The 72,089-nt window shown below is 44.4% G+C and overlaps 1 protein-coding gene across 1 annotated transcript; it reads right to left on the bottom strand.

Annotated features, from left to right (window-relative positions):
* Positions 1-18,086: 18,086 nt before the first annotated feature.
* LOC132407275 (NACHT, LRR and PYD domains-containing protein 12-like) lies at positions 18,087-55,655 on the bottom strand. The gene is made up of 13 exons (XM_059993548.1): positions 55,543-55,655; positions 49,839-50,006; positions 42,689-42,803; positions 38,707-38,873; positions 34,047-34,218; positions 33,885-33,950; positions 23,883-25,620; positions 22,336-22,422; positions 22,008-22,178; positions 21,692-21,862; positions 21,365-21,535; positions 21,049-21,216; positions 18,087-20,885 (listed from the first exon to the last, which is right to left on the bottom strand). Exons 3-13 carry the CDS (start codon positions 42,696-42,698, stop codon positions 20,798-20,800), a joined length of 3,009 nt encoding a protein of 1,002 aa, XP_059849531.1. The 5' UTR covers positions 42,699-42,803; positions 49,839-50,006; positions 55,543-55,655; the 3' UTR covers positions 18,087-20,797.
* Positions 55,656-72,089: the final 16,434 nt, after the last annotated feature.

The following is a 72,089-nucleotide window of genomic DNA, read 5'->3' as shown; positions in this document are numbered from 1 at the left end:
GGAGCAGGAGCTGGATGAACTACGGATCATTCGGGAGGTTGATGCAGAGATAGATAGGAGTTATCAGGAGGTAGTCACACCAAAAAACCAAGAAGTAGGCAGATGGGTGACGGTCCAGAGAGGCAGGGAGAGCAGGCAGAGAGAGCAGAGCACCCCTGCGGCCATTCCCATTAACAATAAGTATACCGTACTGGATACTGTTGATGGGGATGACCTACCAGGAATGAGTTGTAGTGGTCCTGCCTCTGGCACAGAGGTTGAACCCTCAACTGGAAAGGGGAGGAGGGAAGAGAAGAGAGCGATAGTTTTAGGTGATTCTATAGTCAGGGGGGAAGATAGGAATTTTGTGGGGCAGATCGGGAGTCTCGAATGGAATGTTGCCTCCCTGGTGCCAGGGTCCGGGACATCTCAGATCGGGTGCAGGCTATTCTTGAGAACGAGGGCATGAACCCTGATGTAGTGGTCCATGTAGGGACCAACGATGTAGGTAAGGTGAGTGAGGGGGTCCTGCTTAGAGAGTTCAGGGAGTTAGGAGTGAAGCTGAAAGGCAGGACTTCCAGGGTGACAATCTTGGGATTGCTACCTGTGCCACGTGCGAGTGAGGCGAAGAATAGAATGAATATGCACATTAATACGAGGCTGAGAGCATGCTGCAGGAAGGAAGGGTTCAGGTTTTTGGATAATTGGTCTTTGTTCCAGGGACATTGGGATCTGTTTCGAAGGGACAGTCTACATCTGAACCGGAGGGGTACTAACATTCTTGCAGGAGTGTTTGCCAGTGCTACTCGTGGGGGTTTAAACTAGACGTGCAGGGGGCAGGGATCCAGATCTAGAGGGTTGGTCAGAAGGAGCATGGGGTTAAATGCGTAGAAGGTTTGGGTGATCTTGAGAAGGTCATCAAAATTCAAGGTGCAATTAGCCCGATGGAAGTTCAAGGAGCTGGGTTAGGTACAATAGACAGTGTTTTAAGCAAAGAGAGGAGGAAAGGGCTAAGAATTCTATACTTGAATGCGCATAGTGTCAGAAATAAGACAGATGAGTTTGAAGCTCAGATGAAAATGGGGAACTACGATATTGTTGGGATAACGGAGACATGGCTGCAAGGGGATCAGGCCTGAGAATTGAGTGTACCAGGGTATACGTGCTATCGTAGAGACAGAGATATGGGAAGAGGGGGTGGGGTGGCCCTGTTGTTGAGGAATGAGATTCAGTCCTTAGCAAGGGGTGACTTAGGAACAGGGGAAGTAGAGTCTGTGTGGATTGAGCTGAGGAACAGTAAGGGTATAAAGACCCTAATGAGTGTTGTGTACAGGCCCCCAAACAGTAGCCTGGATATTGGGTACAAGTTGATTGGGAAGTTAACATTGGCATGTGCTAAAGGTAATGCAGTCGTTATGGGAGATTTCAACATGCAGGTGAACTGGGAAAATCAGGTAGGTGCTGGACCCCGGGATAGGGAGTTTGTGGAGTGTCTAAGGGATGTATTTTTGGAACACTTGTGCTTGAGCCAACCAGGAGCGAGGCTATTTTGGACTTGGTGATGTGTAATGAACAGGAATTGATAAGTGATCTTGAAGTAAAGGAGCTATTAGGAAGTAGTGATCATAACATGATAAGATTTTATCTACAATTTGAGAAGGATAAGGGCAGATCAGAGGTGTCAGTGTTGCAATTAAATAAAGGAGACTACGGAGCCATGAGGGAAGAGCTGGCCAAAGTTAAATGGGCGGATGCCCTGACAGGAAAGACAATGGATCAGCAGTGGCAGATACTCTTGGGGATAATACAAAAGATGCAAACGCAGTTCATTACAATGAGCAGGAAGGATTCAAAGAGGGGGAAGGGGCCACAGTGGTTGACAAAGGAAGTCAGAGATTGTATAGCATTAAAGAAAAAGAAGTATGACAGGGCTAAAATGAGTGGGAATACAGATGATTGAGAAAGTTTTAAGAAACGGCAGATCTTAACTAAAAAAGCAATACGGAGAGAAAAAATCAGGTATGAGCTCAGTCTAGCCAGGAATATAAAAGGGGATAGCAAAAGCTTTTTTAGCTATGTGAAGAGAAAGAAGATAGTTAAGAACAATGTTGGCCCCTTGAAGAATGAATTGGGAGAAATTGTTATGGGAAACAGGGAAATGGCAACAGAATTTAATGCGTACTTTAGATCTGTCTTCACCAGGGAGGACACAAGCAATCTCCCAGATGTATGGATGGGCCAGGGTCATAAGATATCAGAGGAATTGAGACAGATTGACATTAGGAAAGAAACTGTGATGAGTAGACTGGTAGGACTGAAGGCTAATAAATCCCCAGGTCCAGATGGTCTGCATCCGAGGGTTCTAAAAGAGATGGCTCAGGAAATTGCGGATGCATTGGTAATCATTTTCCAATGTTCCTTAGATTCAGGATCAGTTCCTGAAGATTGGAGGGTGGCTAATGTTATCCCACTTTTCAAGAAGGGAGGGAAGGAGAAAATGGAGAACTATAGCCTAACGTCAGTCGTGGGGAAGATGCTTGAGTCCATTATTAAGGACGAAATAGTGGCACATCTTGATGGCAGAAATAGGATTAGGCCGAGCCAGCATGGATTTATCAAGGGCAAATCATGCTTGACTAATCTGTTGGAGTTTTTTCAGGGTGTAACAAGGATGTTAGACGAGGGTAAGTCAGTGGATGTTGTGTACCTAGATTTTCAGAAGGCTTTCGATAAGGTGCCACGTAGGAGATTGGTGAGTAAAATCAGAGCTCATGGCATTGGGGGCAGGGTTTCAACATGGATAGAAAACTGGTTGGCAGATAGAAAGCAAAGGGTAGCAGTGAATGGGTGTTTCTCGGACTGGCTGGAGGTGACTAGTGGGGTACCACAGGGCTCTGTATTGGGACCACAGCTCTTTACGATTTATGTCAATGATTTAGATGAGGGCATTGAAAACTATATCAGCAAGTTTGCTGACGATACTAAACTGGGTGGCAGTGTGATATGCGAAGGGGACGTTAGAAGAATACAGGGAGACTTGGATCGGCTGGGTGAGTGGGCAGATACTTGGCAGATGTCAGTCAATGTGAATAAATGTGAAGTTATCCACTTTGGAAGCAGGAACAAGAGGGCAGAGTATTGTCTGAACGGTGTAGAGTTAGGTAAGGGAGAAATGCAAAGAGACCTAGGAGTCCTAGTTCACCAGTCAATGAAGATGACTGAGCAAGTGCAACAGGCAGTGAAGAGGGAAAATGGAATGTTGGCCTTTGTTACAAGGGGAATTGAGTACAAGAGCAAGGATGTCCTTTTGCATTGGTACAGGGCCCTGGTGAGACCACACCTGGAATATTGTGTACAGTTTTGGTCTCCAGGTTTAAGGAAGGACATTCTGGCAATTGAGGAAGTGCAGCATAGATTCACTAGGTTGATTCCTGGGATGGCAGGGCTGTCTTACGCAGAGGGATTGGAGAGATTGGGCTTGTACACGCTGGAATTGAGGAGATTGAGAGGGGATCTGATTGAAACGTTTAAGATAATTAAAGGATTTGATAGGATTGAGGCAGGAAATATGTTCCAGATGTTGGGACAGTCCAGTACCAGAGGGCATGGATTGAGAATAAGAGGTCAGTTATTTAAAACAGAGTTGAGGAAGAGCTTCTTCTCCCAGAGAGTTGTGGAGGTGTGGAATGCACTGCCTCGGAAGACGGTGGAGGCCAATTCTCTGGATGCTTTCAAGAAGGAGCTTGATAGATATCTGATGGATAGGGGAATCAAGGGATATGGGGACAAGGCAGGGACTGGGTATTGATAGTGAATGATCAGCCATGATCTCAGAATGGCGGTGCAGACTCGAGGGGCCGAATGGTCTACTTCTGCACCTATTGTCTATTGTCTATTCAGCGTGGAGTGGTCTCTCCGTGCCCTCCTGTCAACAACCATCTCTTTTGTTTTGTTCACATTAAGAGACAAGTCGTTGGCTCTGCACCAGTCCGTTAGCCGTTGTAACTCCTCTGTAAGCTGACTCATCGTTCTTGCTGATTAGAACCACCAAGGTCTTGTCATCGGCGAACTTGATGATGTGGTTCGAGCTGTGTTTTGCAGTACAGTCGTGGGTCAGCAGAGTGAACAGCAGTAGACTGAGCACAAAGCCCTGAGGGGCTCCCGTGCTCAGTGTGATTGTGTTGGATATTCTGCTCCCGATCCGGACTGAGAATAGACAATATGAAATTGACAGTAGGTGCATAAGTAGGCCATTCGGTCCTTCTAGCTAGCACCGCCATTCACTGTGATCATGGCTAATCATACACAACCAGTACCAGGTTTCTGCCCTCTCTCCATATCCCTTAACCCCGCTATCTATAAGAGCTCTATCTAACTCTCTCTTGAATGCATCCAGAGACTTTGCCTTCACTGCCTTCTGTGGCAGAGCATTCCACATATCCACCACTCGCTGGGTGAAAACGACTTTCTGCACCTCAGTTCTAAGTGGCCTACCCCTTATGCTTAAACTGGTTAAGGTCTCCCAGTTAGGAAGTCTGGGATCGAGTTGCAGAGGGAGGTGTTCAGGCTCAGTAGGCTCAGTTTTCCAATCAGTTTCTAAGGGATGATGATGTTGAATGCTGAACTGAAGTCTATCAACAGCATCTGAACGTATGTGTCATTTTTTCCAGGTGGGTTAGGGCCAGGTTGAGGGTAGTGGCAATGGCGTCATCTGTTGAGCGCTTGGGACGGTACGCAAGCTGCAGGGGGTCCAGTGATGTTGGGGGTGGGGGCAGCAGCGTCTTTATATGCCTCATGACGAGCCTCTCGAAACACTTCATCATGATGAATATAAGTTCAACGGGACGGTAGTGTGAGCTATTAATTTATTTAGAGATGCAGAGCAGAGTAGATCCTTCCGCAAAGGACCTGATGAGAGTTATATACAGATACACAAATAGTACCAAGGATATAATATAAAAATTTAAAACGGGGGCAGAAAATATATGCCTAAAATGCAAGATTACAAAGGTCATGGATGATTTCAATATGAACGTGGATTCGGAAAATCAGATTGGTGTTGTATCCCAAGAGAGGACATTCTGACAGTCAATGAAATGGCTTTTCTTTTGAAGCAGCTCATGATGGAGCCCAGTTCGACAGCTGTTCCGGACCGGGTGTTGTGCAATGAACTGCTACTAATTGGAGAGAGTAAGATATAATAACCCTCAGAGCCATTTGATCCCTTACGCGATGAAATTTAATTACAAGATCAAGTCAGACTTCTCCATTTCACAGCGTAGTAAAGAGATTTACAGTGGCTCGAGGGCTCGAGAGAGGAGTTGGCCAAATTTGTTTGGAAAAGACTCCTGGCAGGGATGACAGCAAAGCAGCGACGGCATTAACTTCAGGAAGCCATTCGGAAGTCAAAGGATACATACATCCCAAAAGAGGCAGAGCTATTCTAGAGGCAAGGTGATACGACCGTGGCTAATACGAGATGTCGAAGGCAACATAAAAACCAAAGACGGGGCAAAGATCGAGCAAAAATAGCGGAATGTTAGAGAATTAGGAAGGATCAGGAAACTAACAAAAATTCATTCCGAAGGAAATGATAGATGACAGAATGTGCTACAGGGCTGGGGATGCCGTCATTTAGGATTGTAAGTCGTGACCTGTGATGTGCCGTAGCAATTGACATTGAGTTTTTGACAGTTCGCTATAAATATCCTAAATTATAGGTCCTACAAGGAAGCATGACTTGTAAAAGGCTTTAGTTTCATAAAGCAAAATCTGAACTGCGAGAGGAGGACAGTCTGTGGGTTTTCTGGCGACCCGAACGTACGTTTGTATGATCCGGCTTTATAGTATTACTGAGGAGGTCTGTATGCGAGCTGCCAGACGTTTGCCTTTATGAAAGTTAAACAAGAAAATAGTCGAAATTACACATTCTTGCATAACCCGAAGTTACTCGGTCATAATTTCCTTCGGCCAGGATCTGGATTAAAAACTGCGACTCATGACAAGGTTACAGGTAACCATTCTGACACGAAACTAAAATCCAAAAGAAACTTAATTGAACACATCCAAAATCTCGAGGATAACTAATTGGAACTATGCAGAAAAGGTGGACGACATGGAGGGATTTTTTACGGAGTCTCTGTGGTTTGAGGTTAGGAACTGGGAGGGGTCAGTAACTCTATTGAAAACACACACAAGATGCTGGTGGAACACAGCAGGCCAGACAGCATTTATAGGGAGAAGTGCTGTCGACGTATCGGGCCGAGGCCCTTCGTCAGGGCTAACTGAAAGGAAAGATAGTAAGAGATTTGAAAGTAGTGGGGGGAGCGGGAAATGTGAAATGATAGGGGAAGACCGGATGTAAGTCCGGAGGGTTGGGATGAAGCTAAGAGCTGGAAAGGTGATGGCGAAAGTGATACAGAGCTGGAGAAGGGAAAGGATCATGGGACGGGAGGCCTCAGGAGAAAGAAAGGAGCGGGGTGGGGGAGCACCAGAGGGAGATGGAGAACAGGCAAACAACTAAATATGTCAGGGATGGGGTAGGAAGGAGAGGAGGGGCATTAACGGAAGTTTGAGAAGTCAATGTTCATGCCATTAGATTGGAGCTACCCAGCCGGTATATAAGGTATATACCAGGGCCACACCGGGAGCACCGGACGCAATATACCACACCAGCCGACTCACAGGTGAAGTGTCGCCTCACCTGGAAGGCTGTCTGGGGCCCAGAATGGTGGTGAGGGAGGAAGTGTGAGGGCAGGGGTGGCACTTGTTCCCTTTACAATGATAAGTGCCAGGAGGGAGATCGGTGGGAAGGGATGTGGGGACCGAATGGACAAGGGAGTTGCGTAGGGAGCGATCACTGCGAAAAGCAAAAAGAGGGTGTGGGGGAGGGTAAATGTGTTTGGTACTGGGATCCCGTTGGAGGTGGCGCAAATTACGGATAATTATACGTTGGACCGGGAGGCTGGTGTGTGGTAGGTAAGGACAATGGGAGCCCTATCCCGAGTGGGGTGGCGTGTGGATAGGGTGAGGGCAGGTTTGCGGGAAATGGGAAAGATGCTTTTGAGAGCAGAGTTGATTTTGGACGAAGGGAAGCCACTTTGTTTAAAAAAGGAAGACGTCTCCTTCGTCCTGGAATGAAAAGCCTCATCATGAGAGCAGATGCGGCAGAGATGGAGGAATTGTGAGAAGGGGATAGCCTTTTTACAAGTGGGAAGAGGAATAGTCCACGTAGCTGTGAGAGTCTGTAGGTTTATAATAGATATCAGTAGATAGGCCGTCTCCAGAGATGGAGACAGAAAAATCAAGAAAGGGGAGGGAGGTGTCGTAAATGGACCAGGTAAATTTGAGGGCACGGTGGAAGTTGGAGGCAAAGTTACTGAAGTCGACGAGCTCAGCATGCGTGCAGGATGCAGCGCCAATGCAGTCGTCGATGGAGCGAAGGAAAAGAGAGGGATGGATACCCGTATAGACTTGGAACATGGACTGTTCCATACAGCCAACAAAAAGGGAGGCATAACTGGGACCATACGGGGATCCATGCCTACACCCTTGATTTGGAGGAAGTGGGAGGAGCCAAAGGAGAAATTATTGAGAGTAAGAACTAATCCCGCTAGACGGAGGAGAGTCGTGGTAGACAGGAATTGGTTAGGTCTGGAATTCCCCCCTCCCCCCCCCAAAAAAAAAGCGAAGAGCTTCGAGACCATCTCGGTAGGGGATGGAGGTATATAGGGACTGGACTTTCATGGTGAAAGTAAGACGGTGGAGGCCAGGGAACCTCAAATCATTAAAAAAAATTCAAAGCATGAGAAGTGTCACGAACATAGGTGGGAAGAGATCGAACAAAGGGGGGATAAGACAGTGTCAAGGTATGCAGAAATGAGTTCAGTGGGGCAGGAGGGACTGGGTATTGATAGTAATTGATCAGCCATGATCTCAAAATGGTTGTGCAGGCTCGAAGAGCCGAATGGTCTACTTCTGCACCTATTGTCTATTGTCTATTGTCTATTGACAAGCAGTATTTTCGCTGCGGCTAACGGGAAGAAGGTGTTGGTGTCTCAGGACTCACACTGCTAGATTCAGGATCATAGATTAACACTCAACGAAATATATTTTGAACAGATGGATATCTTCACTCCACCGTCACCGTAAACAAAAATTACTGAATAATTTTCAATTGTTTCTTCTAATTTTGCCATATTTATTACTAATTCATTATTCTTATTTTCATTTTTATTCTTTTTCTCTCTTAACCTTATTTTTGTCACCTTATTTTTCTTTGTATTTTCCCCGATATTATACCGAACGAATTTGTCAGTAAGGGTATACCGAAAGTGTTTGTTGTTGTTGGTATATTTTAAGTATTGAGCGCTGAGGTTTTCTTGTCTCGAAAAAAAAAGATTCTGTCTAAAGTTTTCCCTTTGCAGCACCAGTACTATTTCCTTTGCCTGTTGATATCATAGAGACTGATACGTTTTATATTCGACCATCAGTTACACTGTATGCTGATACACTATCTTTAAAAAAAAAAATACTAGCCCTATTTCACATACCTTTTTCTTTAGTGTTCTGCATTTTACTAAGACAGAGTTCAGGGTTATATCTCTGGATGTTCCTTCGACTATTTGAATTTACTAATTTAGCTTTACTGATGCAGAGTAAAATTTCAAATCGTTAGTGAAGAAACGATCAGTCAACATTTAATCAATATGGTTTTCTCTGTCTTGATATCCTATATGAATCCGATTTAGTAAATTATCACGCAGTTTTAAAACTGGACAAAATTATCGTGGGCTTAGAGAATCGCCGTGGAAAAGGTCTCGGGTTATTTTGATAACTGTATACGATTCCTTTTTCTAAAATTTTTGTTTCTTAATAGATTAGGTAATCGTTATTTGTCAATGCTCCGTCACCTTTCGGAGGAATTTCTCAAAAATTGGGTGCGTGTTCACAACCTCTATCAACATGAACGTGGAATAGAATTAAATGTCTTTCGGTTGTCAGTATGAAAACGTGAAGTTTTTCGACTCTTCTGTCCAGCTTGATTTACAATTACAGAATCTGTTATCGCATGTTCGTCCCATGCACGTAGCGCATCTTTTTTGCTCTTCTCTAAGTATATTCTCGATATTTAAATCGGTGGGTCGTAGTTGCCAGTGCACGAGGTTACACTTTTGTACATAGTTTTTAAGGAAGCAAAATGGCGAGATTGTGAAGGGTCTCCTTGTGATGTCACAGTCATATACCTCATCAGGATTTTTAAGCAAAGTAATGTTGTTAATGGGTAAGGATGAGGGCAAGTATTATTTGTTTTATCCGCTCATTCTGGTAAAATCTCAAATTCGATGTCGCCCAGCACTCTGAATGCTCAATTACTAGGGTACTTCAGACTATGCTGGTGGAGTTTTACTTTGTGGCTGAATGGAGATAAACATTAATAATGTTGTGAATGCAACTTGCTTAATGCTATAGCATGTTGATTTTTTTATGACATCAGCTGTAAATGTTACTATTCTATAGGCCTTCAATTTCCTTTTACACGCAACAGGTTTCTGTTGCGTTTCATTTACAAACCATATAACCATATATAACCATATAACAATCACAGCACGGAAACAGGCCATCTCGGCCCTCCTAGTCCGTGCCGAACTCTTAGTCTCACCTCGTCCCACCTACCCGCACTCAGCCCATAACCCTCCACTCCTTTCCTGTCCATATACCTATCCAATTTTACCTTAAATGACACAACTGAACTGGCCCCTACTACTTCTACAGGAAGCTCATTCCACACAGCTATCACTCCCTGAGTAAAGAAATAGCCCCTCGTGTTTCCCTTAAACTTCTGCCCCCTAACTCTCAAATCATGTCCTCTCGTTTGAATCTCCCCTACTCTCAATGGAAACAGCCAATTCACGTCAACTCTGTCTATCCCTCTCAAAATTTTAAATACCTCGATCAAATCCCCCCTCACCCTTCTACGCTCCAATGAATAGAGAACTAACTTGTTCAACCTTTCTCTGTAACTTAAGTGCTGAAACCCAGGTAACATCCTTGCAAATCGTCTCTGCACTCTCTCTAATTTATTGATATCTTTCCTATAATTCGGTGACCAGAACTGCACACAATATTCTAAATTTGGCCTTACCAATGCCTTGCACAATTTTAACATTACATTCCAACTTCTGTACTCAATGCTTTGATTTATAAAGGCCAGCCTTCTTCTTACAAAAGCCTTCTTCACCACCCTATCTACATGAGACTCCACCTTCAGGGAACTATGCACTGTTATTTCTAGATCTCTCTGTTCCTCTGCATTCCTCAATGCCCTACCATTTACCCTGTATGTTCTATTTGGATTATTCCTGCCAAAATGTAGAACGTCACGCTTCTCAGCATTAAGCTTCATCTGCCAACGTTCAGCCCGTTCTTCTAACCGGCATAAATCTCCCTGCAAGCTTTGAAAACCCACCTCATTATCCACAGCACCTCGTACCTTGGTATCATCGGCATACTTACTAATCCAATTTACCACCCCATCATCCAGATCATTTATGTATATTACAAACAACATTGGGCCCAAAACAGATCCCTGAGGCACCCCGCTAGTCACCGGCCACCATCCCGATAAACAATTATCCACCACTACTCTCTGGCATCTCCCATCTAGCCACTGTTGAATCCATTTTATTACTCCAGCATTAATACCTAACGACTGAACCTTCTTAACTAACCTTCCATGTGGAACTTTGTCAAAGGCCTTGCTGAAGTCCATATAGACTACATCCACTGCCTTACTCTCGTCAACATTCCTCGCAACTTCTTCAAAAAATTCAATAAGCTTTGTCAAACATGACCTTCCAAGCACAAATCCATGCTGGCTACACCTAATCAGATCCTGTCTATCCAGATAATTATTAATACTATCTCTAAGAATATTTTCCATTAATTTACCCACCACTGATGTCAGATTGACAGGTCTATAATTGCTACGCTTACTTCTAGAACCCTTTTTAAACAATGGAACCACATGAGCAATACGCCAATCCTCCGGCACAATCCCCGTTTCTAATGACATCTTAAAGATCTCCGTCAGACCTCCTCCTATTTCTACACAAACTTCCCTCAAGGTCCTGGGGAATATCCTGTCAGGATCAGGGGAGATTTATCCACATTTAAATTTCTTAAAAGCGCCAGTACTTCCAGCTCTTTAATTGTCACAGGTACCATAACTTATTTACTTGTTTCCCACACCTTACACAATTCAATATCCTTCTCCTTAGTGAATACCGAAGAGATCATTCCAAATCTCTCCCATCTCCCTCGGCTTCACACATAGCTGACCACTCTGATTCTCTAAGGGGCCAATTTTATCCTTCACTATCCTCTTGCTTTTAATATAACTGTAGAAACCTTTCGGATTTACCTTCACCTTATTTGCCAAACCAACCTCGTATCTTCTTTTAGCTTTTCTAATCTCTTTCTTGATTCCTTTTACATTCTTTATATTCCTCGAGCAATTCCTGTACTCCATGCTGCCTATATCTATTGTAGACATCCCTCTTTTTCCGAACCAAATGTCTAATATCCCTTGAAAACCATGGTGCTTTCAAACCTTTAACCTTTCCTTTCAACCTAACAGGCACATAAAGATTCTGTACCCTCATAATTTCACACTTAATTTCATAACACATAATTTCACACTCCATTTCTCTATTACATCCTTCCCATAAAGCAACTTGACCCAATTCACTCTCTCTAAATCCCTTCGCATCTCCTCAAAGTTAGCCTTTCTCGAATCAAAAATCTCAACTCTAGGTCCTGTCCTGTCCTTCTCCATAATTATATTGAAGCTAATGTTATTGTGATCACTGGACCCGAAGTGCTCCCCAACACATACTAGCTGACCTATCGCATTCCCTAACAGGAGATCCAACACTGCCCCATCTCTAGTCGGTCCTTTTATGTATTGTTTCAAAAAACTATCCTGCACACATTTCACAAACTATTAACCATCCAGCCCTTTTACAGAATGAGCTTCCCAGTCTACGTGTGGAAAATTAAAATCTCCCACAATCACACCTTGTGTTTAGTAGAAATATCTGCTATCTCCTTACACGTTTGCTCTTCCAACTCACGCTCCCCATTAGGTGGCCTATAATACACTCCTATCAGTGTTACTAATCCTTTCCCATTCCACAATTCCACCCAAATAGCCTCCCTAGAGGAACTCTCTAATCTATCCTTCCAAAGCACCGCCAGAAGATTTTCTCGGACAAGCAATGCAACACCTCCTCCTCTGTCCCCTCCTACTCTATCACACCTGAAGCAACTAAATCCAGGAATATTTAGTTGCCAATCACACCCTTCCTGCAACCATGTTTCACAAATAGCTACAACATCATATTTCCAGGTATCAATCCACGCTTTAAGCTCATCCACCTTTCTTACAATGCTCCTAGCATTAAAATAGATACATTTAAGATATTCTCCACCTCCTCCTCTCTTTTCATCCCTAACAATGCAGTCGAAATGATTTTCCTTTTCTTTCTTCTCCCCTACATCTTCGGGCTGAGCGCATCCCTTCTCCATCACCTGCCTTTCCTCCCTCACACACAGCCTCTTTACTTGCTCTACTGGTGAACTAACCTCCTTTCCCATAGTTTGCACAAATTTATTCTCGCCCCCCCCCCCATCTTACTAGTTTAAAGTCTGCCCTGTAGCCCTAGCAAACCTTCCCGCTAGGATATTGGTCCCCCCAGGATTCAAGTGTAACCCGTCCTTCTTGAACAGTTCACGCCTGCCCCAGAAGAGGTCCCAATGATCCAGAAACTTGAATCCCTGCCCCTTGCTCCAATCCCAAAGCCACGCATTCATCCTCCACCTAATTCCATTTCTACTCTCACTGTCGCTTGGCACAGGCAGTAATCCCGAGATTACTACCTTTGCGGTCCTTCTTCTTAACTGCCTTCCTAACTCCCTATACTCTCGTTTCAGGACCTCTTCCCCTTTCCTACCTATGTCATTGCTACCTACATGTACCACGACCTCTGGCTCCTCACCCTCCCACTTCAGGATATCATGGACGCAATCAGAAACGTGCCGAACCCTGGCACCAGGGAGGCAAATTATCATCCGGGACTCCCGATCACCTCCATAGAACCGCCGGTCTGAACCCCTGACTATCGAGTCCCCTATTACTATGGTCCTCTTTCTTCTGTCCCTACCCTTCTGAGCTACACGGCCGTCCTCTGTGCCGGAGGCCAGGCCACTGTCACTTCCACCAGGTAGGCTGTCCCCCCCAACAGTACTCAAACATTACTTATTGTCAAGAGGTGCAGCCACTGGGGTACTCTCTAGTACCTGCCTCTTCCCCTTCCTGACCGTGACCCACCTATCTGCCTCCCGTGGCCCCGGAGTGACACCTGCCTGTAACTCCTCTCAATCACCTCCTCACTCTCCCTGACCAGGCGAAGGTCATCGAGCTGCAGCTCCAGTTCCCTAACTCGGTCCCTCAGGAGCTGCAGTTCGGCGCACCTTGCGCAATTGTGGACTTCCGGGAGGCTTGGAGACTCCAGGACCTCCCATCCGACACCGAGAACAACAAGCTGCCCTCACACTCATACTTCCCAAATAACTGAAAATAACAAGAACTAAAATATAAGCCTACTGTGCTCTCTTCCGCCTAAGCCCCCTGAGCCCAAGCCCTACACTCTGCTCCCGGCGCACTTCGCTGCCCGCTTCTTAAGGCTGCGTTCTTTTTATATCTTCCGTCCTTCCCAGGCCTCCTTCACGCGCCTGCGCAGTCCCGCCTCTCTGAACTCCGATCTGAGACGCAATTGGACAATTTGAAAATGGCCGCCGCCGCACTTCCTCTCAAAGCCACGCTGTCCTCTTCCAAAAGAGGACAAACTGCTGTTTGTTATGTGCTTTATATCTGGTACGCAACTTGTTCTTGTTTGTTTATCATGGAAATTAAACGCCTGTGTTTTTATGCCTTGTCGTAAGGTAATAGTCGTGAGGATGTCTTCCATTGAGGTTCATGCTCTTCAAATATTTCACTGTTTATGTTTTTTTTTTATATTTTGCAGTAATTAATTCATTTTCCTGGTCTGTGCTTTCATTTCAATATAGAATTCCGTACTTTGTACCAGAATTGCACATGCACCCGTGGAATAATATATCCTGTCTCCGATTAGGGAAATATATCCTTAGTACTTTTATCGTCGTGGTGGATCTCTGTGGATGGTCAAAGTGACGATGTTACGATCAGTGGTTCAAAAAAAAATCATTACCACTTACTGATTGCCTGACAGCCTATCCAGCAATCAGCGGCCAGCTTGAATGGCTGCATCTGCCAGCGCGTCGACAGGAGGAGGTTTCTTCAGAAACGATGAGGGAGGAAGTGAAGGAACTCACTGAGGGAAATCTTCTCACCAGAGGCGTGTACAGGAGGAAGATGACGCTCACATGCTGCAAGCTCTAACTGAGGATATCTTCAAGTCTACGGACAGGAAGGCCACCGGAAACGAACTGCCAAGAACGCAAATGTTGAAAAGTGCCTGCCCAAAGCGTGTTCGTACCTACGCGCAGTGTTACATACCCCGTGGGTATATTGTGAATGTCTTATGACTATAATGTAATTCAGTATCTGGTGAGCATGATATAATGGTCTTGTGATGGAGTGGTGATGTAATTTCCCGCCAGTTTGAGATCACGTGATGTAATTTTCCCGCCAGTGAGAGCTCATGTGACGGCCTGTTCCAACAGGTATAAAACGAAAAAGCCTTGCTGTGACGCAGGTCAGTTCGTCGTTGAATTCTTCAATGACTTCGTTATTCTGCGTATTCGTCAGATGACGCAGTTTTGTTTTAAAGTGGAGTTTTACATTCTGTCTTAAGCCTCAAAGGTTATTGCCGGCAGTTTCGCCACAACGCTGCCAGTTTTAGTTCAGTCGGAAAGTGAAGAATTTACCAAAGTACAGAAAACCTGAAGGTCGAGAAAAGTCGGAGTCGGAGTCGTCGGCGGTAATACAGTCCTCGTTCAGAGGGTAGTGACGTGCATCCGAGATAGCCCCTGCATTGTGAAAGCAGAAAGGGTTGGGTGCCGCGTTGCTCGCGAAAGAAGGTCAGTTCCTTTAAGCCGATTTTATGTCCGTCGTAAATCCCTCGGTTGAGGCATATTTCGGTTGGGATCAGAAGTAATGTCACGTCGTCGAGAAATTTGTTACTTCAGAAAATCATCTCCTAATTGACTGTGTAAATGATTTGTCAATGATTTATCGCTTTATGAACTGTGTTCGCATTTATCGCTTTAAGATCTGTTCGAGTTGCCGTATAGCAGTTAACTTCCGGTTAAGTTAGTCGTTTGTTTACTCTTCATTTGTTGTTGAGCTGAGTTTAAAAAATGATTTATTTGTTTATAAAAAAATACCTGTCGCAATTCTATATTCATTGTTACTATATCGTAACAACCGGCAATAGCAAGTGGAGCTGGCACTGAGAATGCTCGGACAAACGTGACGTGCCAGTGGAGGACACTTTCAAAACGGAGACAGAATCTCTTCCCGCCGAATTCCGACCATATCGAACTTCAAACCCCAGCTGAATATCCCCAGGCCATTCCACAGTACGAGGAGGATGTAAGGGGAGATGGACAGGAATAATGATGGCAATTAGCCAAGACGAAGAAGACTGAGAACGCACAATGTCCAAGAGACAACTGGTTGGCGAAAATAAAAGGAAGTGAAAGAAAAGGGCAGAACATCAAACAAACAGAAGCAACCCCTCCTCGTTGGAAAATGAAATATGTATGAGAATGGAGTTCTGCCGACCACCCCAACCCCTGCCCTGGGATACTGGGTGAAGCAGCGATGCCATCAGCACCTGGCTCCAGGAGACTGGCAGTAGCACTGAACCCTATCAACATCCGTCTCCGGAAGGACAGAGCAGAACAGAAGCAGTCACCCCGAACTCCCACCCTAACACATACACACACACCCGCAGCCAAACTAGAATGAGCAGTCCACCCGCATCGCTGAACCTGTGAGAGGATCATCTTCGATACCCGAGCCTTCAAACAGGCAGCATTTTAACAAGGCGGTAGGCATGACTGCTCAGACAGAGTACACTGGATGAACTATGCCTCAAGTTGTAATCATTGACATAAACCTATTATGCCTGAACTTGTGCAGTGTGAAGAGAACAGTCTGATGTGTGCAGTTACTTTAAATCCAACAAGTACCTTGTTGTGACAGACAAGCTTTGGGATGGATGTCACGTCACTTACTTCGTTAACAGAAACCATGGTGAACATGCATCAGCTATGTGAAGGAAGAGAGAAGAGTCTATAAAAACCCGATAGAGAAGATGCGAAGCCGAAGTGTAATTAAATACATCATCTTCTTGTAACGCGAACCCCTCCCCCATCACCACCACACGTCCCCCCCCCCCATACTCGCACACACATTTCTCACATCATATCAAACTGAAGCCTTCAGATCTGTAGCGCACGGCTCAAATCAATGGAATGAACTTCACATGACTGGACGCTTTAATGTTTTCAGTCAAACGCTGTGTGTTAATCACAAAGACAATAATGGTATTGTTTGTACAGACGACAGAAGGGAGTAATCATACTTGTATGTACAACATGGTCTGTCTGTTTCTCTGATCCACAGAGACAAAGAACTGGAGAAGCAGAGTCTAGTTCTGGTCATCTTATTAGATGATTTAGCGAACCTATTTCAGGATTTGTTATATATCAATATCATATAACTGAATTCCTTTCCTGTAGACACAGAATGCCATTGTTCCGGTTGCCGGAAGCAACAGCTGATTTCGAAGGTGGATGACACTGTCCAGTAACAGCTGGGAAACATTATGTGTAGACTCCTGGAATGGGGCCGATGCCAATGTAGTCCTCAGGCAGTCGGGAACTGTCCGGCTCGTTCGGCTCCAGCGACGCTTAAAATTACGCAGAGCGAATATGTCACGTGCCAGGATGAAGTGAACTGGACACGACGCTAATCACAGTCTAAGCTTTTATTGGAAATAAAAACGACCGAGGCTATTCGTCTATTGTACACTAAACACTGAACACAAGGGGCGTTAAAATTACTTCGTGTAATTAGGTAATCACATCAAACTAGCCCCTTAAAGTAACTCAAAACTCAATGTCGCTGTTTGCGAATAATGTACGTTTCCAAACATTTTATTACAGTACATAGCCCTTCTACACCATCTTCTCCAATTATCCGTGGGCAGGTTTGAGGCGAACTGCTGAAGGACATTCAGGTTTACAATCGTAAGTCTTTTCTCTCGTTCCAAAACTCTGAACTTTACTTTGTAAGGGAGCCGAAGTGAATGTTGGTGTGCGGTATGGCAACAGAAAGTTACGAAGCGTAATTTAGGTTAACAGGAACTCAAGTATTCTTTACGCTACAATGGGAGTCAGGAATAGTTTGAAAAAATTGAAACAATTGAGGAGGGTGAATCGGTGTTGAGAAGCTCAACAAGCGGTAGTAAGGTTAGGAATAGTCACTTGGCATTCCTGACAGCTGCCCATGTACCAGCTCAACGGCGGACAACTACAGGTTGTCTTTTGGAATAATTTACAGTCTCAGCGAGGGATCGTTCCCTCCGCGACTGCCTGGTCCACATGTCCCTCCACACAAATCTCCCCATCTGGCACTAATCCCTGCAAGCGTAAGTGCTATACCAGTCCCTACACCTCATCTCTTACCACCATTCAGGGCCCCAAACAGTCCTTCCAGGTGACGCAACACTTCACTTGTGAGTCTCGGTTGGAGGGACATCTCATATAGCGTTTGGGTAGTCTCCAGCCCCTTGGTATGAACATTGAATTCTCCAACTTCCGGTCATTCCCTCCCTCTCCCTTCCCCGATCCCACCTTCACTCTGTCTCCTCTTCTAGCTGCCTATCACCTCTCATGACTCTGTCTACTTCTACTACCCATAGTGCTTTCCCCTTAGATTCCTTCTTCACCTGCCTATCCCCTCCTTGCATCCCCTCCCCCACACCTTGATTTTTGCTCTGATTGGTTTTCCACCGTTCCCCCACCTTCTTAATAGGTTCCCTGCCCCCTACTTCTTTAGTCCTGTCGAAGGGTCTCGACCCGAAACGTTGACTGCTTCTTTCAACGGATGCTGCCCGATCTGCTGAGTTCATCCAGCTTTTTTATACGTCTTGATTTGATCACAGCATCTGCAGTGTACTTGGTGAAGTTACATCTGTTTATTGCTTTCATCATGACAAATGTAAATTAAACAATGTGTGAGCTGCTAACGTGCAGGAATAAATAGCTGCTCACTATTCACTCACATTCACACACAATTAACTGACCGGCGAGAAGGAATGACAGGTTGAGTAATTAGTCCATTTTCTCACTGTCACTCTGCATCGGGTAACCGATGATTACGAAATCACACTTCAAAGTTGACTGCAAGTCGACGGACAATGCCAAGGTATTTGTCAATTTGATACCATTATATCGACCAGACAGCAGATTGCACTGTCCTCAGCCTAGAGAGAGCAAATTAATTCTCTTCTGCGATAATTCCACTCAAGGACACTGGTGAGCCTGACTGAGCCCCACCCTGCGGGGTCTTCCCGTCGGTGTCATTCCGTGGGTCTCACTTCGTGGGATATCGAACTCGGACTTTCGGCGGAGGCAGCGACGCTGGGCATGTGGGGAATATACGTCACTACAGGACCGCCTCTGGCATCATAGAAATGAAGCTGGAGGACATTATAACACCATATGACCATAAGATATAAGAGGAAGTAGGCCTTTAAGCCAATGGAGTCTATTACGCCATTCAATCGAGTGCTGAAGCAATTCTTCCAGTCATCCCCACTCCTATGCCTTCTCCCCATACCCTTTGATGCCCTGTCTAACCTTTCTTTCTCTGCCCTAAATACGCGGTGACTTGGCCTCCACTGTAGCTCGAGACAAAAGATTCCACAGATTTACCACCCTCTGAATAACGTAATTTGTCCGCATGTGTGGTAGTGCCCTCCTGTCCTAGACTCTACTGCTGCGGGAAATAACTTTGCCATATCTGATCTGTTCAGGCTTTTCAATATTCGGAATGTTTCTATGAAATCACCCCACTTCACCCCTATTCTCCTGAACTGCAGGGAATACAGCCCAAGAGCAGCCAGACGTTCCTAGTACGGGAACCCTTTCATTCCTGGAATCATTCTCCAGAAGCTTCTCTGAACCTTCTCCAATGTCATTATACCCTTTCTAAAATAAGGAGTGCAAAACTGCACATAACACTACGTGTGGTCTCACAAGTGCCTTATAGAGCCTCAACATCACCTCCCAGCTCTAATATTGCTTACCTCTAGAAATGAATGCCAACATTGCATTCGCCTTCTTCACAACTATCTCAACCTGGAAGTTAACCTTTAGTGTACCTGGCACAAGGACTCCCAAACTCTTTTTATTTCTACATTTTCATCTCCCCGTCTAAATAATAGTCGTTCCGTTTATTTGTTCCATCAAAGCGCATGGCCATACACTTTCCAATACTGTGTTTCATTTGCCACTTATTTGCCCATTCCCCCAAACTATCCATGTCGTTCTGCAGACTTCAGGAACACTACCCGCTTCTCCACCTACCTTGGCGTCATCGGCAAATTTAGCCACCAATCCACGAATCCCGTCCATTAATCATTGGCATACATCGCAAAAAGCAGCGGTCCCAACACGGACCACTGTGGAACTCTGCTGGTAATCGGCAGCAGGCAGAATATGATCCCTTTATTCCCACTCTCTGATTTCTGATGATCAGCCAGTGCTCCACCCATGCAAGTTACTTCCCTATAATTCCATGTCCTAAGCGGCCTTATGTGCGGCTCATTGTTAAAGGCCTTCTGGAAATCTAAGAACACCACATCTGCTGCATCTCCTTTGCTTAACCGACTTGCAACTTCCTCAAATAATTGCAGTTGGTTTATCAGGCAGAATTTTCTTTTCAGGTCACCTTGCTGCCTTTGGCCTGTCTTGTCATGTGCCTCGATGTATTCCGTAATCACATCCCTAACAATCGATTCCAACAGTATCTCAATCACTGATGTCAGGCTACCACATGTGAAATTTCCTTTCTGCTGCCTCCCACCCTTTTTAAATCGTCGAGTAACACTTGCAATTTTAAAGTCATCTGGCACAATGCCAGAATCTATCAATCCTCGAAAGATCATCTCTGCAATCTCCTCAGTTACTCCTTCTGACCCGATGATGCATTCCATAATGTCTAGGAGATTTATCTACTATCAGACCATCTACTATCAGGTGCTTCCTGTGTACCTTCTCAGTCGTAATTTTCAGTACACAGACATCACTTTGCTGACATTCTTGAATGTCCTGTTGTTACGTACTCGTGACACATAACAGTGGTACCCTTGTCACGTGACTGGGGTTGAAGCTATACTGGACTTGAGGTAATGGTCTTGTGCTGGTGGAGTGATGTCATTTTCCCGCCAGTAGAGATCATGTGACAGGTTTTTTTTACAGGTTATAAAAGGAAGACTCCACCCTGTGAGGAGGGGCAGTTCGTGGCTGGATTTGCCAAGTTGACTTCATGCCACTGCGTGATTTAATGTGATGACGCAGCTTAGTTACCTCCAGCGTCATTCTGGTCCTATATCTACCCTCGACACTCTTTTACCTTCTATGTACTGAAAAATCCTTTTCCGTAGGAAAGTAAACAGAAGGTCGGCCATTAAAGGAGAAGGTGTGGAATCGGCCCTAATATTCCCATCTCGCAGTCGGGAATGTTCAAACATTCAGATATTCACACGATCACTCTGAGTCTGGGTCTCGGTTCCGGCAGAGACTCCAGTTCCTTCTTTCCGGTCTCACTGAGTTTATTATACCCCAGTCTGAAACAGACGTAAGAATAAAATGAAACAAACAAATCACACAACAGTCTCCATTACAGGGGATTGGGGTTAATGCTTCAACATCACTCACAGACAAATATCACCAGAAAACCTATGGATCAGACGATATTTTATAATAATAAACATTAACACAAACACTCACCGGATCCATTCTAGACACGGGAGCATCAGTACGTTGCGGCGGAGAGCAGGAACAGATAGGTCTGTGAGCAGGTTGTAACTCAAGTCCAGTTCCGTAAGTGATGGGTTTGTACTCACAATGAAGACGGGACTCTCGACACCAGAATCTGTGAGACCCACATTGTTCAGCCTGGAGATGAGAGAGAGTGAGGATGAAGGACACAGAGAGACGGTACAAATCCCCAGTGTTTAGCAATGACTCAATTAATGATCACATTAATCTTCAGTGTCAGGCATCCAGTGACTGTAAACACAATCTCCCACAATCTGGTACTTACACCAGTTTCTGTATTTTACACTCCGGGTTCTTTAGAGCTGCAGACACCAATTTCATTGCTGAATCCCCCAGTTCATTATCACTAAGGTTCAGCTCCGTCAGTGAGCGATTTGCATTGAGAGTGGAGACAAGATCCTCGACAATAGAATCTGTAAGACCGACCACCTTAAGCCTGTTGATGAAAGAGAGTGAGGGTGAAAGGACAAAGAGAGACAGGAGACGCTTCAAATATCCTGTGTTCACCTGTATCACAATTACTGATCACTTTAATGTTCAGTGTCAGACACGCAGTGACTGTAAACAGAATATCCCACAGTCTGATACTTACTCGAGTTTCTGTATTTTGCACTCATGGTTCCTCAGAGCCGCAGACAGAATTTTCACTCCTGAATCTCCCAATTTATTACCACTCAGGTTGAGCTCCGTCAGTGACCGGTTTGTACTGAGGGCGTAGAAGAGATCCTCGGCACCAGAATCTGTGAGACGAACATTGTTCAGCCTAGAGATGAGAGAGAGTGAGGGTAAAGGACACAGAGACGGGAGACGGTACAAATCGCCAGTTTTTATCAGTAACACAATTACTGATCACATCAATGTTCAATGTCAGACACCCAGTGACTAAACAGAATCTGTCTGGTACTTACCACAGTTTCTGAAGTTTACACTCTGGGTTCCTCAGACCGACAGACACCAGTTTCACTCCTGAATCTCCCAGTTGATTGTCACTCAAATCCAGCTCCATCAGTGATGCGTTAGTACTGAGAGCGGAGACGAGATCCTCGGCACCAGAAACTGTGAGACCGACTTTTTCCAGCCTGGAGATGAGAGAATATGAATGTGAAGGACACAAAGAGACAGGAGATGGTTCAAGTCCCTAGCATTTATCATTAACGCAATTACAGAACACATTAATGTTCAGTGTCAGACACACTGCCACTGTAAACACACGATCTCCCACAGTCTGGTACTTACCCCAGTTTCTGTATTTTACACTCCGGGTTCCTCAGAGCCGCAGACATCAGTTTCACTCCTGAATCTCCCAGGTCATTCCTCCCAAGTCTAAACACAAACAGACATATTGATGAACAAAGTGATACAAACCGTGGCAGTGCGGGTATTTCTTTCTCTCGGAAACTTCAGGAAACATTAAACCCTTCAGTGAATCACTGATCGGAGTTCCCATCACTGTCAGTATCCCTCACTGACCAGTTCCAGGAAGTCACCGAATGTCAGAAATGTAGCCCTTCGGCCGATAATGTTGTGCCGACCCTTAAACCCCGCCTCCCATCTAACCCTCCACCTTAAATTTCACCATATACCTGTCTACTAGTCTCTTAAATTTCACCAGTGTATCTGCCTTTACCACTCAGACAGTGTATTCCTCACAAAAACCACTCCCTGAGTAAGAAACCCTCCTCTAATATCCCCCTTGAACTTCCCACCCCTTACCTGAAAGCCATGCACTCTTGTATTGAGCAGTAGTGACTTGGGGAAGAGTCGCTGGCAATCCACTCTATCTATTCCTCTTAATATCTTGTACACCTCTATCATGATTCCTGTCGTATTCCTTCTCTCCAGAGAGTAAAGTCCTAACTCCCTTTATCTCTGGTCATAATGCATACTCATAATGATCATTATGATTGTGGCTCCGTAATCTCTCCATGGTCTGTCTAATCGCCGACGGTTAGAAAATTGTTATTGACTTGACAGCATCGGAAGGGGCAGGACAGAAGTGTGGGAAAAAATCCCACAGTGGGGAGATTGTAAATCGGAAAATGTCTTTGGGAGATTGTGGCAGAGACACCACCTGAGGAAAAGGGAGAGGAAGGGAGAACCAGAAAGAAGAGGTGGAAGGGGAAGAGTGCTCCCACAGAAGGAAGGGGATGGGGCAGAATGGTTCCAAAGGAGAATACTGATGGTAAAATGTAATTGTACAAGGCGATATGATCCAGAAATTGATTGCACGGGAGGAGTGGTTCTGAACTAAGGCTCACAAACGGGGAAGGAGATTTGCCCAAGGGTCTGGCTACCTGGTAGTTAGCACAGACACGCAGGTGGAGCTATGGTGATAGTCACACATAGGAAAGGGCAGGGGAGAATAATCTCAGAAAACTCTTCCTTTCCTTCTCTCTTGGGCAGACTGTTGTCTGCCTCTTTTCCCTCACCGGGAAGGGGGTGTGAAGCTCTGAACCGCCCGCTGCAGTCAGTGTCAGTCTGGGGTAAGTAACAGCGAGAAGGAACATTGTGAATGGACATGTCTCAGGCAGCGAGAAACACGGCCAATCCTGTGATTTACTACCATTAATCCAATGACCGTTTTTCACTGATCTGATGAAGTCTCCAACATCCATTAACAAGAATTCACTTACAAGTAGTTGTTGTGGAATGACTGACCGATCTCCTGGTCGTTTGCCACAATTCTTCACACTGATTTAATAAAATTTTACCCAAATCCCTTGACATTGAAACAACACAATGGAGCAGTTTTACAGTTCAGAGTGAGAGATAAATCAAGTTACCTCAACTCCTGGCGCTTGTGCAGCCTGAGTCCCAGCCGCTGGATTCCTTCATACTGAATGTGGCAACGATACAGGTCGAGGTGTTTTATTGTATCACAGAGTCCGATGACATAAGACAGGACTTCGCAGTCAATCGGGGTCAGTGTCATCATATCGAATGAAAGTGCTTCCACAGATCCCAGTGCGAGCTGAACCAGAACTCGATTCTGAGACTCAAACAGGTAGTGCAATGCGTTCAGGAGTCTCCTTTTACTATATCGAAACCCAGTGTTTCGACTATGACGTTGAACCTCCTCCTTCACCCAGTCAATCACCCGGCAAGTTGTTTGATAAGGAAATGGACCCAGAAACTCCACCAGGCCCCGAGCTGTCAGTGGGGAGGAGAGACCAGCAACAAAACGGAGAAATACTTCAAATCGCCCATCTGTTGTGCTGTGGGCTTCAGTGAGGAATTTCAGGATACCCCCGGCATACGGAGTCAGGAATTGTGCGAGAGCGGCTACAAACTCTTGGATGGTGAGGTGTGGGAATGTGTACACCACGCTCCGGGCAGAATCCTCTCTCTCCAAAAGCTCCATCAGGAAGCCGGACAGGAACTGGGAAGGCTGCAGATCGTACTTGATCAAATCTCCATCTGTAAACACAATATTCTTTGAAGACACTCCTTTGAAGGCCATCTGACCAATCCTGAGTAACACATCACGGGGGTTCTCAAACTCACGGCCGTGGTTTTTTAGGATGTTGTAAATATAGTAGGAGTACAGTTGGGTGATGGTCTTGGGAACTCGCTGTGGGTCTCTGACTCTTTGTGTGAAGAATGGGCCTAGTGCCAGAGCGAGGATCCAGCAATAGGAGGGGTTGTAGCTCATGGTGTACAGGATCTTGTTTTCTTCCACATGTTTGAAAACAGCTGATGCCACCATCTGTTCTTCAAAATACCTGAAGAAGTATTCCTTGCGTTCCTCGCCCACAAATCCGAGGATTTCAGCCCAGACACTGATCTCGGCCATTTCCAGTAAATGTAACGCAGTGGGGCGGGTGGTCACCAGCACTGAACACCCTGGGAGCAGCTTGCCCTGGATTAAACTATACACAATGTCGGACACTTCACACCACCACTCGGGATCTGGGCACTGGTGCTTGGGTTCTGTATCTCTCCGATTGTCAGAAAAATCGATTCTGTGATTGAATTCATCCAAACCATCGAATATAAATAGCAATCCCTCTGGGTTCTTCCAGACCTCATTCAGTAAATTCCCAAAGTAAGGATATTGATCCAGAATCAGCTCTCTCAGGTTTATTCTGCAGTTAATGGAGTTTAAATCCCGGAATTTGAAACTGAAGATAAATTGGAATTGTTGGTATATTTTGCCTGTGGTCCAGTCATAAACAGTTTTTTGTACCATTGTTGTTTTCCCAATCCCCGGGCCTCCAACCACTACTGCCGAAGTCCCAGATTTGGATTTACTCCTGGAATAGCTGCTCTGGAATAACTGATCGGTCCGGATTTTTTCCAGCTCTGTGCGGAGATTGTTCTCTCTCCATTCCTCGTGGTCTCTGCCTCTTGCCAGCAGCTCATGTTCCACCAGTGTCCGATCTCGAACAGTAGAAATGACCGTGAGCTCAGCGTATCGATCAACCAGCTGGAAAACCTTCACCTTCTCCCGCATCAGAATCGTGTTCACTCTCAGTTTTTCAGTTTGTGTCCGCAGAGTCTCCTTGTGTTTCTGTTGAACATCTTCCATAGTAACAGAGAACATAGTCAAAATCTTAAATGGCTCAACTGACAAAGAACTTTATAATAGTATTTCAACATTCTGTATTTGGGATTACATGATTTAATTCAATGCTTCCATAGACAGAAAGTAAAATTCTATTCACAGACACCGGAACTCACAGCGATGGATGTCCCACAACATGTGCAATCCTCATATTCCAGTACTAATTGCCTGTGAAAGTGAACATTCCCCTGGTATCCATTTGCAATCCTGACTGCACGTCCGTTATAACAACATATCACTATATATGAAGCATTGTTTGTATCATTAACAGATTATGTTAATGTTGATCTGATGTGGAAATATTGAGAACAGTGCATTTTGACAAATCTGCACACTGGGGAGTAACAGGTGTCCACTGCTCTTGCATCAAAACAGGAGCAGAATATGGGTGAAATACTCATGTCACGCAGCATCTGTAGAGAGAACGACAGAGTCGTTTCGAATGGATAATCCATCGGAACGACAGGAAGGAAAATGGGCCGTTTTCAGTCTCAGTGATGGAGGAGGTGGAGAAATATGGAAAGGTATCTCTGTGGATTGAAGAAACCACAAGAGTCTCAGTGATGTACGACGTGTTTGTAGGAGTGGGTTGTGAAGTATTGGCAACTGCTACAGAGCAGTCTGGCAATAGGGGTGTGGGGCGCTGTATTAAGAGGCTTCTGTCTATCAGAGTCAACCATGGATGTTGCGTGGTAGCTGCCTAGATACGCACTCCAGCACCCTGTGATTCTCTCCACTGATGCTGCCTGACCTGAGTATTGCACGCATATTCTGCTCCTGTTAAAGATGTAGCAACCTACTTCTCTCCATGAGTATAATGAGTAGGCAGAGACGGATACAGCTTCGCACCAAAAGCGTCGCGAGAGCTGCCAGACTGCATTGAATGCAATTTAGGACTGCTTTACGGACTGCAGGTCCAGATTTTTCCCTCTGGGTTTACTCCTAAAATCTTTCACATGAGGGGTATAGCAGAGGTTTCAGATCAGCGTTTCTCTTCTATTTAATGAGCTGCCACTCACAGCTGACAAGCCCGAACTGTCCGAAGCGAATGGTTTTCAGGCGCCAGCAAGCCGCCTTTGCCCCTTCCCCAGTCGGAAGAAACGATTCCTCCAGGCTTAGTAGCTCAGCCACACGTGATGACCAGAAGCTGGATTTGGTTGTCAGAGGCCATTTGAGTCGCACGCCATTATGTACATTTAATAGGTCGTGGGAACTTATTCCCACTACCACCCACGGGTATAACAAACTTAGACAAGCAAGGGTCGCTGCATTCTGACAACAACAAATCTGTAAATTGGTTTATTATTGTCACTGGTATTGACGTGAAACGGATGAGTTTTCTGCGTGCGATCCAAATAGATCATTTCATCATATCGGTGCAATGAAGTCGTACAAGGAAAAGCAGAACAGAACAGTACGGGGAAAGAGAGTTACAGTTGCCGAGGAAATGCAGTGCAGCCAGACAATAAGGGCAGGCCAAAGGACAGAAACATAGAAACATACGAATTATCATGGACAGGTTATATCTTGACTGAATACACTGCTAGATTGTAGAGTTCAGCACCTAAAACTACAGTGCTCTGCAAAAGTCTGAGGCACATATACTGTATATAACCAGGGAGACAAAGACTTTCGCAAGTATATGTATGGGATGCAACCTGTTGTGTCACTTTTAAACATCAGCTCAAAACATTTTTAATGAACCATGCTTAAAACTGAAAACAATTTGTCTTTTATTTTCTAGTTTGCACTTTATTCCATTGTAATGCAGTTTGAACGACATCAACTGAATGAAAAGTGCTTTACAAATAAGTTATTGTCATTTTTGTTTATTTTTTCTCAGCCCAAACTGGCAAAACCTGAGGTACCTGCATAGCCAAGCACAGTCATTTCGTGATTGATGGGAATATCGGAACTATCCGAGAGTTGTTTAGTTGTGTCTTTCCGAAGATTTATTTAAGTTTTGCTGTGCAGAACAAATTGCCTAGTACTATAGTTATTTTATGATGACTTCAGTTGTCGATATTACCATTGGAATAATGAATACCTGCTCATGTTCCACGGTCTTTCTATATCCTCTTTTAATTCAGCATATTTCTGGTGTTTTTCTCTGATTGATTTATGTACGTTACAAATGTGTGGAATAGATATATCTATTTAATATGTTGCTTTTCATGTTTATTCTGTAAAATTATATCCGGGCAGGTATTATAGAAACTTAGAAAACCTACAGCACAATACAGACCCTTCGGCCGCACAAAGTTCAGCCGAACATGTCGCTACCTTAGAAATTACTAGGCTTCCACTTAGCCCTCTATTTTTCTAAGCTCCGTGTACCTATCCAAAAGTCTCTTAAAAGACCCTACTGTATCCGACTCCACACTGTTGCCGGCAGCCCACTCCACGCACTCACCAATCACTACGTAAAAAAAAACAAACAAACCCTGACATGTCCTCTGTACCTACTTCCAAGCACCTTAAACCAGTGCCCTCTTGCGGCAGCCATTTCAGGTTCTGGGAAAAAAACCTCTGACTATCCACACGATCAACGCTTATCATCATCTAATACACTGTATCAGGTTTCCTCTCATCCTCCTTCGCTTCAAGGAGAAGAGACCGAGTTCACTCAACCTGTTTTCATAAAGCATGCTCCCCAATCCTGGCAACATCCTTGTAAATATCCTGTGCACCTTTTCAATGGTTTCCACATCCATGGATCGTGGATCGGTCACAGTTTGAATGTGAAGCAGGTTTGTATTTATGGAGTGGTATGGTGTCTTGGTCATTTTGTATTTTATAAGCAGGATTTTGGTAAATCACGAGTCTCAAGGACAGCTTTAATTCTGTATTGATAAGAACTTTAAATAATCACCTACTATGTTATTTTGACTCTTAATGACACTAGGACTATTTATATATACAATTCTAACGTCGTGCATCTCGTTACTAATCACTATTCACTTAGAGAAACACAATATAATTACGGAAGAGCAGAAGTGATGCAGTTGGGGTATAAAATTATTTACCAAACAACTGATCATCGATTACGATCAAAAATTTGCCACTTGATTTTGCCTGTGTAAGTAATCAGATTGTGGTAAATTGCTGCAGGATCCTGTAATGTGTTAGATTGTCTATGGTCTCGCTTGGCATTATTTATTTTTATCGTCCTGAATTTGTTGTTCTTTTATTGTGTATTTTTGATAGCTATGTTTCAACTACCTGGTCCTGTATTGCAACAAGCATCCCCTCTGTTTCTAAGCCAACTCTGAGCCAGGCGTTCAATGCTTCCTGTCGACATCAAGTCTGCTGAGAATGTGGGAATGTCTTCCTTGGAGGTTCATGCACATCCTTTGTATAACTTTTTTCTTCTATAGTACGTGGGGGCTACGACATTCTCAACGATTCAGTAATAGCGTCTTCTCCTCTGCCATCTAATTTCTGACCTACCTAAGCAGGAGCTCTGTGAGGCAAATATGCAGGTGAACGTGTGGCAACATCCGGCTTGTGACCGAGACCGCTGGAGAACGCTGATCCACGGAGCAGCCAAAAAGTTTACAGAAACCGGAAGAGCGATTGCTGAAGAGAAGGGAGACGCAGGAAGGATCTACCAGCCAAGCTGTCTGTTATTTCTCGTCTTCATGCTGTCCGAGGTCCTGTTAATCTAAGTGCGCTCAAGTGCACATGGCGTTTTATAAACATTGTTATTTAAGTTCTTATTTTTCTTTTCAAATTTTCCAGATCGTTTTCAGACCTAGAGATTATGCCAAAAGAATACATTTATATGGGCACACGGAGTGCTTATTGCCATTGCTATATTTTTAGTATTGAGCTCTGTCTGGCGGATTTCTTAAGCATTGAAGTAAATTCTGCTGCAGGATTTCCCTTTATCACACGATGATCTATTTAATTTGCTTGTTAATAGCCTAAACATACTTATGCTTAATATTCATTCATTTTTGCATTGAATCCTGACGCTCTGTTTTATATTCCGTTAGCTCGTTCGCACGTTTCGTTTCGTTATGGTTAATGTTCTGTAATTATCTAACCCAAAGTTCATGCTTGTATCTTTGGAAATTAGTTATATTATTTGAATTGATTGTTTTGGCTTTAGTGATGCAAGAGCGAATAATCTGAGATCATCCATCTACAGAATGTGTGTTTGTCTTTTTTTCTGATTTGATGCCCGATTTTTATCCGACCTTGTAAATTCTGACTTTTGTCCGATTCAGAGAGCATGTTCAAAGGCTGAAGAGGATATAGTGGGCTGAGTGAGTCGCTCTGGAAAATGCCTCCATTTATTTTGATAACGGTGATTGTTCCTTCATGGTTGTAAATACGGTGATTATTGTACGCCAGTGCTTCATCAGATGTAGAAATTTCACAAGTATTTGGTAGATTTTGTATACAGTAGGAATTTTTATTAACCATTAGTGAGAGACAGCATCAAATGTTCTTTGTTCGTTAATCTTATAATATGAAAGATTTCTGCTTTGCATCTGCATTTGACATAAAATGTCATAAGTTATAATCAGCTGTTCTTAAAACCCTGTCATACCCTAACAGGATTCTTTCTGTTCTTCTGTAAGCATAATGTGGCTATTTCAGTGACTGGCTATTAGTTACGAGGTGCACGATGTTATAATGTAATATATCTATTTTTATGGCTATTGAGAGCCAATAATAACATAACAGGTAACCATTCCATGATTTTATCAATGCAGAATTAAAGTTGTCCTTGAGACCAGTGGTACATACTGTCCATCCTTCTGTATTTCCTGCCCCAGGGGAGTATGAGAAGACAGAATGCCCGAGATGGTTTAGGATTCAGCAGCACGGCTTTAGCTGAGGGAACTAGCGTCCTGTAAATTGATAGAATTTTTCCAAGAGGTGGTAAATGTGATCGGTGAAGTTGCACTGTTGATATTGTCTCCTTGTGTATCAGAGTGTTTGACAATGTCCCACATTAGAGGCTCATACAGAAAATTAACATGCTGGAGAACTATGATGTGTTGGCCGTTTGGATTCATAATTATCTTCCCCATAGCAGATGGAGGGTAATGAGACTTAACCTGGCTAGAGTTGTTTGACCAGTGATGTTCCCCGGGGGACCACACTGGGATCAGTCATATTTTTATTTATAAATTACTCAAAATAAACTGTTGCTGGGAGGGTCAGCAATTTTTTACAAAGATTGGAGGTATTGCACATGGAGCAGATAGAAAATAGATTACTTGCAGACATGCGAGTAGAAAAGACTTCTGGTGCAAAAAGTAAAGTGTAGCAAGTTTGAACGTTAATACTCAGTGCACTGTTAAATGTAAGACCATTAATAATGTCTTACACATATCTTGGGGTGCAAGTTCATATATCCGCAAAAGTAGATTCAAGGGCTGGTATGGAGGGTCTATTCAACGCGCAGGAAGATTCGATTTGCACAGAAGGCATGTCGCGTGCTTTTCTTTATTAGTTCAGGACCTGTGTTAAGAGTGTGCAGTTGTGTTGCAGTTTTACCAAACTCAAGTCAGGCTCAGAATTCACCCTCCAAAGTGATGTCGTTGTGGCTAAGATAGTAGATTAGTCTGAACAAGAACTTAGACAGATTCGGAGAATAGGCAAAGAAGTGGCAGATGAAATACAGCATAGGAAAGTGTACAATCATGCACTTTGCTAAAAGGAATAAAGGTGTAGTCAATTTTCTAAACGGGGAACAAACTCAGAACTCAGATATGAAATATGACTTATGAACTCGGGAAGAATTTCCCAAATATTAATTCACAGATCGAGTTGGCAGTAAGGAAAGCATGTGCAATTTGAGCAGGTTTTTTTTTCGAGAGGACAATAATCTAACCGCAAGGGTGCAATGCTAAAGCTTGATAAGTTATTGGTGTGGACCCTATTTCCAAAAACTATGTGCTGGCTTGGAGATGAGGTTCACGACAATGATCCCGGGAATGAAAGAGTAACAGCATGAGAAGCGCTTTATTGTTGGAGTTTAGAAGAATAACGGGGGATGTCATTGAAACCTATCGAAAATTGGAAGGCCTAGATAGGATGGATGTCGAGAAGGTGGTTCCTATCGTAGAGGAGTCTAGGATTTGAAGGCACAGCAAAATAGAAGTACGTCCCTTCTGAACAGTGGTGAGAAGAAATTTCTTTCGTTGTTGGGTGGTGAATCTTTGAAAATATTACCTAGACTGCTGTGGAAAACAAATCATTGGGTATATTCAAAACTCAGGTTGATAAATTTCAAGACTCAGGGTGGCAAAGTTTACTGGGAGACGGCCGGAAAATGGGGTTGAGAAGAATTACAGAGAAAGTTCAATGATCCGAATGGCCTAATTTTACTTGTAGGTCTTAATGGCATACGCTGCATATGGAGTATTATGCTCACTTCTGATATCCCAAATTTTAGAATGATTGGAGAGGGTGCAGAATGGGTTCACCTTGGAGTTGCCTGGATTTGAAAGCAAGTACTTCAACTTCAACTTCAAGATGGAGTTTTGAGATGGCGGAGCGACGACAGCGCGCAGCGGCCACTCCAGGAATGAATATCTGTTGTCTGTAAGTACGGGCCGTGTACAATCCAGATTTGATGCAGACGGACGTGTGAAGTACGGAGGGACATCTGGTGGAACTTTTGAAAAGCCTGTTTCGCTGCCGCTGCTACTGTGCGATCGGAGAAATCTCCGGGAGGAAGGCCCCGAATCCTCGGCTTTGCCTGTTGCTTGGCGGCCGGTGCCGGGGTCTAAGCGCTCGTCAGAGATGGTGCTCGGTGCTCGGAGGGCTGGTCGGAGGCTCGAAGATTTTGGACGGACTCGGATTTGGCTGTGGTCGGAGCTCGCAAAGTGTTGTATCGGCAAGCTGCGGCGCTGGAGTTTCATGGCAGGAAGAGTTTTTCTTCCTTCTACCATCTGCGAGAAATGATGAACTGTCGGAACTTTGAGACTTTCTTTTAAACCGTGCATGGACTGCTCTTTATCAGATTACGGTACAGCTTTGCGCTATTGAAGCTATGTGTTATAATTATGTGGACTTTGTCAGTTAGTCTTTCATCAATTATGGTATTGTCTGCACTGTTGAAACTATATGTTAACTATAACTATATGTAATATGTGGTTTTGTGTATGTCTTGTAGCTTTAGGTTTGTCTGATAGGTTTTTAGTTCCTTTCTGGGGAAGGTGCTAAGACGGTGGCACGATATCGATACGCAGCAGCCTCTCCGGACACTGGATTGGGGATTTCCAAACGCTATGGGGTTTTACTTGTGTGGTCTGTTTTGTGCTTTTTCATGATATCATTCCGGAGAATGTTGTTTCATTTTTAACTGCATTGTATTTGTGGTTTATAAATGGCCATAAATTGAATCTGAATCTGAATCGGAATGTACTGCAAGGAGAATTTTGAAAACAATGGTTTGTTTACCTTGGAGGTTGAGGAGGTTTCTTACAGAGGTGTACTAATTTCAGGGAGGAGAAGTTATGGTAGACACCCTACATTTTTTTACCCAGGAGCTAATTGTCTAATACAGAGGGCATTTGATTGAGATGGGGTACATTTACAAAATATGTGGGTAGCTTTTCAGAGTGATGGATACCTGCAATGTACAGGCTCGGTAGTGGCGACGGCAACCGCTATAGATGCTCCCCAAGATATACATGAATATGTAGGAATGCCAGGATATGAACAATAATAAGAGAGGACACCAAATTACTTTTTTTTTCTTTCCCGCATATATGAAGAATAAAAGAACGGAGATGTTGGGTATCGGACCAGTTCAAAATGATGCCGTATTTGTAGTAACGAGTGAAACGGGATTGACGGACAAACTCTGTGGAAGACAACAGAAGTATGCAAAATTGTCAAGCGCATCAGGGTGCAGAAGTGAGTGTAGTGCTATTAGGAAGAAGAAGGTGGTTTTGAAGCTGAAGGGTCTGAAGATAGAAAAGCCATAGGACGATGTAACGTATCCAGAGCCTGCCTGGCGCGCGTGGGGATTCCCAAGTTATTAGCACCAGGAGTGAGGGCTTCAGCACAACCAACACCTGGGCTAATAGAAAAATAATTTGTAGAATATTCAGGCTGTAACGAGAAATTCTCTGAATGTTTACTTTAATCCAGTTATCAGTGAATGATTAATGGTGAAATTTGATTCCCAGATTTTGCATAGTCACAGTCTGACATTTGAGGTGTGATTTCAATTGTGCATTTCATCACTCACCTATCAAATGAGTGGGTAACTCAGATAACCCTTGGTAGATATTCATGTATACCTGTGGATCAGGACCTGTTTAAATAAAACAGAGGTCATGAAAACAGAGCTAATATAATTAAACTGTTTACTTCAATGTGCCTTTCTGTTCAGTGCGTGACTTTAACATACCGAGTTCCTGTATTTCTCTCAGTATTTTGTCCAACTTCGGTAGCTCTGTCCTCCATGTCACAAAGGATTCCCACATCGCCCTTCGGGCCTGGGAGCCTTTGCCCATCACCAAACTGAGAAATAGTCTGGAACTCTCTGTCCGGTTTCCCTTCTCTGTCAGCTCAGTGACTTTCTATAAAAGGAAGCAATAAATTTATCGTGGAACAGACAGACATAGAGAATGCGAAGGAAAATATCTGTTCATGGTCCCAGTAGCTTCAGAACTGATGCAGTCATTGGGCTGCTGCCTCATCCTCCCTGGACTCAGTCATTAACAGAGAAACAGTAACTAAAGGAAATTCTAACTCAATATTGTGAAAGAATAAGGATTTACTGAACCCTGCGGTATATTCAATGTGATTAATTTCTTCGATCTATTAATGTGCACCATTACATCAACAAGATGTAACAACAGGAACGGAAGAGAGGACAGAGGGAGAGAGAGTATAAAATGGATGGCGGGCATCACTGAACCGTGGCTGAAAGAAGATCATAGTTGGGTGCTTACGTCCAAGGATAAATATTGAATCGAAAGGATAGGCAGGTAGGTGGAAATGTTGGATTGACACTGTTGTCATAAAAAATAAAAGTTCTTAGAAAGAGGTGATATCAGATTGGAAGATGTTAATGTTAAGAAACTGCACAGGTAAAATGACCCTGATAGAAATTATATACAGGCACTGAGGAGTGTGGTAGAACAAAGTAATCTGGGAACACAGGTCCAAAATTCATTAAAAGTGTCAACAGAGATAGATTGATAGGGGAAAAAAGTATTTGACACGCTTGCCTTCATAAATGAAAATACTGAGAATAGGAGATGGGAGATGATGTTGAATCTGTGTAAGACGTTGGTGAGGCCTACTCTTGAGTACCGTGCGCAGGTCTGGTCAACTACTTATCGGACAGATGTAAATACGGTTGAAAATGTCCAGAAAAATAAATACAGGGATGTTCCCCGGTGTGAAGGATCTGATTTATAAGAAAAGATTGAACAGGTTAGGAATTTATGCCTTGGGTCGCAGAAGATTAATTGGAGATTTGATAGAGGTACACACAATTGTGAGGCGTGTAGATAGGGTACATGCAGGCAGGCATTTTGTACCAAAGTAAAAAAGTGCCAAAGTACCACAAGAGGTCTTCAGTAAAGGATGGTACATGTTCAAGGGGTACATGAGGGGTAACATCTTCACTCGGAGGGTGATGAGAGTGTGGAACATGCTAGCAGCACAATTGGTGCAAGGGTTAAGAGAGATTTGTACAGATACATGAATGATAAGGGTATAGAGCGCTATGGCCCAGCGCAAGTCAATGGGAATAGGCAGTTTCAGTAGTCCGGCATGGAATAGAGGGGCCAAAGGACCTGCTTCTGTGCTGTATACTACTTTGATATGAAAAACTCATATCAAACTACTTTGATATGCCACTCATTGTTCTGGAACTCGGATGGAGAATAGCGTTCCCTCCCTCAAGTGCTACAGTAAATCTGACAATTTAATACTCATTCTGGATTAATCAGCCGAGATTAATTGCTTTTACCTCTTTCAAACCTCCACTCAATCTTCTGATAAGATGCAAAATTAATTTTAGACTGAATGCCTGCTCAACAGTCTATATATACAGTCACTGCTTTTATATCACACTGATAAATGCAGAAGGTGTGAGAGGAGAAGGTAACGCTGAACCTGTAGTTCCCAGCTCTCCCCACCTTAACAGCTGAAATCAGATCTGCTAGAGACAAGTCAGGGATCAAAATCTCCATTGCCATTTAGAACTCCTAAAACGTGTAGGAGATTAATATTGATCACTATCAATATTTGATTGGGGAGCTTAACGTAAATAAACGCTTAAGAGGCATTGGTTATAAAATAGCAGAACTCACACTGCAGTTTGAGGGAGAAGGTAAAAGTTAGATATATCCGTATTAGAATGGAATAAAGGAATTACAGAGGCATGAGACAGGAGCTGGGCAAAAATAACTTGGAACAGGGCACTAACAGAGTCAACAGCAAAGCAGGAATAGACGAAGATTCTGGGAGTGATTCGGAAGGCGCAGGTAAAGGTAGATAATCCCAAAGATGAAAAATTATTCCAGAGGGATGATGATCAACTGTGGCTGACGAGGAAATCAATGCAGCACAAAAGCAGAGGGCATAGAATATAGCAAAATACAGAGGAAAGCTGGAGGACTGGGAAGCTTTCACTAACCAGCAGAAGGCAACTAAAAAGCCGTACGTAGACAAAATATGAAATATGAAGGTAAGCTAGCTAACAATGTAAAATAGCTTACCAAACGTTTATATATATATATCCTTTTAGGACAAACTGTTGACTAGAAAGGGTGCGTAGGACATTTAAAAGGATGTCCAAGTTAGTGAGCATGCCTTATGAGAATAGGTTGAGTGAACTCAGCCTTTTCTGCCTGAAGCGACGCAGGATGAGAGGTGACCCGACAGAGGTTTATAAGATAATGAGAGGCACTGATCGTGTTGATAGTCAGAGGCTTTTTCCCAGGGCTGAAATGGTTGCCACAAGAGGGCACAGGTTTAAGGTGCTGGGGAGTAGGTACAGAGCAGCTGTCAAGGGTAAGTTTTTTATGCAGAGAGTGGTGAGTGTAAGAGTGGTGGGCTCTCACGACCAGACTATGTAACCCAAGCTATCAGACTCCTCAATAACCAAAGCCTGGACTGACACCTTGCCCTATCGTCCTGTTTATTATTTATTGTAATGCCTGCACTGGTTTTCTGCACTTTACACAGCCTCGTTTATGTCTGTAGTCTAGTGTAGCTTTCTCTGTGTTGTTTTTTTTTAAACGTAGTTCAGTCTATATTTTGTACCGTGTCATGTAACACCGTGGTCCTGAAAAACGTTGTCTCATTGTTACTGTGTACTGTACCCGCAGTTATGGTCGAAATGACAATAAAAGTGATTTGATTTGACTTGAACGGGCTTCCGGCAATGGTAGTGGAGTTGGATACGATAGGGTCTTTTAAGAGACTTTTGGATAGGTACATGGAGCTGAGAAAAATAGAGGGCTGTGGGTAACCCTAGTGATTTCTAAGGTAGGGACATGTTCCGCACAACTCTTTGGGCCGAAAGGCCTGTATTGTTTTAGACTGAATGCCTGTTCAACAGTCCAGATATGCAGCCACTGTTCTTCTACTGCACTGATAAATACAGCAGGTGTGAGAGGAAAAGGTGACGCTGAATCTGCAGTTCCCAGTACTCCCCACCTTAACAGCTGAAACCAGATCTGCCACGGACAAGTCAGAGATCATATAACCATATAACAATCACAGCACGGAAACAGGCCATCTTGGCCCTCCTAGTCCGTGCCGAACCCTTAATCTCACCTAGTCCCACCTACCCGCACTCAGCCCATAACCCTCCACTCCTTTCCTGTCCATATACCTATCCAATTTTACCTTAAATGACACAACTGAACTGGCCTCTACTACTTCTACAGGAAGCTCATTCCACACAGCTATCACTCTTTGAGTAAAGAAATACCCCCTCGTGTTTCCCTTAAACTTCTGCCCCCTAACTCTCAAATCATATCCTCTAGTTTGAATCTCCCCTACTCTCAATGGAAACAGCCTGTTCACGTCAACTCTATCTATCCCTCTCAAAATTTTAAATACCTCGATCAAATCCCCCCTCAACCTTCTACGCTCCAATGAATAGAGACCTAACTTGTTCAACCTTTCTCTGTAACTTAATTGCTCAAACCCAGGTAACATCCTAGTAAATCGTCTCTGCACTCTCTCTAATTTATTGATATCTTTCCTATAATTCGGTGACCAGAACTGCACACAATATTCCAAATTTGGCCTTACCAATGCCTTGTACAACTTTAGCATTACATCCCAACTTCTGTACTCAATGCTTTGATTTATAAAGGCCAGCGTTCCAAAAGCCCTCTTCACCACCCTATCTACATGACACTCCACTTTCAGGGAACTATGCACAGTTATTCCTAGATCTCTCTGTTCCTCTGCATTCCTCAATGCCCTACCATTTACTCTGTATGTTCTATTTGGATTATTCCTGCCAAAATGTAGAACCTCACATTTCTCAGCATTAAACTGCATCTGCCAACGTTCAGCCCTTTCTTCTAACCGGCATAAATCTCCCTGCAAGCTTTGAAAATACACCTCATTATCCTTAACACCTCCTACCTTAGTATCATCGGCATACTTACTAATCCAATTTACCACCCCATCATCCAGATCATTTATGTATATTACAAACAACATTGGGCCCAAAACAGATCCCTGACGCACCCCACTAGTCACCGGCCTCCATCCCGATAAACAATTATCCACCACTACTCTCTGGCATCTCCCATCTAGCCACTGTTGAATCCATTTTATTACTACAGCATTAATACCTAACGACTGAACCTTCTTAACCAACCTTCCAAGTGGAACTTTGTCAAAGGCTTTGCTGAAGTCCATATAGACTACATCCACTGCCTTACCCTCGTCAACATTCCTCGTAACTTCTTCAAAAAATTCAAAGTCTCCATTGTCATGCAGAATTCCTAAAACGTGCAGGAGATTAATATCGATCACTATTCCCTCTGATACCAGCAGTTCGGTGACAATACACTAAATACACTCACCTCATTTTCTTCTCTACTGAAATGTCCCTCCTTTGTCAACATCCAACCGAGTCTCTCAACCTTTTCTTCAATTGCTTGTTTGAGTCTGTCCCTGTAGAACTTTGTCAGTTGGTACAGTCGATACTCACCCCCCTGTTCCAGGAGGCCAGAAATTGTAAACTGTGGCTCTGTGAATATAAAAAGAGAATATAGACACGAACTCAAATGTCCCTCGTCTCCACCGCTCTCACCCAACTCAACAAACCTCAGTGTTCACCTGGCACCAGCCACTAAAATGGATGTATTCCCAATCTCCAACACTGGCCTTAAAACCGATCCAACAATGAGCTGGGCATTACGTGACCAGGAGGACCCCATTTACTTGAAACCTGTCTCTGACACCATCTCACCCACTCACCTATTTAGGTGTAAGATGAACAATAAATGTTGGGACTGTCAATGATACTCATTTCCCAGAGATACTCTCCCCATCCTGGCGAATACATTTCCCTTAATGCACGTCCTGGAAATACTCTCTAATCTGGACAGATGCATTTCCTCCAGAACACATTCTGGGCATTCTGCATGCAAAGGAGCAGAGACTCACGCTGACCAGATTTGGGGTGGGACTGTGCTGGTGAATGTGAATTGCCCTTCCTGTCAGGTGACCATCCCAATATGCCTGTGACTGGAAAAACTTTCTTTCTCAGAAAGAAAACAGGATAGACACAGTAATACACAGTAGTTGAACACACGGATGACCAGGGTCTCCTGTGATACTGGGAAATATCACTGCAGTTATCTTCCACAAACTTGGTCACGAACTGTCCAGCAGACTGTGTCTCACACACAGACCAGGCACGGCATTGCACATGGACAGATCTGCTGGATCACACATTCTCCAATCGCTTGGTCACACGATGTCCAGTCCTCTTGAATACAGACTGACCACACCTTTGAGACGCACATCATCCGGTTCCCTGATTTGCAGACTGATAACTACCCTGACATTTATGATGTCCGATCCTCTGGTTCCTATCTATCTGCTCCATGATGATTGTCATTTAACAACAATGCAAGTCGTTGGCAATGTCTCGCTTAGTGAGCGTTGCGTGTAGTTGCAGATGCTAATGTATAGGATGTACGTGATTAAGCTGAAAAGAGTGTAGTGTACAATGACCAGTATAGTACTGGACGGGGGTGTTGGGTTTTGTGTTATTCGGATCCGCTGGGACAGTTTGCTCTGGATCATGGGAGCTTGATGTACCTTATACAGGTACATAACATAAGCGGTCTGTAGATAGGGTAGATGCTCATATCTTTTTCCCAGGGTAAGGGAGCCCAAGACTTGAGTACAGAGATTTAAAAGAGACCAAAGGGGCATTTTCTTTACGTGACGGGTGATGGGTATAAATTACGTGCAGCCAGAAGAGGCTGCATACACAGATAAAAGTACAAAGTTGAGAACATGTGGGCAGGAAAAACGGGAGAAAAACTCGAAAAGGGAAAATTGGGAAAAGCTCCAGGAAAATCGGGCAAGCTCATACATTTTGATCAGCTTGAAACAGATGAGCAGAAAGGCCGGTTTCCACACTGTAATCGTTTAAATTCCACCTGGAATCACAGAGTTCAGCACAATCACAATGCCTACAGGAGACAGACATCTGGTCATTGGTTGTACCGGGTTTCCCCATCAGAAGTCCTGGGAAAGTAAATTCAGGTAGCAGGTCATCTAATATTTGTCCACAGCCCAAACATTCATTGGGGTATTAATGCTGCCTCCTGATCCTCAGCCATTCGCAACACTAGCAATGTTCTCGGCTTGGGTACAGAAAACAGGTTTCTGAAACTCCCCTGATTTCCTTTGCGCAGCAGGCAAGAAAACCCAGGGTTAACGAGCCGGAACTTGGAATGCTCTGTTACAACACAATCTCTGAAATCCTGGAAAGGTTCCTGTCATCTGGAGTTGAGTTTTATAAATGAAAGTTGGAGACGTCTTACACATCAGGGCCTGTCCAGAGGTGAAACAGACCCTGACCCTGGATTTTTATATAAAGTTCAAGCCAGGTGTCACATTCCTGTGTGTGTTACACTCACAACCACCTGATTCAGGATCTCCTGCTCTTTTCACTCAGGTGAAGTTTACCCTCCAAATGGGCGGGTACTGAGTCTCACCGTGGCCGATGTGAGGAGAACCTTGTGCAGGTTCAACACGTCGAAGGCTGCTGGACCAGAAAATATTCCTGGCAGAGTGTTTACAGGATGTGGCGACCAGCTATCAGATTTTCTCACTGACAACTTCAACATCTCCCTGAGCAGCGCCGCCGTTCCAACGTGCTTCAAGGCCGCCACCATCGTCTCAGTGCTGACGAATTCTTCGGTGTCCAGCCTCAGTGACTACCGTCCCCTTGCACTCACATCCATCATGATGAAGTGTTTCGAGAGGTTCGTTATGAGGCACATCAAGACCACGCCGCCCCCTCACTGGAACCCTGCAGTTCGTGTACCGTCCCAACCAATCAACAGACGACGCCAATGCTATCACCCTACACCTGGCCCTAACCCACCTGGGCAAAAAAGACACCTACGTTCAACACAATTATCCTTCAGAAACTGATTGGAAAGCTGAGCCTACCAGGCCTGAAACCTCCCTCTACAACTAGATCCTAGACTTCCAGACTGGGAGACCTCTCTCAGTCCGGATCAGAAGCAGTATCTCCAACACCATCACACTGAGCACGGTGGGGGACGGTGGGGGGCGGTGGCTAGGGCTGTGTGCTCAGTCCACAGCTGCTGACGCACGACTGTGATGCCACACACAGCTTGAACCACATCATCAAGTTCGCCGGTGGCACAACCATGGTGGGTTTCATCAGCAAGAGTCAGCGCACAGAGAGGATGCGCAGCGGCTAACGGACTGGTACAGCGCCAACAACCTGTCTCTGAATGTGAACAAAACAATCGAGATGGTTGTTGACTTCTGGAGGGCACGGAGCGACCACTCTCCGCTGAACATCGACGGTTCCTCGGTAGAGATCGTTAAGAAAACCAAATTTCTTGGTGTTCACCTGACGGAGAATCTCACATGGCCCCTCAACACTAGCTCCATAGCAAAGAAAGCTTAGCAGCGTCTCTACTTTCTGCGAAGGCTAAGGGAAGTCCATCTTTCAACCCCATCCTCACCACATTCTACAGAGGTGGTGCTGAGAGCATCCTGAGCAGCTGCATGACTGCCTGCCTTGGAAATTTTACCATCTCGGATCGCAAGACCCTGCAGCGGATAGTTGGCTGAAAAGATCATCGGGGTCTCTGTTCCCGCCATTACAGACATTTACACCACACGCTGCATCAGCAAAGCAAACAGCATTATGAAGGACCACACGAACCTCTCATAGAAAATTTTATTCATCCTGCCATCTAGGAATAGGCACCGAAGAATTCGGGCTCTCACGACCAGACTATGTAACGAGTTGTTCCCTCAAACCATCAGACGCCTTAATACCCAGAGTCCGGACTAACACAAGCTCTACTGTGTCTAATGTCTTGTCTATTATTTATTGTAATTCCTGCACTGTATTGTGCACTTCATGCTGTCCTGGGTAGGTCTGTAGTCTAGTGTAGTTGTTGTGTTGTTTACGTAGTTCAGTGTAGTTTTTTGTATTGTTTCATGTAACACCATGGTCCTGAAAAACGTTGTCCCGTTTTTAATGTGTACTGTTCCAGTAGTTCTGGTCGAAATGACAATAAAAAGTGACCTGACTTGACTTGACTTAACGGTGAGCGAAGTGATGCGACCATTACCCGTGTCAGGTCCCTGCGCTGAAACTTTTAGATAGATCAATTACACAAAGCTGCTTTACCAGTGAGATCAACGACCATGCTTAGAAACATGGAAACTTTGATTAATGAAACGTTTCTTTGCTCTGTTAATACCTGTGTAAGTTTCTTTATCTGAACTATTGTGCACCAACAGAACAGACGTTGAATTATAAAGTGAACATACCTGTAGCCATTCTGATTCTGACTGACGATTGTTGATTGTTGTCTTCTTGTGCACACCTGGTCCCAGTGCAGGTAACCTCCACCTGCTGGTGATGCTCTGAATTACATACAGCAATCTGAGTCAAAGAGAGTACAATTACTTTGCAAGTATGTCAGTATCTCCTTCCCCTGTATCAGATCACCAGTTGGCTTAGGTACTAAACATTCACCATAACTTGAACTTCCACACATTGTCTCTCCGCCTGTCCATTCCACTGATAAATGCTCAGAGCAATAGAGCACAGGGAGAGACCCTTCAGTCCAACGAGACAACGCTGACCACAGTGCCCACCAAGATGGTTTCAATTTGCTGTAATGAGCCCATTTCCCCATGGCCTCTTCACTCCATCTGCACAACTCAGCTTTTTTTCTGGAATTATTCAATTGTGCCTGCCTCATCAATTTCTTCTGGAAGTTCTAACCACATCTTCATCAGCCTCTGCATGAAATCGCTGCTGCTTGTGTTGGTTTTGCAATCTATTTACTACTCTTCTGCCATTTATATCCTCTATAAGCAACGATATTCTTCACTGTGAAAACCATCTACGAATTTTGTGTCATCCTCAAACTTACTTGTCAAGCCTTGTGCATTCGTATTTATATGATTGCTTTAAACTACGATGTGTGTCAATGATTTAGACTATGGAATTAATGTATTTGTGGCTAAATTTGCCGATGATACAAAGATAGGTGGAGGAGCGGGTAGTGTTGAGGAAACAGAGAGCCTGCGGCGAGACGTAGATAACTTAGGGGAATAGGCAAATTAAATACAATGTTAGAAAATGCAGGGTCATGCACTTTAGTAGAAAATAAATGGGCAGTCTGTTACTTCGATGAGGAGAGAATTCAAAATGCAAAGATACAAAGGGGCTTGTGCAGGTTGAGTCTATGGTGAAGAAGGCGAATCCAATATCGGCATAAGTTTCTAGAGGTACAGCATAGAAGAGCAGGGATGTTTTGCTGAGCTATATAAGGCATTCGTGAGACCACATTTAGAGTATTGTGGGCAGTTTTGGGCTCCTTATTTTAGAAAGGGTTTACTGATATTGGGGATGGTTCAGAAAAGATTCACGAGAATGATTCGACGAATGAAAGGGATACCATATGATGAACGTCTGGCTTCTCTTGGGCTGTATTCTCTGGAGTTCAGGAGAATGAGGCTGGATCTCATAAAAACATTCCGAATGCTAAAATGCCTGAACAGATCAGATATGGCAAAGTTATTTCTCATGACTGCGGTGTCTAGGGCAAGTGAGCACGATTTCAGGATTGAAATGTCCATTTAGAACTGAGTTACGGAGAAATTACTTTAGCCAGAGGGTGGTAAATCTGTAGAATATGTTGCCACCAGCGGCTGTGGATGACAAGTAATTGGATTCATTTAAGGCAGAGATAGAAAACTCCTTGATTAGCTAGGGCAACAAAAGGTATGGGGAAAGGCAGGGGAGTAGGGATGACTGGAAGAATTAGAACAGTCCATGATTGAATGGCAGAGCGGACTCTATAATCCGAAAGGCCTACTTATGCTCCTATTACTTACGGTCTTATGAAATAATGAACATTAAAGGTTCCAACATGTAGTCTTGTGGAACACATGTGACCCGCCACCATTCAGAGTAGAAATCTTCAACCACTGTTCTTTGCTTGCTACCTTCACAGTAATTTGTAATCTGTCTAACTTTCTCTCTCCGGACTGCATGGGAGCTTAACTCCCAGACGAAGCTACCACGTAGCATTTTTTCAAAGGCTTTACTGAAGTACAATGTACAACATCCAGTGTCCTACCCTCATTGACACTCGTCTTCAAAAATCTTACAAAGTCTTGTTGAACACAACGTTCCATGCATACTGCTACGCTGACTTCTGATCAGACTCTGTTGATCCAAATGTTGGCACATATTGTGGAAAATTATCTCTGGCATCTCCACTACACTTTTCTCCATTTACCACCAAAAAACCAAAGTTGTAAGATTATGCTTCTCCAAATGTTCAAAATTCCTGTCTTCAAATTATGATGTCGTAGCTATTAGTGAAACATGGTTGCAGGAACAGTGTGATTGGCAACTAAATATTCCTGGATTAGTTTCTTCAGGTGTGATAGAGTAGGAGGGGCCAGAGGAGGAGGTGTTGCATTGCTTGTCCGAGAAAATCTTAAGGCGGTGCTTTGGAAGGATAGATTAGAGAGCTCCTCTAGGGAGGCTATTTGGTGGAATTGCGGAATGGGAAAGGTGTAGTAACACTGATAGGAGTGTATTATAGGCCACCTAATGGGGAGCGTGAGTTGGAAGAGCAAATGTGTAAGGAGATAGCAGATATTTGTAGTAATTGTAGGAGGTGATTGTGGGAAATTTTGATTTTCCACACGTAGACTGGGAAGCTCATTCTGTAAAAGGGCTGGATGGTTTAGAGTTTGTGAAATGTGTGCAGGATAGTTTTTTGCAACAATACATAGAAGTACCTACTAGAGATGGGGCAGTGTTGGATCTCCTGTTAGGGAATGCGATAGGTCAGCTGACAGATGTATGTGTTGGAGAGCACTTCGGGCCCAGTGATCACAATAGCATTACCTTCAATATAATTATGGAGAAGGACAGGACAGGACCTAGAGTTGAGATTTTTGATTGGAGGAAGGCTAACTTTGAGGAGATGCAAAGGGATTTAGAGAGAGTGGATTGGGTCAAGATGTTTTATGGGAAGGATGTAATAGAGAAATGGAGGTCATTTAAGGGTGAAATTATGAGGGTACAGAATGTTTATGCTCCTGTTAGGCTGGAAGGAAAGGTTAAAGGTTTGAAAGCACCATGGTTTTCAAGGGATATTAGAAATTTGGTTCGGAAAAAGAGGGTCGTCTACAATAGATATAGGCAGCATGGAGTAAAGGAATTGCTCGAGGAATATAAAGAATGTAAAAGGAATCTTAAAAAAGAGATTAGAAAAGCTAAAAGAAGATACGAGGTTGGTTTGGCAAATAAGGTGAAAGCAAATCCGAAAGGTTTCTACAGTTATATTAAAAGCAAGAGGATAGTGAGGGATAAAACTGGCCCCTTAGAGAATCAGAGTGGTCAGCTATGTGTGGAGCCGAGGGAGATGGGAGAGATTTTGAACGATTTCTTCTCTTCGGTATTCACTAAGGAGAAGGATATTGAATTGTGTAAGTGTGGGAAACAAGTAAGGAAGTTATGGAACCTATGACAATTAAAGAGGTGGAAGTACTGGCGCTTTTAAGAAATTTAAAAGTGGATAAACCTCCGGGTCCTGACAGGATATTCCCCAGGACCTTGAGGGAAGTTTGTGTAGAAATAGCAGGAGCTCTGACGGAGACCTTTAAGATGTCATCAGAAACGGGGATTGTGCCGGAGGATTGGCGTATTACTCATGTGGTTCCATTGTTTAAAAAGGGTTCTAGAAGTAAGCCTAGCAATTATAGACCTGTCAGTTTGACATCAGTGGTGGGTAAATTAATGGAAAGTATTCTTAGAAATAGTATTAATAATTATCTGGATAGACAGAATCTGATTAGGAGTAGCCAGCATGGATTTGTGCGTGGAAGGTCATGTTTGACAAACCTTATTGAATTTTTTGAATAGGTTACAAGGAATGTTGACGAGGGTAAGGCAGTGGATGTAGTCTATATGGACTTCAGCAAAGCCTTTGACAAAGTTCCACATGGAAGGTTAGTTAAGAAGGTTCAGTCGTTAGGTATTAATGCTGGAGTAATAAAATGGATTCAACAGTGGCTAGATGGGAGATGCCAGAGAGTAGTGGTGGATAATTGTTTATCGGGATGGAGGCCGGTGACTAGCGGGGTGCCTCAGTGATCTGTTTTGGGCCCAATGTTGTTTGTAATATACATAAATGATCTGGATGATGGGGTGGTAAATTCTATTAGTAAGTATTCCGATGATACTAAGGTAGAAGGTGTTGTGGATAATGAGGTGGGTTTTCAAAGCTTGCAGGGAGATTTATGCCGGTTAGAAGAATGGGCTGAAAGTTGGCAGATGGAGTTTAATGATGAGAAGTGTGAGGTTCTACATTTTGGCAGGAATAATCCAAATAGAACATACAGGGTGAATGGTAGGGCATTGAGGAATGCAGAGGAACAGAGAGATCTAGGAATAACAGTGCATAGTTCCCTGAAGGTAGAGTCTCATGTAAATAGGGTGGTGAAGAAGGCTTCTGGAACCCTGGCCTTTATAAATCAAAGCATTAGTACAGAAGCTGGGATGTAATGTTAAAATTGTACAAGGCATTGGTAAGGCCAAATTTGGAATATTGTGTACAGTTCTGGTCACCGAATTATAGGAAAGATATCAATAAATGAGAGAGAGTGCAGAGACGATTTACTAGGATGTTACCTGGGTTTCAGCACTTAAGTTACAGAGAAAGGATGAGCAAGTTAGGTCTCTATTCATTGGAGCGTAAAGGTTGAGGGGGGATTTGATCGAGGTATTTAAAATTTTGAGAGTGATAGATATAGTTGACCTGAATAGGCTGTTTCCATTGAGAGTAGGGGAGATTCAAACGAGAGGACATGATTTGACAGTTAGGGGGCAGAAGTTTAAGGGAAACACGAGGGGGTATTTCTTTACTCAGAGAGTGATAGCTGTGTGGAATGAGCTTCCTGTAGAAGTAGTAGGGGCCAGTTCAGTTGTGTCATTTAAGGTAAAATCGGATAGGTATATGGACAGGAAAGGAGTGGAGGGTTATGGGCTGAGTGCGGGTAGGTGGGACTAGGTGAGATTAAGAGTTCGACACGGACTAGGAGGGCCGAGATGGCCTGTTTCCGTGCTGTGATTGTTATATGTTATATGTTATATGGTTAAATACCGTTCCAAGAGTTTGGCCACCACCGACGTGTGACTGCTCCTGTGGCGAGAGAGGACACAGAGGTCACTGTCAATACTTCTGAAACCACCTGCACCACTTCCTGTAGTGTACGTTGGAAGCTTCAATGATACCCCTTTCGTAACATTGTCGTGCTCCTATGATAACGTCACAATCACAGTCCATCCCCTTGGTAACCTTGAAGCTAAACATTCATCAAGCGCCTCATCTACCACCTCAACTTCCAGGCATGTTTCCATCTTTGCACCCAAGTAGTCCTACCCTCAATCTATTCATCCCCATCTTCTTCACCCACCTGTAGAACGCCTTTGAACTTTCCTTCATCAAACCTGACAAGTACCTTTCAGGTCCCCTTGGACCTATAAATACCTTTATAAGCTCCTTCCTGGCTACCTTTTAATTCTCTAGAGCCTTGCTTGAATATTGCTTCTGAAACCAGAATAATTTCATTTTTCCTCTTGCCTAAATGCTATCATCTCTTTTAAACCACGGTTTGTTTATATATTTTTTCCCTGCGTGTAATACAAATTTATCCAGAACTCCATGTAAGTGATCCTGACCATCACAGTTTCGTTATGAATTGCCCTTTAAAAATGTTTTCCGAATTTATAGTCGCAAGTTGCTACGAATGCCATTGTAACTATTCATCCTCTAATTAAATACTGTCTCGCATTGTCAGCTACTATCCTTTTGATAAAAGTTCGGGTGGTGTTGTCACTATCTCAGAAAAGATCACGTATCACCGCGTCTGCAACCTGACCAGCATCATTGCCTGGTATTAGATTCAGTATGCACCATCCCCAATAGCCCCATCCACACACTAAGTCAGGAGTCCTTCCTGTACGCACAACACATTCTGCCACATTGACACATTTTGGAATTAAGAGGTGGGATCAACATCGGAAACCTTGAGGTCAACATTGATAACAACCTTGTTGCTTTTGCACCGTTCCAAACACTGCTAAATTATCTGCTCCTGAATATACTAGTGGTTTTGTGGGACGCCTATATAATACTCCCAGAATGATAGCGCCCTTCCAGTATCTGACTTACACCCACACGGAGTCTGTTGTTGGTCCCTCCATGATCTCCTCCATTTCTGATAATCTCTGATTAGTAATGCCAATTGTCCTCTTTTCACTTCCCTCCATGTGCATTCTGAAACAACTAAACCCTGGAACATCAAACAGCCAATCCTTCCGTTGTAACATTCAAATCTGTGTAATGGCGATAACATGTACTATCCATGCACTGAAACATGTTGGAAGTTACTCTTATTCTTAATATGTTATTGAGGAAAACATATTTTAACCCAACTACTAAATACGTGTGTCACAAACACAGATTCGGAAGCTCAGTGGATTCGGCAAATGCGCTCGTGAGTAAGCACGTGTCAGCTAATTACGTCATTGTGACAGTATTTAACTCCATTCATCCCGTCGTAATATTTGTCGAGACTTGAGAGTTTTAGTTAATGACCCTGTTTGGCCTGGGGTTTATTGTTTTCTTTTCCCTTTAACTCTGTCTCCATTGAAGTTTGTGAAATATCAGCCTGCTTCAGTCTTTCTCACTCCGAAACCTGGGCCATATCCAAAACCGGTGGTGACTAACCCGTGCCTTTGGTACAGAGTAAAATTGGAACATAACTTTATTCCAATACCTATTTCTGCTTAATTACAGGTTTATAGGTTCTGACAATGTAATTAGTCGAAAAGTACTTGATGAGGCCAAGGTATGTAAATGTAAATTATTGACTGGGTTTTGCTTGTTAGCACTAAATGAAATGTAGTGCTGGACCTTTGGCTTCATATGAGTTGGATCTTAGCAGAGACTTGCACAACGCTATACTCGACAGAAAGTATATCATTGCAGCTCACAAAAGCCAGAGGAATTAGTGATATGTTGCTGTAGTTCCTGGTAATTCCACATTTTCACAACCACTGCAGCGTGAAGCATTTGGGGCATCTTATAAAGGGAGGAAATCGTCAATGCATTTTGAGATGATTATGACGTAACGCAGCCAAGCAAGGAAACGTCTGAACTCAGAAAATACTAGAGCTTGAAATGAGCAAACACTGTGAAGGAATGGGAGTGAATTTAAAGAGCTGGAATGCTGACAGCGCATTAACAGATCTAGAGTAAATACAGCTGGGTCTGATTTAGGCATAACTCGTACTTCTAGGCTTATTCAGTCACTCCAACAATTTCCTTCCTTGGTAGAGAAATGCAATGTCTGAAGGACAAGTGTTAGAGTAAATGAGACTCACCAAACTTTCTCTTGACTGAATCAATGGAAACTCCGAGTCAGAAGGGTTTTCTCCAGTTTGTGCTCTCAGTCCTAGGGCAGGTTCACTTGTTGCTGTTCCCTCGTCTTCAGTCGTGGTTGCTTCCCGTTGTGTGTTTTTCTTCCGATAAATCTCATAACACAGGCCTAACTTTAACCAGAGAGATAAGGAAGCATGTTAATAATGCAAACGAGAACAAAGAATTAAACTCATTGAAATTTAAATCTTGAACGCATATATAATGATCCGAGTGAGGAAAGCTGTAACCGTCCCTCACACTTTACAATACCTGGCATGGGATATAAAAGAACACACACAAAAAGCTGAAGGAACTCATCAGACCAAGCAACATCTCTATGTCGACTCTGCTCTCTTCCATAGATGCTGCCTTACCTTCTGAGTTCATCATTTTGTGTGTGTGTTGCTTGGATTTCCAGCATCTGATGACTTTATCATGTTTGTGGTGGGATACACATACCGGGGACCAGTCATGGTATCAGTTACAAGTCATAATATATAGGAGTAGAATTAGGTGATTCGGTCATTCTAGTCTGCTCCATAATCAATCATGGAGGATGTTTGGTTCCAAAACTGTACTCTTGCTTCCCTTTTATAATACTAGACCTAATTAGCAATCCAGAACATGAAAATACACAACGATAGCCTCCACCATCCTCTGTGGCATCAAATTCCACAGATCAACCAACATTTAGCTGAAGTAATTGCCTTCATGTCAGTTTTAAAGTGAATCTTCTTTATTCTGAGGCGGTACTCTCAGATCCCAGACTCTCCGTCTAATCGAGGCAGCCTCTTCATTCCCACTGCATCCAGACTTGTTGTTATTCAATTGGTGTAAATAATCACTCCCCACCCACACCTCGTCAACCACCATCCCTCTGAATTCCACTGAAGACAGGCCTAGGGCCATCAAATGCTCCTCATGCATAACGTTTATTATTCCTCAACTTATTCTTGTGAACCTTGTTAGCAGCAACTGTACTGAACACATTTCCAGGTGTAAATGGCAATTTGGCTCCAGGATAATTTACAGGGGAAAGATATATTTTTTTTACTGTTCCACTAACTATCACAAAACGAGAGATTGTGCACTGGTCCATTTCCAACCGATTTAAAGTGTTCCAGGGTGAATGTAGTAAAGAGAAACTGGAATTATAGAAACGCTCAGCATGTAAGGAAATGCCGTGGGGAGAGGTACAAAGTTAATGATTCGGTTTCCTAACTTTCAGTACGAATGAATTCAAATATTATTCAGCTTGAAGTGGAAATCTTGGTTTGTTCTCTTGAGAGTGGTGGGAACTGAGGGGAGATCTGATAGGGCTTTATAAGATCATGAAAACAATAGATAGTGCAGGCAGGGTGTATCTGTAACACCAGAGGAAATGCATTGAAGGTGTGAGGGAGGAGATGTCGGTGTTTTGCCGTGGTGGTCCTGCCATTTCCCATTCACAAACTCTGGAGGAGCTGGAACCTAATCACCCTCTGCCGGGACCGGGGCTCAGGCTGGTTTACCAGTCTGTAGATGGTGAGAGGATGCCTGAAATCATCGCTGTCTCTCTCCAGATATACTTCAGCGGAACATCACTAGTCACTGCCAGCCAACAAGAAATATATCCTTTTATTCCCACTCGTTGCCTCCTACCAATTAGTCAATGTTCTAACTATGTTAGTAACTTTCCTGTAATATCATGGGCTCTAAACTTGGTAAACAGCCTTATGTGTGGCGTCTTGTCAAGGCCTTCTGAAAATCGAAGTACACAATATTCACTGCATCCCCTTTGTCTATCCCACTTGTAATCTCCTCAAAGAATGCCAAGAGGTTCGACAGGCGTGATTTTTCCTGAAGGAAACCAGGCTGACTTTGTACAATCTTGCCCTGTGGCACCAAGAACTCTATCACAGCATCCTTAGCAATTGACTCTAACATTTTCCCAAACACTGATGTCAAGATAAATCGTCTGTACTTTCCTTTTATCTGCCTTTTTCTGGTGTTTGGGACTCCAGCTTGTCTGCAGCAGCTAACCGGAGTACATTTGATCACTATCTTATTGCTGTGTGGAATCTAGCCCAGCACAATACGCTGCAATGTTTCCCGCAGTGTAGCAGGAACAAAATGTAAAATTATAAACTAGAAAATGCTGGAAACTGAGTACATCAGGCTACATCTGTGAAATCAGAAATTGATGAAATTTTAGTATCAGAATTGGGACAGTGCAAGTTGCCGACGATCTGCTGGGCGTTTCGAGCATTTTCTCTTTTTTTTTACTTTACATTTCCTGCAACTGTAGAATTTTCCCTCCACCTTATTGCAAAATGTCTGCAACACCTCGAACAGAGCAGGTGTCACCCTGCTCCCACCAATTTTTTGGTTCCCAATTCATTCCGACCCTGTGCCACACACTCCATACAGTCAATGTTCACAGCATCCTTTCCTACCACTCTCACTCTGTTGTATTTGCTCCTGGGGCCACTGTCTCTATGCTGAGAGGCGGTGACCACAGAGCGATAATAAAGTGCAACACTTGCTGCAGCTCTGAAGGGTTGTTACCCTGGAAACGGAGGAAGTGGCTCAACGAAAATAACCGAGAAAGGAAATAACAAACTCAACATCAGATGTTATGAGTTCCCTTATGACAAAGATTAACACTATAACCATTTTGTAACAGTGAAAATAAAATTGAAATGGGTGTTTTTTACCCTGGCACGTGTTGTGTTCAATTAAACCTCTGGTATTCCTACCCTGGAAAAGATACAATATAAATCTTCACAATGAAGACAAAGTTTGAAAGAGGGATTGCTGAAATATGTCATTGTCAGAGGTAAAACAAGATGGTTGATATATATCATTGAGGTGGTGGGATACAGACCGGACAGAGGTTGTACAAGATGTTTGATATATATCATTGAGGTGGTGGGATACAGACTGGACAGAGGATGGACAGGATGGTTTATATACATATATATATATATATATCATTGAGGTGATGAGATGTAGACTGGACAGAGTTTAACCAAGATGGTTGATGTATATCACTGAGTTGGTGGGATGTAGGCTGGGCAGAGTTTGAACAAGATAGCTGATATATATCTTTGAGATTGTGGTGTAGAGGCTGCACATAGGTTGAACCAAATGGGCAGGAGACGAGCAGATGAACCCAGATGGGAGAAGGGATAAACAGTGATCTCTAATGGTCCTCCAGCAATACACAGACCCTGAAATAATAGCACGCACTAATAGATAACAGATTTCAATATAACAAAGCCAGAACAAACAATAAGAACTTTGGTATATACCCTTTTCTATTCTACACTGAGTATTAATACACCTCAGAAACTATCCCATCCGGTTCTTCACATCTTCACCCGGCCACTGCTCTTCCTTTATCTGAATGCAATAGCGGGGAACTGCGGACACAACCGAGTACATCATAGAAACCAACCTCTCCTCCATGGAATCTGTCTACACTTTCCACTGCCTCAGTAAAGCAGGCAACATAATGAAAGATCCGCCCAAACCTGAACGTTCTCACTTCTCACCCTTCCATCGGGGCGAAGATAAAATAAAACAGAAACATGCCACCGGGTCAATGACGGTGTCCATTCTGCTGTTAGAAGCGCACAGCGTGATGAGTGGACTCCTGACTTCACAGTTTAAATCGATGTGACCTTGCACCACATATCTACCTGCACTGCACTTCGTCTGTAACCAGAATGATTTGTTTTACCTCAATGTACTGCTGCAATGTATTGATCTGTGTGGAGAATACCGGAGACACGAATTTCACTCAACCTCTGTACATGGAAAACCAAATAAAGATTCCCCACTTCAATCGTGTGGTAATATTAGACAGCCTGGGTTGCGCCTTTGGAAATTCTGAAGGATTCCGAGAAAGCCAGATAAATGAAGAAGATTTAATTATCGCATTAATAGGGCCAGATATGGGGAAATCTGGCCCTATTAATCTGGATCTCACTGTCCTGTATGAACGGGGAAATATGCAACCTCTTATTGACGAGGGTAAGGCAATGGATGTAGTCTATATGGACTTCAGCAAAGCCTTTGACAAAGTTCCACATGGAAGGTTAGTTAAGAAGGTTCAGTCGTTAGGTATTAATGCTGGAGTAATAAAATGGATTCAACAGTGGCTAGATGGGAGATGCCAGAGAGTAGTGGTGGATAATTGTTTATCGGGATGGAGGCCGGTGACTAGCGGGGTGCCTCAGGGATCTGTTTTGGGCCCAATGTTGTTTGTAATATACATAAATGATCTGGATGATGGGGTGGTAAATCGGATTAGTAAGTATGCCGATGATACTAAGGTACGAGGTGTTATGGATAATGAGGTGTATTTTCAAAGCTTGCAGGGAGATTTATGCCGGTTAGAAGAATGGGCTGAACGTTGGCAGATGGAGTTTAATGCTGAGAAGTGTGAGGTTCTACATTTTGGCAGGAATAATCCAAATAGAACATACAGAGTAAATGGTAGGGCATTGAAGAATGCAGAGGAACAGAGAGATCTAGGAATAACTGTGCATAGTTCCCTGAAAGTGGAGTGTCATGTAGATAGGGTGGTGAAGAGGGCTTTTGGAACGCTGGCCTTTATAAATCAAAGCATTGAGTACAGAAGTTGGGATGTAATGCTAAAGTTGTACAAGGCATTGGTAAGGCCAAATTTGGAATATTGCGTGCAGTTCTGGTCACCGAATTATAGGAAAGATATCAATAAATGAGAGAGAGTGCAGAGACGATTTACTAGGATGTTACCTGGGTTTCAGCACTTAAGTTACAGAGAAAGGTTGAACAAGTTAGGTCTCTATTCATTGGAGCGTAGAAGGTTGAGGGGGGATTTGATCGAGGTATTTAGAATTTGGAGAGGGATAGATAGAGTTGACGTGAACAGGCTGTTTCCATTGAGAGTAGGGGAGATTCAAACTAGAGGATATGATTTGAGAGTTAGGGGGCAGAAGTTTAAGGAAAACACGAGGGGGTATTTCTTTACTCAAAGAGTGATAGCTGTGTGGAATGAGCTTCCTGTAGAAGTAGTAGAGGCCAGTTCAGTTGTGTCATTTAAGGTATAATTGGATAGGTATTTGGGCAGGAAAGGAGTGGAGGGTTATGGGCTGAGTGCGGGTAGGTGGGACTAGGTGAGATTAAGGGTTCGGCACGGACTAGGAGGGCCAAGATGGCCTGTTTCCGTGCTGTGATTGTTATATGGCTATATGGTTATATGGTTATTCACGTGGAGCAGTGTCCCGAGGGTGCGATTACTCTGTTTAACCCTCTCTATCTGCAAGAACACAACGGGCCGAACGGCCACTTCCAGTGTGCTGGAAATATGTACAACATTTATCGACCCCAGGCATCGGTTCAGCTGAAGTTTGGATCGGCCACTGAGCCGGATGATGGAGGTGAAGTTCCCCATCTACAACTGTACGGATGGATTTAGTTCCGGCATCACCGCCTCATCCCGCCCCTAGGACCGTAGCGGGACTGAGCGGTATCTCATCTCAGCCGGTTCGGTGTGAAGGTCCCACCACCCGGACCGACCCGAGAAGGATGTGTCCAGGAAGCGGGACGAGGCGGCCAGTTCGAGGAAGTTAACGGGACTCACTGCCCAACATCAGGTCCCCCCTCTACCCCACCCTCGAGATCGGACTCAATACTCACCCAAGGGAACTTGATCAATTTGCCCCACAGACAGTGATCCGACCCTCGGCTCCCCGCCGACGAACTGCTTCAAAACAGACAGGAAAGAAATCCACCGCCTTTCTGGGGACTCGAGAGCGGGGCGGGGCCTCGGAAAACCGCGGATACTGCAGATCTGCGTTTGAAATGGGAGTGAAAGTGGATCACGTGACGGGCGGAGGTTTTCGAAATGCCTGCCGGATTTTACCCGTTATTTCAGACTTACAACAGCTACATTTTTAGTTTTTCGTTCGGTACCTTCGCCGGCCCCTTAGCCCCAACTTCCGGTTCTCAGTCTTAAGGGTTCGATTCCGATCTCGGTCCCGTACACAATTCAGACCCAAACGGGAATTGTGCTGTTTTCATTCAAATCACTTTTATATTTACAAACACTAATTTCTATTCACATTCCTCCGGCCTCACTAGACAGAAACACTGAAACATCAAGTGAGTAACAGCAGGAGGAGGCCACTCAGCCCCTCTAACTATCAACAAGATGACGGCTGCTCTTCAATCTTAGCCACCTGTTCCTGCCCAATCCTGATTTCCTCGATCCCTTCGGTCTCCACACATCTGCCGGCCTGTGTTTTATGTGAAGACGATCACTGACCTTCATCGTCCTCCAGTAACCAGTCTGGTGAATCTCTAAAATAAATGCTCTGTAACCTCTTAGATAATACACCATGGGATTAAATACCATCTTCCGTAGCCCTGTGTTGCCCCGACCGCTCCCATTCCAGGTCCTATCACTACTTCCACCTTTTCGCCTCCCCCCCCCCCTCACTCCCCAGCTCTTGCCCCATCCCCCACCCCTCAACTCTTTTCTATGACTATTTCCCGTCTACTCTCAGTCCAGGGGGAGGGTCTCGGCCCGAAATGTTGATGGTCCGTTTCCCTGAACACTGAGTTCCTCCGGCAGTTTGTTCTTTGGTTTGTATAACCCGTGTTAGTATGGAGAGCGGGGTTTTACACCATATTCCAGGTACAATCGAATGGTCTACTTCTGCACCTATTGTCTATTGTCTATTGTCTATAAAGTCCAAATAATTACCACAAACAAGAGAAAGCCTGCAGATGCTGGAAATCTAAAGCAGCACACACAAAATGCTGGAGGAACAGCATATATGGCAGTATCTTCGCAAAAGAGTAAACAGTCAACATTTTGGGCAAAGAGCTTTCTTCATTACTGAGGGGTGGGGGACGGTATCTGAATAAAAAGTTGTGGGAGGATGAAGAGCTGAGCTGGGAGGTTGTAAGTGAAGTCAAGTGTAGGACAGGTCAGGAGCTGGAGCGTTGTCAATAGGAGAAAGAGAAGGAGGGTATCCAGGGGGAAGAAATAGGCTGGTGAGCAGAAATGAATGTTCAGAGTGGGGAATAGAGAATTGGGAGGGAGGATTTGTTTACCCGAAGGAGAATTCAATATTCATACAATCAGGTTGGTGGGTACCCAGGTGGAATGTAAGGTGTTGCTCCTCCACCCTGAGGGCGCTCTTATCTTGGCTCAAGAGGAGGCCATTGATCGAGATCAAGGAATGGGAATCAGGATTAAAATGTTTAACCATTGCGTGGTCCCCCTTCTGGCAGATGTTGCAGGGAGGCTGGACAAAACGGTCTCCCAATTCACGGCGAGTCTCACCAATGTAAGTGAGGCCGTATCGGGAGCACGGGACATGAAAGATGACCACAACAGATTCGCAGGTGAATTATTGTCTCACCTGAAAGAACAGTTTTATATCTGAATGGAGATAAGGGAGAAGATGTACGGGTAGGTGTAGCACTTAGGCAGCTTGCAGGGATATGTGGCTGGAGCGAGATTAGTGAAGAGGAATGAATGAACAAGGCAATTGTGGAGGGAGTGATCCCTGTTGAAAGAAGAGGGTGGGTTGGTGTTTAGTTGCAAGATTTCTTTGGAGTTGGTGGAAAATTTCAGAAGCTGAAAGGGTGGTAGATAAGGACAAGAAGAAATCTATCAGCAGGACGGCGGTGTTGAAGATGGGGTGAGCACGGAGTTACTAGAAATGGATCTGATGCGGGTGAGGACAGCATCAATAGTGGGAACAGATGCGGCAGATGCAAAGAAACTGTGAAAAGGGAGCAGAGTCTTACAGGTAATAGGTTAGGAAGAGATATGGTCGAGATTATCATGGGATTCAAAAAATTTATAATAGAAGTAGATTTACAATCTGTCTACAGAGATGGAGATAGAGAGAGATCAAAAACGGCACGGAGATGTAAGAGATGGATCTACTTATACCAAATAGTTCTTGAAATTCCTTCCCTACCCATTGCACCCTTGATCCACACCATTTAAACACACTCAGGGTTTCTGTGGGTGATCTCACGTTTCCCACATTGGGCTCCAGCTGACCTGTTGTTCCTACTCACAGCATAGAACAGTGCAGCACAGGAACAGGTCATTCGGCCCACAATATTGTGACAAACGAATTATATTGGTAATGAACTGTTCATCCTGCCAACATAACTCCCATAATTCTTCCATTTCCTGCACATTGTCATGCCAATCTGAATGTATCTTACAAGATCCCAATGTATCTGCCCGTGCCACCACCCTAGGCAGAACATTCCAGACAAACCACTCTCTGTGGGGAAAAACTTGCCTCTTACACCTCCGATGAAACAACCCTACCTCATTTTAAATGCAGTCCCTCCGGCATTAGACATTTCAACTCTGGCAGAAAGATATTGTCTATCTACTCTACCTATGCCTGTCATAATCTTATAAACTTCTATCAAGTCTCACCCCAGCCTGCACCACTCTAGAGAAACAACTCAAGTTTTACATTGAAATGATCCAAGATTCCTTGGAAATGGACATGTAGAACACTCAATTTAAATTAATTCCCCTACAGCACAGAGCTCATATAGCTCATATAGCACAGAGCCCCGATAGCTCATGCCCTACAACCAATATCCAACCACCCGACCGGAAACCTGCTTTATTGCAGAAGGAGGAACATCCAGCCCCATCTGTAGAAACACAAGCGTAGGCCAAAGCCAAAGCCCAAACACTTCCAATTTCATAATCCTGGAGTCCCCAGCACAGGTTTATAGCCCAAGCACCAGAACTGCAGTGTCTTGGCTATCCCAGTTCTAAAATTAACACCCCACTTATCCCTAAAAGGACAGGAACCTGATGATGCTTTAACTGGTCAGGGAACCCGGTCTATGGGTCACCAGCGAGTGGGAATATATCTTAACTTCTCAGCAGCATATAAATTGAACACATTTTTCCATTTTCTTATTGCTGAGCGGCAGCTGGAGCAGCGCAATTCGCTGACGCATTTCCCGCAATGTAACAAGAAAAAAAAATAACATTGAAAACAAATCACTGGCAACTCAGTACAGGTTTTATTTTTCTTTTGACGCACAAATATTGACTGATTGCAAGATTTTTGCGACATCCTGAGCAGATTTGCAGATATGCAATCCCCACCTACATTCATTAGTTATCTCCTCATTCCAACACAGTCATCATATATTCCATCCTGGCATCCACACCGGCTCCGGAGGCCACTGAGGGGCTGTGACCAGAGAGCGATAAAAATATTCAACACTCGGTAGCTCTGGTGGGCTGTTACCCTGGTGATGGTGGAAGGGGCTCAGCAGAACTAACTGAAAATAGGAAATAACGAACAACCTCATATGCTCTGGGTTTCATTATGACAAAGATGAACATTGAGCTCTCAGACATTTTGTAATGGGGAAGCTGAAATTCCAGTGGCTCTTTTAATCCTGTCTCGAGGTACATCCAGTAAATCTGTTGGTCGCTCCATCTCTGCAGAACATCCAGTAGTGCAGAAGCATGTCCAAAATCAAAACATGTGGTTGGATGCGGCCTGTCTGCTCCAAATGTCCACATTGTGGTGATAACCATGAAATTTAATTCATTGTTCAATTAAGTGATTAAAAATTCCATTATATTCTTATGTCTGATCTTGTGTCTTGTGTAGCAGCTGCAAGTCATACCCTGCTACCGGACAAAATGATGGAAGCGAAGGTCCCCAGATACAATTGAATGTGTTGAGATGGTGACCTCATATCCTAGACTCCCCTGCTGTTGAAATCATCTTGCCCCCATCCAATCTATCCAGATCTCAGGATATCATTGCGATTCCTATACTCAAAATCACCACTCTTGCATTGAAAACAAGTCCAAAGACACTAAATGACCCCCCTACATCAAACTTTTCATTCCAGAATCACTCTTCTGAAGTTTGTAAACAACAACTGTAATGAGCACAATTCCATGGATAGCAGACAATTTGGTGGCAGGATAATTCTTTGAGAAAAACTCTGGTTTCCGTACTGCCCCAATAACCGCCACAACATATCTCCTGAGGATTAGTGTTCTCACCTATCCATGGAGCCAAAAGAGACGGGGAGATCTTCAGTAATTTCTCTGAGTCTATATTTACCTGGGAGTCGGATATCGAAACGAGGAGATTAGTCAAATCATGGATTGTATACAGATTGCACAACAGGTATTTGCTGTGTTGACAGGAATTAGGATGGATACATACTGTAGATTTATTTCTTCTTCATTGTACCTCACAGATTGTAAATGATTACAAAATGTCAGCAACACCCCAAGCTGCGTAAATGCCACTATCCCACCAGTTTGTTAGATCTGAGTTTGTTCCAAACCTAGTGTAATACATTCCATATAATTAATGTTCACAGCATCCTTTCCTCCCACTATCATTCTGTTGCATTTGTTCCTGATATCACAGTCTCTACGCTGAAAGGCGGTGCACACAGAGTGATAAAAATGTGCAACACTTCTTGCAGCTCTGGTGGGCTGTTACCCTGGAAACGGAGGAAGTGGCTCACCAAAAATAGTCAAAAAGCGAAATAACAAACTCTACATCATATGCTGTGAGTTCCATTGTGACAAATATAACACTGCAGCCATTTTGAAATGAAGAATCTAAAATTGTGAAGGCTGCATTTAACGTGTTGTATTCAATTAATTCTCTAGTAATTCCGGCTAACAAAAAATAATCAATACTTAGCGATCAATAATATATTAACCTCTGCCGTGAATATACCCAGTGACAGCCTTAATCACCATCTCTTGCAACAAACTCCACAGATCGACCGCTCTTTGGCTGAAGAAGTTTCTGTCATCTCAATTTTAAAGGGAAGCTTCTTTATTCCGAGGCTGTCCTTTCAGAACATAGTCTATCCGTGTGATGGATACATCATCTGCATGTCCACTCTATCCAGGCTGTTCAGCATTCTGTGGGTTTAATTAAGATTCGTCCACCTCTATACTTCTGAACTCCAGAGAGTACAGGCCCGGAGTCATCAAATGCTTCTCATACATAAACCCTCTCATTCTTGAGATTACTCTTGTGAACCATGAGAGCAACATTTGTATTGAATCAACACCTACAAAAGCTGGATGAACTCAGCAGGTCGGGCAGCATCCGTTGAAACGAGCAGTCAACGTTTCGGGCCGAGACCCTTCGTCAGGATGGACAATTAAATACACAGTTGTACTGAACACATTTCCAGGAATAACAGGGAAAGTGCTACCAGGAGAATTTACAGGGAAAGTTGTGATTTTATTTTACTGTTCCACTAAGTATCAAAAAGCATGCGCCTGTGCACAGGTCCATTTCCAAAGGAACATAGTTAGAGATTTGGGTTCACAACCGTTCGTCAGAATGGCATCAACTACTTTCCATTTTTAGTGCAAATTTCCAGCATCTTCAGATTCTGTCTGATTTCCACCGACTGACAGACAGATGACAGCAAACGCAATTTGAACACCAAACTCACGGATCTATTTCTACTGTTGAAAACATGGAACAACACATTTACTCACAACCCCTCACTGTGAAGGATGAGAATGTAACTCACCCTCTCCTCAGTATCGCAGCCGTTGCTTCCAAAGCAACTCCAGTAACAAACATCTGTACCCAGATCAGAAATATTCGCTCAACACCTCAGAAACCTGGGCAGCTTTATCTCCGTCTCTATTGTACTTGGATATAAAACGGTGAAATGCCAGAGCCCAACTTCACAGGGTCACTCAGCTATATCTGCAGGTCACTGACCAGGGAATCCTCGTACACCGTCCCCATATCTCATAGTGAGTGGTGCAATCAGTGATTGCCCCACAACTAATGTCCAACTGCCCGATACTTCGATTCATTGTGGAAGGAGGAACATCCAGCCCCATCTGAGGAAATCTTTGACCTGGCCAAATCCCAGATACTGACAGGTCCATGTGTTCGGTGCTTCCCAGGATTACAGTTCAAGCACCAATTTTCCCAGGACTCCTTGTTGCCGAGAATATGCCGCAGTGTCTTGGACATTTACAGTTCAAAAGCTAACACTCCTTTGTCAAACTATTTTAGAACGGGAATCTGATGAACCCTCTGACTGGGCCAGAGATCGGGTTACAGAACCTGGACGTGGGTCTCATACTGGGGTCCGTTTTACATCATCTGCAACAGCTAAATTCAACACTGTTTATTTTAATTGGCCGTCACATTCCCTACAGGTTAACAGGAATAACATGTTTTTAATATAAGATTGCAGGTAAAATGCTGGAAACTCGGTACATCAGATTGGATCTGAGAAAAGAGAAACTGTGGAAGACCCAGTATCAGAACTGGGACTGTCCAAGATGCTGCCCAATCTGCTGAACGTTTCCAGCATTTTCTCTTTTTAATTTAAATGATGCACAATGATTGACTGAGTACAAGATGTTTGTGACGGCCTGAACAAAGTTGCACAAATGTAATGACCATATTCATCATTCTTTTCTTCATTCCAACACAAGGATAATACAGTCAATGCACATAACGTCCTCCCCACACCACTATCAATCTGTTATCTCTGCTCCCAAGTCTCCTGCTGTCAAAGATCAACACAGCGGACATTTATTAAATGTCAAAGCTAAAATTATAATGGCTGTCTTTAAGCTTCAACGTGCTGTATTCAATAAATCCTCTGTTAGTTCCAGCTGACAAACAACGATTTCAGAAATAGCTCAGTGAGGCAAAATACGTCACAATGAAGACACGACTAGAAGAGAGATTGCTCATATTTGCCATTGATGGGATATAGGTTGGACAGAGGTGGAACAAGATGGTTGATATACATCATTTATGTGGTGGGATACAGACTGGACAGAGATTGAACAAGACGGTTGATATATATCGTTGAGGTGGTGGGATACAGACTGGAAAGAGGTTAAATAAGATGGTTGATATATATCATGGGCTGGTGGTATGTAGTCTGGACAGAGTTTGAACAAGATGTTTGATATATATCATTGAGGTGGTGGGATACAGACTGGACGGTGTTTGAACAAGATGGTTGATACATATCATTGAGGTGGTGAGATACAGGGTGGACAGAGTTTGAACAAGATGCGCGGGGAATGACCAGATGGAAAAAGGGATCATCATTAGTTTTCTCTTCATTCCAACACAGGGATAATACAGTACACACAGTCAATGCTCACAAAATCCTCCCCACCCCTCTATCAACTTGTTACATCTGCTCCTGACGCCACTAACTCTCAATGAGCGACGGTGACCAGAGAGCGATAATAATATGCACCGCTCCCTGCAGGTCACATGGGCTGTTATCCTGGCAATGCAGAAAGTGGCTCTCCAAAAATGACTGGAAAAGTAAACAACGGAGTCAATTTTAAATGCTGTGAGTCTCCGTATGACAAGATTAACACCGTGGCCATTTTATAATGTTGAAACTAAAATTGTAATGGCTAAATTTACCCTTCCTCATGCTGCATTTAGTAAATCCTCCAGTAGTTCCAGGTAACAAAACCAAACTATGGAAATAACTCAGTGAGGGAAAATATTTCAGGGTGAGGACAACAGCAGGAGAAAGATAATTGGTATAAACTTATTGGTGAGATACAGCTTGGTCAGAGATTGAACAGGATGTTTTATATATATATATCAATGAGCTGGACAGATTTTGAACAAAATGGCTTGTAATGAGCAGATACAACTTGGTGGGAGAACATATTAAGGGCGATCGTTGATGGTCGTCCAGAAATACAGTTACTGAATTAATGTTACATTCTTTGAGATAAATGATCCTAAAGCGAAGAAGCTAGGACAAACAAATGTGAAATTCTGACATATGCCCTGTGAAATTATGCATGCCCTGTAATCCAGGAAATTTTCCGGTAAACCTCTTCTGCATTCTCTCCAATGTCTCGACATCCTTCCTAGAATGAGGCAAGCAGAACTATAAGAAATACACCGGATGTGGCTTCACTCGAGCTTTAACATAAATTCCTCGCACTTGAACTCAACGCCTCGACAATAAAGGTAAGCGTGCTACTTGCCTTCTGAGACACCTTGATCATCTTTGTATCTCTTTCAGATATTCTCTGCTCATCAACACAATTATAAATCCTTAATTTATCAGGATACCGTTTCTTTACATTTCACCTACCGATGCGCAAGATGATCATCACTAATCAAATCTCACTGAGATTTCTAAGGTCCTGTTGAATTTGTTGTCAAGTGCACAAATACGGGAAGGTACAGGTACAGAGAAACACTGACCTGTGGCAGCATCACAAGCAAGTACATTCAGATAACACACGGAAAATAAATTACACAATTCTGTGTCATTACCAATATAAAAATGAATTTTTTTTGTCATTGAATACAGGTTTTGGGCAATGATCAATATACAAATGTATATTTTGGGTCAATAACGGACTTGGAAATCTCTTTAACAATTTAGTGATAAAAGTTTTATGTCCTTAACAATACATTAATATACAATTGTGTCATTATCAGTATATAAACATACATTTAGTGTCTATAAGAGACTTGAGAATGCTAGATTTGTTCCCTCGGAGAAAACTAGGCTCCAAGACATAAATATAAATTTTTTTGTTAATAACAAACTTGGGAATGTTGGATTTGTTCCTCGGCCAAATGGTTCAAAGAGTTGGGGAACAACTGGGTTCCAAGCACCGATCTCCACGATTCCAATTGGGACATGCTGCAGTCCCAAGAATGGTCTGATTATTCCTTCTCTTTAAACACAGAGTCACCAGGAGCAGAAGCAGGCCACTCGGCCCTCCAGCCCATCCTGTCATTCAATATGACCCCGGTCCGGTGCATCTTTGTACGCTCCAACACCACTCATCTCCCCACTTTGCATGGACAATTGGCCCCGCTTGGAGGTCAACAGTCTGCTGGTGTTTGCCCCCCCCCCCCAGTATGATGAATCTCTCTGCTCGCCGCCACCGTGGGCTCAGATATTTCCACCTCTGAGACACTCCCGTCCCCACCGGGACAAATATCCTGCCCGGCCCCTCTCACACCATCTTCATCCTTTCAATAAAATACCACCAAAATACCCCCCCCCCGGGAAGCGACATCGAACCGACTGGCCGAGTGGTCTTCTCCTATCTCTCAGCGATGCAACAGACTCCGGCCGCAGCAGACGCTTCACATTCGCCTCCAACTTTCGTCGGAGCGATATCGAAATAAATCAAAAAACTGGACATTTACTTTCAGGTTTGCTCCGCTTTATTGGGGAGTTCGGACCCGGTGCGGGAGACGAAGTCAGCGGGGGTCCCGCTCTCTCGGCTGGACTCCCCTCCGCTATTGGGTGTGACGAGTGATTGACATCGATTCGCACCAATGGTAACAGGGCAGCTCCTGAATCCTCTGTTGACAGCAGCGTTGGGGTGCTGGGGGGTGGTGCTGCCGCATGATTAGTATTTCAGCCGTTAAACTGACAAAGCTCGAGCATAGCAGCGCGTGTGTGACGTAATGCACACCACACACGAAGGCAGATCCTTCTGTGATGAACCTATGAGTGACGTCAGCTCGTGGGTGCGGCTGTATGACGTTCCCTGTGGGAGAGCGCTCCCATTTAAAAACACCTGAATGGACGTTTCTTATGATTTCAGTGAAACAACAACATTAATCACGGGCTTCATTGCTAAATCCAATTTTTGTGATGTAAAGTCCCCTGCTATGTTGTGCCGTGTTGTTGGTGGAGTGGACATCATGTTGATTATCTCGACTTGGGTCTCAACACCAGAATGGCCAGCGGGATCTACATACAGTGCATTAGTCAACAGAAAACCCTCTCTTGTCTCCTGGTAATCTCAACACCATGACATTGTGGAGCAGAGTTACCCCTTCCTCTCAAAGTCAGGGAATCATTCAGACAGCTGTTCACTGAGGGGAGTTATGTTTGTTGGTCATCAAAGTCCGCCCAGATTCGTTTGGATGGATTTCAAGTGGAGTTCCCGAGCGTCACGATGAAAGGGCGGACTCTCTCCGTGTCCAAGCTCTCAATCACAATTCACCTTTGAAACTTCTCGGGTCGCCCATTGTGTCTGCTGCTCCCGACGGGGACTCCTCTACACTGGTAAAACCAGCTCTTTCGCAGTTGTCCGGGGAAAGTTTTATTTCCGGGGGAGGGGTTGTCGATGTTCTTGTTCCGTCTTGTGCGGGGAAACTGGTTTTTTGGAGGTTGATGATCTAGATGCCGTTCTTTTTTACGCGGGGTAGTGGGGTAAAGTCTCTGAACGACTTTCAAGTTCTTTCTTTCTTTCGTGGCTCTCTGGAGAAGAAAACAATCTGATTTGTATATGGATACATGCTTTGATAATAAATTAATCTTTGAACTATCAGCTATGAGAGGGTCATCCCGGTCTCCAATCATTTTCATTCCCATTCCCATTCCCGTCCTGATGTGCCATCCCTCTTGTGGCAAGATGAGGTCACCCTCAGGGTCCAGAATCAACACCTTATATTCCGTCTGAGTACCCTCCAACCTTTCGGGATGAATATCGTTTTCTCCTTCCGGTGGACAAATTTTACTTCTCACCCACCCCCTCCCTACTCCCTCCCTTCCTCTCTGACCTTTCACTTCCTCTCACCTACCTATCATTTCTCTCTGGTCCACTCCTCCATTTCTTTCTCCTATTGTCCACTCTGCTCTCGTATTAGTTTTTTTTTCTCCATCTCTGGAGCTTACCCACATACCTGGCTTCGTTAAATCATCTTCCAGCTAGCCCTTTTCTCACCCGCCCGTTTTGTTCAGATATTTTACCTTTTCCTTTTCAGTCCTGAAGAAGCACCTAAGCCAGAAATGTCGATTGTTTTTCATTTTGAGAGATGCTGCCTGACCTGCTGAAATTCTGATCCTGCCAGATCCGCCAGAATTTTGTGCGTGTTGCGACGAACTTCCTGTAAACGCAGGTGCAGTGCCGACCGTAGCTTTCAGAGGTGGATCTCCTGCTTGGGCGGTGAGGAGAAGGGGGATAATCCCGGGTTTGTGTAAATCGTGTGCTGGTTACAGTGGAAAAGGGCCGAGACAGAGCTCAGCCAGATAGCTGGAGGCTTTTGGCTTTCCTGCCCTGCAGCCCCGATTGTAGCTTTGTGCCCGAGCTCGGACTGTGGAATCGGTTATTTGTGGTTCCCCAAGGGAGTCTGGGATGAAGAGGATATGTCTGTGTGTGCAGATAGAGGTTATGGGTGGATGTGTGGGTGTGGGGTGAGTGGTAGGAATGGCGTGGGACGGAAGCGGGGCGCTTGGGGAATATTGGGGGCAGTGGAGGGATCGGACGATCAGTGACACAGGGAAGATCAGTCCCGGGATAAATTAAGTTGTAAACAAGGGAGGATCCATTGGATCAAAAAGCTCACGTGTCCTTTCAGGAAGCAACAATTCTATCTTCATAGTAGTTGCTATCTAATCTTGCTGTTAATATTGTGTTTGTTACAGAGCACCAGAGTCTGGGGACCTCTGTCCAGTTCATGGGCTGCAAGGGCAGATTGGGAAAGGGGTGTGGCGAGGGGTCTGTGACTTCTGCATCAGAGGAGGACACGGATTTGTACATCGGGTTCGGATCTGATTGCATATCAGCAGTTTGCAAAGGGAGAGAGAGAGAGTTTTACCCAGCGAAGCATGGTCGGAGGTGGAGCGGTACTGGAGCTGTCTGATCGTTTTAATTCTCTTTTTTTAATACAATCTTACAGATGGTGACTGAAAAAGAGGCTTGTTGAGGGAGGATACCCACAGGTGAGCAGGTCAGACTCCGTATAGGTTTTCATCTCAAGTGAGGGGTTTCTGTGAAGATGCAGCTTCCCTGGAGGTGGAGGAAAGAGGACACGCCAACTGGTGGAACCAGCTGTGGGAAGACATGGTTTGTCAGGTCTGACGATGAGCTGAATGTACCATAACCTTCAGACCGTATCATTCTGAGTGTATTTGATATGTCAGATGCAGGTGAGATGTGATCACATGTGCAGAGGGCAGGGGTTGTATCTCCATCAGACCCTCAGTGAGATGGTTTAAGTTATAATGTGCAGGAATGAAAGCAGAATGTGTGGAGTCTGAGTTAATTTCTGACTTTGACACAGTAGGTCTGCTGTAAGGAAGCAACCTTAATGGAAGAAGACACAGGAACTTCTTTTTTTACTGTTTACTTTTGTTTAGCAGAAATGACCAATCTGTATGTTACCTGGACAGAAACAGATAATTTCAGTGGTGACAAGGGGTGCAGTCTGGTTTACTTCAGGTTGGGGAGGGGTGTGGAGTTTTGAAATCAATACCTTACGGTGCCACCATCGTTAAATTAGTGTGTCCAGAGTGGGGGGGGGGGTCTTCACCAGGGTTACGCCCACTGTTCTCGTTGTTTATTGTTATTTAATTATATTTGCATTTGCAGAGTTTGTTGTCTTCTATGCTTTACTTGATCTTTCATTTCACGGAAACAGGCCTTTGGCCGGTCACACCTGTTCTGACCATCCACTCACTGTCTACACTGGTCACATTTACCAGCACTTGCTTCACAGCCGACTGTATCTCAGCAGTTTCAATGCTCATGCACTTCATAAATGTTGTGAAGGGACTTGCCTCCACCACCACCTCCGGCAGTGTACTCCAGAAAATCTCTTCGTCAGATCCCTCTAAATGTCTTCACCGTCTGCTTAAATCTATCCCCTCTAATTAATGACATTTGGCACCTCCGTCACAGGATTCTGGTCTATATGGGCAGCAATGAGGCCTTTAATAAGGTTCAGCATGTTATGTTGCAGGGGAAAGTCAGATCACTTGTGATCCAGAGGGAACTGGCGAACTGGATTCACAGTTAGCTTGAGGTAGGAAGCAGAGTGTGATGATGTGAGGCTGCTTGTTGAACTCGAGGACCTTGCTCAGTGGTGTTCACCAGGGTTACGCCCACTGTTCTCGTTGTTTATTGTTATTTAATTATATTTGCATTTGCAGAGTTTGTTGTCTTCTATGCTTTACTTGATCTTTCACTTCTCCTGTTGTTATTTTTCAATAGATTTTCAGAGTAAGCCCGCAGGAAAAAAAATCTCAAGGATGTATGTGGTGACATATATGTGCTCTGATCATAAAAATTACTTTGAACTTTGAACATTGTTACTTGTCATTTAGATTAATAATTTGGTTGAGAATGTACAAGGTATGGGTCGCAAGTCTGCAGCAAGTTCAAACAATTACTTATTTTGAAAGATAATAGGTATGAACACTCCCCACTCTTTCCCTCACCTCACTCACCCTACTCCACCTCTTATTGACTTCCTTTTGCCCCCCAGCATCCCCAGATTATACATAAATTCAGGGTGAAAGGTGAAATATTTTCAGAGAATCTGAAGGGGAATTCTTCTCTCAGATGTGTGGAATGAGCTGCCAACGGATGTAATGGATGCTGCTTCGATTTAGACACTAAATGAATTTTGGGTGAGGACATGGATGGGATGTGTATGAAGGCTACGTGCAGGCAGTTCGAACCAGGCGGTTAAAACAAAAACAGGACCTTTCTCAGTGCTGCTGGACTATGTGACTCTAATAATATTTTAATTTGTAATTTCCACAGTCAGTGCATTGCTGCTAATGACTGATACCCAGAAATTTACAGAATGGGTGAAGAGGCTCTAGTGTTCTCACACAGGTGTAAAAACTCTGAACTAAACATGCAGTATAAACCGTAGTCAATGAGGCGCGATCCTAGTAAGATTAACCGTTTGCTGTTCACTCTTCCACATCAACGTATGGTGAAAACTGTTGATAAAATACAAAATATATACAGTATTTGATTCCTTCTTGGCATCACATTTACATCATAAATACTTGCAAAAATAAAACTACAGCAAACTATATTACTGTGGCGACCCACTTCCTAGCGCACTTGAACCGGCTCACAAATAGCTAGCGCGCCGGCATAAAGGCCAGTCCCAAAAGGGCGCCAAGTCTGCTTCAACAACAAAGGGAAGTGCCCGCGCGGGACTGTGAATACGTGCCCCCTATAGCATCCGTGCCCGGGGAGGGCGGGATCAGGGAGGCTTTAAAGCAAGGCCGCGAAGTTTGAATAAAATATTTTTTTAACTGCAGTTTACCGACTCCGTGTCGTTATTTCAGCGTTGCATGTAGCACACCGCTACAATTGGTGACCCCGACGGCCCAAATATCGTTTGATATTTGATGAACGACGCCGCATCTGTTCATGTAGTTTCGTTGAAACTGCCAAGCTTCTGGACGCTGCGACCTCACCTTTGGTTACAGCAAGCAGGAGCCCAATTCCATGTTCGGCAGTCGGTGGGGTGCTGGAGCAGCTCATCGCGGGTCGCTGGCAACCCCTGGCGTTTTTCAGCAAACACCTGCGACCACCCGAGCTCAAATACAGTGCCTTCGACCGGGAACTGTTGGCGCTATACCTGGCAATCCGGCATTTCAGGCCCTTCACTGCGTTCACGGACCACAAGCCGCTTACCTTTACGTTCACGAAGGTGTCCGATCCCTGGTCGTCCCGCCAGCAGCGCCATCTGTCCTACATCTCTGAATACACGACGGATGTCCGGCACATCTCGGGTAAGGACAATGTCGTGGCGGACGCGCTCTCTCGCCCTAACATTCATGCCCTTTCCCAAGGGGTGGACTTTGAGGCGCTGGCAGAGGCGCAGCAAGCAGACGAGGAGATCCCTAGTTACAGGACTGCAGTCTCCGGTTTGCAGCTCCAGGACCTCCCCGTAGGCCCAGGTGAGAGGACCCTACACTGTGACGTCGCCAACGGCCAACCCCGTACCGTCATCCCGGCAGCCTGGCGGCGGCGCGTTTTCATCTCCATTCAGAACTTAGCGCACCCCTCCATCAGGACAACCGTCCGGATGGTCTCCAACAGGTTCGTTTGGCACAGACTACGCAAGCAAGTCAGTGAATGAGCCAAAAAGTGCCTGCACTGCCGAACAGCCAAGGTGCAGCGGCACACCAAAGCTCTGCAGCAGCAGTTCCACCCCACCCACCGGCGTTTCGACCACATTCATGTGGATATCTTGGGCCCCTTGCCAGTGTCGCGCAAAGCGCGGCACCTCCTCACTATCGTGGACTGGTTCACCAGATGGCCAGAGGCAATCCCACTCACCGACACCACCTCCGAATCTTGCGCCCGGGCACTGATCGCCACTTGGGTATCCCGCTTTGGTGTCCCGGCCCACATTACCTCCGACAGAGGCGCCCAGTTCACCTCCGGCCTGTGGTCAGCTATGGCCAGCCTTTTGGGGACACAGCTGCACCACACAACTGCCTACCACGCACAATCGAACGGACTAGTGGAGCGTTTCCACCGCCACCTGAAGTCGGCTCTCATAGCCCGCCTGTGAGGACCTAACTGGGTGGACGAGCTTCCCTGGGTCCTACTCGGCATCCGCACAGCGCCCAAAGACGATCTGCACACCTCGTCGGCCGGGTTGGTGTACGGTGCACCCCTGGTCGTCCCCGGGGAGTTCATACCAGCCCCAAGGGGGCAGGAGGAAGAACCCCCAGCAGTCCTGGGCGGACTACGCGAGAGGCTCGGCAACCTGGCCCCCATACCCACTTCGCAGAATGGGTGGAACCCGACCTGCGTACCCAAAGATCCGCAGAAATGTAAGTTTGTGTTTGTACGAAGGGGCGGGCATCGGCCACCGCTACAGCGGCCCTACGAGAGGCCGTTTACGGTGATCAGGAACAACGCGCCACGTTCGTGCTGGACGTTGGGGGGAGAAGGAGGTTTTCACGGTGGACCGACTCAAACCGGCCCATGTGGACGTGGCGCAATCGGTCGAGTTTCCGGCACCGCGGCGCAGACCTCCCAAACAGGGTCCGGCCCGGACTGTGGACATTGGGGGGTGTATCGCCGGTTCTTGGGGGGGGGGAGAGGTTATGTGGCGACCGACTTCCTAGCGCACTCGAACCGGCTCACAAATAGCCAGCGCGCCGGCATAAAGGCCAGTCCCAAAAGGGCGCCAAGTCTGCTTCACCAACAAAGGGAAAAGCCCGCGCGGGACTGTGAATACGTGCCCCCTACAGCATCCGCGCCCGGGGAGAGCGGGATCAGGGAGGCTTTAAAGCAAGGCCGCGAAGTTCGAATAAAATCTTTTTTAACTGCAGTTTACCGACTCCGTATCCTTATTTCAGCGCTGCGTGTAGCACACCGCTACATTACATTAAGTTACAACATCCAGTCAGAATCT

This window comes from Hypanus sabinus, chromosome 18, assembly GCF_030144855.1.
Source record: "Hypanus sabinus isolate sHypSab1 chromosome 18, sHypSab1.hap1, whole genome shotgun sequence".
Taxonomy (NCBI): domain Eukaryota; kingdom Metazoa; phylum Chordata; class Chondrichthyes; order Myliobatiformes; family Dasyatidae; genus Hypanus; species Hypanus sabinus.
This window is presented reverse-complemented; position numbering and strand designations above follow the sequence as displayed.

Excerpts from the sequence above, each read along its gene's own strand:
- LOC132407275 (XM_059993548.1), bottom strand. Across the intron at positions 33,951-34,046 it reads GAGAGAAATACAGGAACTCG|GTCCTGATCCACAGGTATAC; the intron begins GTATGTTAAAGT and ends TTATTTAAACAG. Across the intron at positions 20,886-21,048 it reads CCGTGTCTAGAATGGATCCG|ACTGGGGTATAATAAACTCA; the intron begins GTGAGTGTTTGT and ends CGTCTGTTTCAG.